The sequence below is a fragment of the Coturnix japonica genome, chromosome 5 (genome assembly GCF_001577835.2).
Source record: "Coturnix japonica isolate 7356 chromosome 5, Coturnix japonica 2.1, whole genome shotgun sequence".
Taxonomy (NCBI): domain Eukaryota; kingdom Metazoa; phylum Chordata; class Aves; order Galliformes; family Phasianidae; genus Coturnix; species Coturnix japonica.
The window spans coordinates 45765944-45830081 of record NC_029520.1 but is presented as its reverse complement, the minus strand read 5'-3'; the positions used below and the strand labels follow the sequence as shown (position 1 = coordinate 45830081).

The window sequence follows — 64138 nt, the reverse complement described above, 5'->3', positions numbered from 1 at the left end:
ATGGGATCCATCCCAAATCGGTCTCTTCTTCTTCAGCACTGATCTCAAAAGAAAAGCTTAACCTGAGAGATGTTCCAGTTCAGGGGAAAGACCACAGCCCACTGCAGTCCCTACAGGAGCTCTTTGCTTAGGAACTTCATTTATAGGACCTTGAGATACTTGACTTTAGTTGGAAAACTTGGAAAACTGAGGGCTTATACTAAAATTTCAGCACCCCAGGGAGACTTCAATGCCATGGCATTCCCCCATACAGGTCACTCCCTGTCCCACTGAGCACATCAGGATATCTCTCAAATACTCCCTCTGAAGGGAAGATCCAGCGCAGGCCAGTCTACTTGATCAAAGTGGCAACAGCTGGTAAGAGTACAACACCAAAGGGATTCCCTTTTGAGCAAATAAGCACCTGTAATTTAAGCAGAAGTTGTTTGTTTTTTTTCCTCAGGAAAACACCGATGAGCTCATTACTACTATACACTGAAGGCAACTGGGTGAGCAAAAAGCAAGGCTTAGCCATGAGGTGGCACTCTGAGCATGCTGTTGGGCTGAAATGTCATTCAGAATATTCCTTTGAGGGAGGAAATTCCTTCAATTCAATGATATGACATAGACGTCACGAGCTGTGATTCATTTCAGGTTAACACCCTTTGTTTCTTTCTGCAAAATTAATTATCCAGCTCTATCTGTTGCATTACTTGAAAACACAGGAGTCCTAGGAACAGGAGCCCTGCAACTCCATGTTTTTGTCACTCGTCATATTCACCACTTGGCTTTATATTTTTCCAAAGAAGACTAATTCCACTCTTTGTTCTCTGTAGCAAACTGGCATATATTGGCACATGTTCTGAATTTGTTTCTGTCTCTGTTTCCATCTCCCACCACCAACCTGATCTCAGAATAAGGAACCTGATTTAATGGTCTCCAAGTTTTTCACATAAACCAGTTCTTAACCTTTTCAGCCATTCAACTGTATTTGCAGTCTCCTCTATTGTTCCACGTGAGGTTTCACTTGGGAAGGATTTCACTTATGACCCTTTTTTGGGGGGGATCATGCTTCCAGACAAAACGTAATGTTTAAAGAACCTTTCCTGTTAGTTCCCTTGATTTATTTTCTTCTTATTATTATTATTTTCTTTTTTTTGCATTATAGTGGCTTCTACTCCAGTAACAACCAACAGTTTATGAGTGCGTTGGCTGCACGTCATTACTTATATAGGAAGAACTGCAGTTAGGGTAACCGAAAGGTGAAATGAAAGGCTTTGTGGTTTAGCACTGCAGAGCAGCACTGCAGACTGTAAAATCGCTGTTCTGCTTTCTGCAGCCAGAATTTCCTTACTGGCGTAACTGAGAGAGAGACCCAGCTTTTCAGTGCATTGGTAAGCACTACTCAACTGCATAAGAGAAGGCAGCTGAAAGGTTTTAGCACAAAAGTTTCCCTTCTCTCCAGCACATTTGTAAACCCTTTTCTTAACCATTTCAACCAACTGACCACTGAAACCAGCCCCAGTGCTCCCAGTCCCAGCTCCCACCCTGCATCCCCTGACCTGACGCTCGGTGTACTCCTGCCATTCACCACTCCTGTCCCTGAAGCCCTTAACAATGCGGCTCTTGTTACCGGGAAAAGCATGAGCTCATCCTTTGTAATCAGCCGACCGCATTCGCTGCCATTTCAAAGGAGGTTTTGTGGCAATTTATGAATGCATTCAGCCAAGCCAGCGCTATATAAACTTTGGTTGAATCTTCAGGGAGTAAAAAGGAGTGGATTAAGTTCTCATGTCTGCTGCAAGAATAGGTTTTGTGAATATGGGGAAGCCCCGGTTCTTCAGATAATACAGTTGTGTTTCTGTCCAAATACAAGATCTCTTGGAGGCTCAGGTTGTAGTGCTCAGGCACCCACACAGCCGAGTAACACAGATAATCCTCTGATCCTCTGACATTCAGGGCTAGAGGGAAACAAAGATGAGAAAATGAGAAATGCAAATGAGTAATTCTGACAGGGTGAAGGAAAGAGTTTGTTGGAGCCTAAGCCTGCCAAAAATAGCTCTGGAACAACTGCATTTGAGACAAGTGAATTCTAATCACATGTAAATTGCATTTTTTAGGTTGGATTCACTGCGGCTTTCAGTTTAGGGACCTGCCTGAGGTCTCTGCGGGTCTATAGTTTCTATGGTTTCTATACTCTCTGCAGTCTTTTCTCCATTTGTGGCAGCAAAGAACAACACCTTGCTAACACGATGGGTGCTTCTTGGCTTCTGAGTCAGGCAGTTGATGCCTTCTGGGTATCAACTATCTCAGAGGGACCAAAAGATAAAGCAATGGTGCTTTGCTGTAGCCAGGTACCACCAGAAGTAGGCAGCCAGGATGAGTTTTTCCACTGCACACAACAAAGCAGCTGTGTCTCTGCTTCTGTCCTTTCTTTCTATTACCTCAAATATTAAAGAACAGTCCGACTTCTGGACTTGGAGCATTGCATAACCTACTTAAGTTATATAATCTGCTCAAGAAAACATTCAGTGTTGGAGTGGAAGGCATCTTCATGGGTTTGCTGTGGGACCTCAGGGGTTTGCTCCACCACACGTCCATTCTTCTCAGCCATTCCAGATGATGGTTTGATGAATTCTTTACAGAGGAGTCACACCACAGTCCACTAATGACATAGGAAGGGCTGCTATAGCTTCTCTGGGGTTTCCTACACTGGTCTTGTCTGCATTAGCTGAGCAAATCAAAAGGCATGCTGGCCATTTTTTCCCACTGGTCTTTGAAACTTCCCTGAGAACAGCCTACAAAAAACGCCATGGATGCAAAGGTCTCCACACTCTTCTAATTTCAGTTTCATAATGAGCCTGGCTTTGAATCTAAAAATTAGTAGCTCATCCTCTCCTCCTAACGCAGTGAGGGCAGCAATCTCTTTACATAACACAAGGAAATGGCAGAACTCTGCCAGACGGCAGGGAGCTCGGTGGGGAGCGAAGCCTTCAGATCCGCATCCATTGTTTCCTATACTGACTCATCTGAAGCCATTTTTGTGTGGTTTCTCATCGTTAGATGTGATGTCATTCTGGTTTTATTTTCTTCTCCCAGCTGCACAGCTGTCTTTTATAATGCGCACAGGTTATATTAAACCAAGCACTAATTATCACCACGCCAAGAGGCAGCAGCGCAAGGACTGCAGATGAAACAGAAAACAGAGCTACAGCAAAAAGTACAGCAGATTAAACCTCGCTCATGACCTTTTAAGTCTTGTGGGTGAGCTCTGAGCTACGCACTGAGATAAAATGGAATTTCCTGGCTTCTGCAGAGAGAAACTCGTCTTTTTGCTCCAAAGCATAAAGCACAACTGCTCAAGAGAAAAAGAATCATCCCTGCCATATGCCAGGCTGTGGGGTGACTTCTGCTTTTCTTGATGATGCTCACAAGCACATATCTGATAGTCAGTCCTTTAAGGTAGATTACATACTCTGTTGCTAACGTGCTCTCAAGATAATCATGATAATTAAATCATGTAGTATCCAAAGAAAGTAAATGAGTCCTTGTAATGTTAGCAGCCCACAGGTGGCACGGAGGAACAGAAGGTTGGGGGATTGATGCGTTTCCAGACATCACAATATGAAGCTCTGCCAGAACTGAGAGGTATCCTCCCTCTGTCTCATGTTTTAACCCCACATCTCTTTTTCTTTCCATTAAGATAAAACATGCTTCCTTCACTCACAACATTGAAGCTGTTTATTTTTCAGGTAAGCCCTAAGTCACCGGTGTTCTCCCGCTTCAGAAAAGCCGAGCACAATCAGCTAACGGCCATGAATATTTCAGCTGATGTCATTATTATTTCACAACGGCAAATGCTGCAGGGAAGAGCTGGGAGATGGCGGCACGTTGCGTTCTGCTGCACTCGGGGGTAGGATGTGCAGAGTCACAGGACTGGGGACAACCTCCCTCTTTCCTAAAGCATCTCCTTGTGTGCAAAGGACATGTTTGTAGGCAGCTCACACCGCACTCTTGTGCAGGGATATGTGTGGCAGGAAGCCCTCCTGGCCCCCTGAGTGTCCCCAGCCACCGCTAGGTGATCTTCCAACCCCTTATTTGCCACCCCATGATTGAAGGGAGGCCTTAACCAGCCCACAGAATGTTCCACAGAGATGCTATTCATGAAAATATTCCGTGCTGCTCTGCAGAGCGCAAGAGCGGCAGTTTTGGGTTTCCTGGGAAGAAAGCCTATTAAGCAGCCTTTCTGGGAGATTGCCATGGCAACCTTCACACAATGCCAGCGGCCCAGATTTGCCTCAGCCCCTTGTTTCTGAGCTGACAGCAGTGATTTTAATGCTCCTTGAACCAAATCTTTGCATGCGGAGAGCGCTTTAGAAAAATGCTTTTAATCAGGGCTGGTTGTTCTCACTCCTTTATTCGGCTGAAGCGAGCGGGGCCGCCTCTCAGCGCCAGGGCCATCTCTTGGGGCTGCAGCTGGGGAAGGGCCACAAAGCAGGCCCGGGTTCTGTGAATTCAGTATCCTTCCATGGTGGAGTCTCCCTGTGAATGATGCTCGGGTCTGTTTGCACAGGGGATGCTTCTCATGGCCTGAAGCCATAAGCAGGGTTGGCTTGTGGCACAGGCTGGTGACATGGGAGATGGGGAGGCAGAGCCAGCAGCTGGGGGCACAGCTCAGAGCTGCTCCCCTGCGTGGGTGAAGCCATTCACCATCTGACCTGGATACGCTGCACTCCAGGCTGCCAGCGAGCCAGCATATGGGCTGGGAGTTGGACAGAGCTCACTGCGGATAGGAAATAAAAACCAATGTGTCTGACAAACATGACCCAACCCCTACAGCAAGGAATCCCCGTCCAGGCAGACCCTGGAGGGACTAGGTCAAATATTTTATTAGTCTGAAGGGCTTGGATTGCAAAGGCTGTGCACTGAGCCTGGGGTGCTGTGTCCATGATAACCAACACGTACACCTCCTGCCAGGGGAAGGAAATCAGAGCTCCACGTGCCATGTGTTCCTGTTGCTTTGTCACGTCTGCTGAGGGCCAGACACCAGCCCCCTCACTTCTGCATGCTGCTCAGTGTACGCACTGGCAGCGCTCCTAGGATGGATGGCTGTGTGCTGTGAGCATCCTGCCTGCAAGCAGACATACCAAGGGGAGCGCTGAGTGCTTCTGTCTTACAGGTCTGTGCAAACACTTGGAACAGAGGGAGCTCCTAAGTCATTGCAGCCAGGCCTGGGCCAGCTCAGGTAAAGCCATGAACTGATCCTCCTCAGGTGGAGCTGCCTGAGGATGCCCAAAACTCTGTGCAGCCACATTCTCATGTGAATCCTACCCTGGCGAGGGTCTGAGAGAAAGGAGCTCCCTCACACAAGGGCTGGTGCAGAGGTAATGCAGCAGATTCCTTTGAGCCGTAAGCGCATTAATGTTCCTATGCCATTTGCCTGTGGCCAGAACCCCTTACTAATGCCCCGGCTGGCAGGAAGCCACTGCTGTGTTTATCTGCACTGCATGCATCTGGTGGCTCCTGACAGGCTGCCTTACTGGAAGGAGTGCTTCCACCCCACAGAATTGGTTGGCACAATGTGGGGCAGGGTAAGCAGGCATTATCTGTGTCTATCAAAGCAAAGAGACAAGCTATAAACTCATAAACTCTAACTTAACTGTTTCTTTCCTGAAATATCCTTTGGGCTTTCTTCAGAACAAACATAGCCATCAGAAACACAGCAGCCTGTACATAATGCCATTTCAGGGACCATCTTACCGCTATGGGTACAGGCTGGTCCCAGCCTGACCACTTTGGTTATCTCTATGCTCACAGTGCTCCAGGCTCTGCAGTGACAGCACAGGAGGGATGCACTGTTGGGATGTGCTGTTGGAGAGACCGTCCCACTTCCTTCCCTCAGCAGTTTGCAAAGACAAAGACTGCACAAATATTTGTGCGTGAGGGAAAATAATAAATACAGGATGATGCATTCTGCCTGAGGACTGGTGGCATTTGTTTCACCATGATCTGCTTGTGAATGTTTGTAAACATGGTGGGAATTTACCATACTACAGCAGCAACTGGGATCCGTTGATTTTTTAACTGCACGAATGAATGGGGAACAGTGTTTTTTCCTTTCCCTTAAAGGACAGCCTCCTCCCTGCTGACTTCTCAGGCACTTTGCAGACCGTTCCTGCTGAGCTGGAGGCAGAGGAATGAGTTGTGCAGCACCCAGTCCAAAACCCTGCTCCAGGCAGAAGCTTCGGATCTGCAGGATGGTCTGCGAGCAGCACAGAGGAAGCTGGGAGAGCCTTCAAACCTGTGCTGGAGCTTTTGTAGCTTCTTGTACTGCAAACCAAAGCCTGCAGCCCCACAGACAGGTGAAGCTTTACAAGTACAAAGTAGGTTAGAAATTCAAGTGGAGAGTGCACACATGGCACCAGCAGGAGGTGGGCAATGAGCCATGGGCTTCCTGCTGCCTTGAGAATAATAATCCAGTCAGCACTTGAAATCTCCATTGCTACAACACTGCCCACCCATGTGCCCCATTACCCTGTGAGCAGCTGTGTTCCTTCCAACCACGTGTGGCTGTGCATGCCCCCAAGGACCACATCTCCTGCCACTTTCTTCAGGAGAGCAGCGGGAAGTCACTCCCTGCTTTCATAAAGATGGACAAAAACACAAGTCCAGCAAGTCTGCTACACAGATATGTGGAAATTGCTCCTGTGGAGGGAATGTGCCTGCTGCAGCACAGCCAAGGCACAAGGAGAACCTTGGCCAGGGACCCACGTAGTAATAAACCTCCTCACGGGCTGAGGCTCAGGTCTGGCAATGCTGAAGGACAGCAGGCTGGAAAAAAGCCAGTGTTCAGGCATTCACAGAATCACAGAATTGTAGGGGTTGGAAGGGACCTCTAGAGAGGTTCCCAGGCTTCCTGCAACTCAAAGTACTTTTATTAGGTTGAAATGTTGATCATCCCCCTTCCTCAGGCCCAGTCATCCCAGCTGAAGAGCTGAGAGCTGGTGCTGAGGTGGGCTGCTGGGTACCCAGGATAACCTGCAGCATGATGTGCCCTCATAAACACTCCTGTAATGGTTACGAGGGCCTTATTGAGGCTCATGTTTCTGTTGTGGAATAAGGTTTAAGATGCTCTGAGCCTGACTCATCTGGGTGTGCAGCATCACTGACAGTTTTTATGTGGCTGAGTCTTCTGGCAAGAAATGGATTTTAACTTCTTGTCTGACCCAACTCATCCATAACTGGGATGGGGGTTGCCAAACAACCCCTGGCACTGTGCTAATCCTCCCTCATAAAGTCTAAGCTTCACGTGCAGCTCCCTGCAGCCTCTGTTCTCCTGGGTTTATGACACATAGAAGATGAGATGATTTATTTTATCTATCTCACTTGTGTACTTAAGAGGTGCCATGCAATCTGATGTTCAGGTGGACCCTGGCTTTACCCATAGATTGGGCTTCAGCCCTCTTGGAGACGTTCTTTGCAGACAACCAAGGTCAGGATGGATGGGGTTCTGGGCACCTGATGGAGCTGTAGATGTCCCTGTTCATTGCAGGAGGGTTCTCTTCAAACTCGATTCTAGGATTACATGAATTAAATATATATATATATTCCTTTGAGACCTGCAGCATTTTGCCTAACTTCTCTAGTGGAGACATCTTCCTCGCACACAGCTCCCACCTCCAGCCTGTACCCAGAACAGTGATCCAAGCATGTGCTGGATCCTGGATTCCTGTCCTGTTGGAGCACGCTTCCAGCAAAAACCCTGCATGAGTAATCTAGTGCCCTCCCAAAGCTCCTGCTGTCTGCCAGGATGCTCAGCTGCATGAGAAGGAGGCAGAAACTGCCCCACGAGAACCCTTTTGATGGTGGAGTCCTATCTGCAACCTCTCCTGTCACAGCCTCTCCGGGCAGCACTCATCAGGCAGCGCCGTCAGATTTGCAAACAGGCTTTGCTTGCCATTGGAGAAGTGTGGTAATGAATTCCCTTTGGGTCAGTGTCATCTGCTGCATCAAACCAGACAGATGGGGCCTGAGGGAAGCATTTCCATAATGAAGCAGAGAGGCAGAGTACCTCCATGGATGGCAGGAGTTCCCCTTTATTAACAACATTCTTAACAAACACTTTTGATAATCCTTTCCCACTAACTGCTCTCCTTAGAAGTCTCTTCATTCAATTTCACTGCTTCTCCTTTTAGAGAGCTCCTTGAACTTTCTTACAGCCCCATTCATGGACTTTTATTGTATTTCAGTCCCTTATGGACTCATTTACTGATCTGCTGCATTTCCAAGTGGGCTATTAGCAGTGCAGTTAGTTATCACATATGTGAAACACCAGTTGGAAATCTTAAATGTAGCCCCCTCCATCAACTCAGGGTGTTCTTTTCCCATCAGAAATGAATGGAAACAAGGTATGTGTGAGGTACAGCAAAGGGAGCCAGAAGAAGGCAAGAGTGGAAGGAACATGCTAGTCTCTCTGGGCAACCTGTGCCAGTGTCTCTACCCTCATTCTGAGAAACCACTTCCTTATATCCAGTCTAAATCTCCCCGCTTTCAGTTGGAAACCATTTCTTCTTGTCCTATCACCACAGATCCTGCTAAAGAGTCTGCCCCCTTCTTTCCTATAGCTCCCTTAAATACTGAAAGGCCACTCTCAGGTCTCCAAAGAGCCTTCATTTCTCCAGAATACCGTCTCAGGAGGCTTCAGGAACTGAGACAGGCAGTAAAACAGCAGGTACTGTGAGTACTGGTAAAACCAAACAAGGCAGCAACACTACATTAAATACGGGTTTGGAATTTAATTTTAAAACTCATCTCATCCCATGTCTGCTGCCTTTAGCTAATTTTCTTCCCAAGATAACTTTGCTGTTGCTAAGCCTTCCAGTACAGAAACTCATGTTCCTAAGAGCCATTACTGTTGACACAGTGGGACTCCAGCTGAAAACTAATGTGATGTGAAAGCTGGGTCCAGAGGACACCCTGGTGCACTTTGCTATGCCCCTAGCAGCTCGGTCAGAGCACATTTGGATGAGCTCAGTGCTGAGAATAAGGGTTGCAATTGTGCTGGTGAGGTGGGTGGTGGGAGACGGGCTGTTCCTACGGCATGGGGGAAGGATGGGGGTGAGGGGGCTGGGGAGGAGGGCTGCCTTCACTTTGCTCCCCAGGCGCCTAATTGCAGCGGCATACATAGTGATAAGCTGCCCAACTGCCTTTCATCAGCCAAGAAACCCAGCATGTGAAAAAATTCGGTATGTCATTGTCTGCCCGCATAGCTTGCTGCCTGACCTGCCGGTGTGCACACAGAACCCAGACATAAAAGCAAATCCACAGCCTGCATGAACACAGTGAGAGCTCACAGCACTGCGCTGAGAGAGGAGCAGGGATCAAGTGATGAAAATCAGTTCCCTTCTGACATGCCGCATGCTTCACTTCTCCCTCCTTTGGGCTGCAGCCCGTGTGACATGGGTGGCTTTACTGTGAGGAGCACGTATATTGGAGCCCATGAGCATCATGCATGTTTTAGTTTCCAGATCCAGCTATTGAACAGAGAGCATTCACAGGAAACCTGTAGTTTGCTTATTTATTTATCCTGAGCTTCCTGTGACTTCCAAGCGACGCTTTGGTTGTCTTTATGCTAATCCGAGCGCTGCTGAATAGAGAGGCCTTTTTACCCCCATTCTGTCCTGTGAGAGGTCATCTTTATTCAAGAGCTATGAATGATGTGTGCGGGGTACTAATGGCACACAAAGAGCCACGTCCGGAGCCAGCCAAGCATACAGCTGTCCCTTTGTTCGCAGGGATGGAGATGGAACCTAAAAAGTGCTCCTGACCCAGGGACAATGGCAGCGGCTTGCAAGATGCATGAGATTTGGCAGGGCCTCTCCTTCCTGGTGCTAAAGGGCCTTTATTAAGCATAAATCACATCAGCTGCCTCCGCAGCCCTTTCTCAGCTTATAAAAGGTTCCCCTTTGCTGCTTAAGTGACATGATGGAAAGGAATCGCTCTGAAATACCCTGAAGAGCAGAGCAAGGGACCAGGCTAGGACAAATGGCACTTCTGGCTGTTTAATAGTAGCACTTTACTGTCACTGTTACAGGAAGGTTTGATACCTGTGAGTTATGAGCACAGAGCCCAACGAGCTCCAGGATAAACATGTTGCCAGTGCTGATATCATTGAAAAACTCTGATGCCTCGGGCACCGAGAAAGTAAATCAGTGTAGAGCATCTCTGCAAAGAGCATCTCTGTTCAGGGAGTAATTATCGGTGTCCCCTGCTCAGTGATGTAAGACCAGACTGCCACGTTTCCCCAGGAAGAAAACATTCTTCTTCCCCTTGGAAATAAAAGGGCAGCCAGAACATAAGGAACAGAATTGCCAATGGAAAATGCTCTGCTTCACATAGTGCTGTTGGCAAATCCTGCCCCTCATTACTCAGCATAAGAGGAGGCCCTGAGATGTGTCAGGGAGCGTGGAACATGGCAGCCACAGCAGCTGTGGGCAGGATGTGGATGTGTCAGCAGGTTAAGGTCCCCCCAGCACATCAAGCTGGCCAGGAATGACTTAAAGGGCCCCCCCAGGCTATAACTCTCTGTGCACATTTTCTGCTTCTCATACAGAAAGGTATCAGCAAAAGCCGTCTCAGATGCCTTGCCCATCCCTCCTCCACCTGCTCGTTAGACTCTATGGATACATCCAATTTTACAGCTGTCAGAAGGACAGTTGTCACAGGGAATGTGGTTCCCTCCCACCAGCATCCCTGCCGGCCAGCTGCTGTCTGTATTCCAGCGCCTCACAGCTCTCCTGGGTTGGGTGCACCGAGGATATGCTGCAATTAGTTCAGTGCATTCGCTTTACCTGCTGGGAAAGGTAATTCATTAGCTGGCATTCATCCCTAAATTCAGCACCTGTGCAACACTCAGTGACACTTCTGCTCATCACCTCACAGACTCTGAAAGCATATTAGTGGCTCACACAGGCAAACCTGTCACTGGGTAACAAACAGAGTAATTTTTCTTACTCCCAACACATCCTGCAGCTTTTGACAAGGATCCCTGCTGCTCTCCCATGGGTTCCTGTGTATCTGAGAGCATGAGATGGTGTCTCACAGCACAGCTCCTGGGTAAAACGAGGCAGCATTGAGACCTCTTCCTGGGCTCTGGTTGTGCCTTCCATACAGGACTCCCCTGTCAGCTCCCAGTGCTGATAGACAGGCAGTCTTTGTCATTAAACTTCAGTTTTCTCCTGAACAATGTACCTCAGAATTGAGATAAATGTCTCGTATCTCAAGGCGTATCTCAAGGTGTATCTCACAGGCAAAGTGTAAAGCTGAAGGAACGTGGTTAGTAGCCATGGTGCTGATGGGCTGATGACTGGACTAGATGACCTTAGCAGCCTTTTCCAGCCTTAATGATTCCATGATTCGATCAAAGCTTGGTGTGTTAATGTTTAAGACAGATGATTGGAATAAAAGGCAGAGAGAAAATGAGGCTTCGATAGCTTTGGTCTTCAGATTTATTATTTTTTTTATTTGCTATAAGCCAGAATAAAACACTGAGTAGGATTTCACTGAAGGTATCATTTAATGAGCTCTCTTTGCACTGAGGAGCTTTAAGCCATTCCAAAATGCTTTTTTGCCCTTTAAAATAGCTTTTCAACTGCTTCAACACGCAGACACAAGTTTCAAATGTATTTTACTCATTAAACAGAAGAAAAAGGACAACAAATGTCAAAGCGAAAATGTGCAGAGGATGGGGAGATGATTCAGCCTTACTAATAGCTATTTACCACGGCATTTGCTTTATAAGTTGCAGATGTAACTTTTAGCAAAGCGGGACTGTTTTGGAGTGTTTCATTTTCTCCTCCCTGCCTTGGTGCCTCCACTGGGGGCAAAGGACTGGGGCCGAATGATCTTGGAAGTCCCTTCCAACCCAAGCCATTCTATGATATGATTCTCTAACTGCCTGTTCCTTGGGGAAGGATGGCCATCAGCTCTTTGCACAGCACTAAAACAGCAGAGCATCAGCATCTCTGAGATGGGCATGCTGCTGCTACCCAGTTATTGATCAACAGAAGCTTAATATTGCACATAGATAATCTCAGATAAATATATACTCTCCTGTTCAGCCTAGCATGTCCCTGCTGCACTGGGGTGTCTGTAGGGTTATGTGACCTCTAATAGAGCCCTGGAGATGTGTAGAGGATTCTATTTCTGAGCAAATACTGCACTGTAGGATGAGGATATGTGACAACTATTCAAAGCCTACATTTTTGTCTTTACTTATGTGGACTTCCTGCACTGTATCCTGCTGTCTCCTGAACAGCAGCTGATAATGGGGTCTGTTTTGCAGCCTTGAATAGCTTTAGCCCCAGGCAAGAGGAGTTCTGGGCCAGATATATTGAAACTTGAATTACCTACAGGGAAAAGTGCTCCCATTGATTTTTTTTCACTGAACTGCTATGAAGCTCTTATAACATCAGCAAACCTCTTCTGAAATCATCATCCCAGTCCATGTAGCACACATGCAATTAACACTTGTTCTGAAACCAAACAGAAAGGAGATAGATGTGAAATCCTTGTTTCTTTGATGGCACCATTCACCATTTGGAGTTGCTGCAGTTTTTAGGCTGCTGTGAGAAACCTGCAGTATCCAGCTCTTGCCATGTGAAGGTCTCAGTGTAAATTCAGACAGTGTTGGGTACATTTCAATCAATTATAGGAACTCAGACTTTCTTTCCAGTTTGCAATGGCTGAAGGTGAAGGAGCCAACTGCAACCAAAGCAGAAGTTTTGCTGTCTTTTCTTGCCTTGCCTCAGCTTTCCCCACTGATACTGCATGTGACGTTGGTTATTTTTATCCTCCATAAAGATGGTATCATCAACTCCCTCTGCTGCAGGAGAAGCTGTGATGGATAATTTAATAGCAAATGTTTAGATGGTTAGTGATGCAGGGAGGCTTTTTTAAAGTCAGAGGGAAGCTGAAGAGGCGAAGGCTGCACTGCACTTATGAAATCTCAAGAAGGAAAATTACAACAAGGAAAACCGATGTAGACAAAACTCTTGCTAAGGTGCAAGATGCTGAAAGAGCCTGGGGACTCATGGGGTACAGAGAGGCTCAGTGCCAGGACACGGGCAGTGATGGTCACAGCCCCATGGACACAAAGTTGGTAAGGAGCAATCTCCTGTGTGGTTCAGAGGAAGAGGGCTGTTCATCCTTTATACCCCCACCTGACAGCACCCAGAAAAACAGGCCAGCTGCTGATGCCGTCCTTTGATTCCCTTTGAGAGGGCACAGATGTGTTGTTATAAACATGTCTGTACTGGGATAGCTATTCCTGAGCAGAAATGGAATCACTCTTCCAGTCTAAAACATACATGCCAATTATACCAGTACAATCTATGCAGTAGGAGAGGTAGTAAAGTAACTTCATAAAGCAGTCAAGGAGAAATTTACCAGCTACTGTGTTGAATATTTATTGGTGAAGAAATAAGCTCAGGTCTGCTGTTAAATCTCTCCTATGTAGCAGGCACAGTAGGACCCATATGGATAGCAGTACCAAGTGTCCTGTAACAGTGTGACTCCTGGAAATGTCAATAAAATCCATGACTTTCTCTCTTTCTTTGTTGCATCCTGTCAGCTGTCTTCTCACTTCTGACTTTTGGACCTGGTTTTGTTCCCGGGCAGGAATATTTGTGCAGGGCATCACTGAGCTTTGCTTGAGTAACAAGCTAAGTAATTTTTCAATGACATAATATCAGCCCATTTTAATCCCTGCAAAACTCTCCTATAACCTGGATACATTTAATTTATTGGCAGCATCAACAAATAAGTGGAAGAAGAGGTTAAAAGAATTCTCATGTCCTTTCTGCTTTCTTAGGAAGAGCATCTTTGGACAGTGGGCAGAGGATGCACAGATGTGCTTTGCTCTGCATCTCCTTGGTGACTTTTCCAAGCTAGCAGAGATGTTCCTCAGTACTTGTTATTTCTGTTCCTAGCTGAGCTACAGACACCACTATAAAGAGAACTATGACACCGTTTTCTGAGAGCTGCTGACGAGGCGAAGAAGAAGCCGGGATGTGCAATCAAGCTTTATGTTTCCTAAGCCAACAGGGAATGCTATGATGACTCCAGCGGCCTTGGCAGTTCAACAACACCAAGTTTTTTTCCCAGGATGAATGTCAACCAAACCAGCATTCTTTCTGGCTAAACACATCCCTCTGAGAGCCATCTCAGTCTCTGCTTCTCCAGGGTGTCAATCACAGCTGTGTGAGAAACTCTCCCTTTGCTTCTAGCCACTTCTTGGCGGTGTGGGTGGAATTGCTGTCTTGTAGGTAAGGGTGCCCCAAGGCTCCATTTTGTGAATCACGCTGTAACAGCCACCTCTTATCTGCCAATCAAGGAATTATCTGACGAGTCACTTTACAACCTCCCATCTTGTACTTTACGATCTACTGTAGGGGAGACTTTTTTGCCAAGATAGTTCGTGGTTTATTCAGAATAAATACAGGCTAATCTCATTTAATCTAGGATCTATGCAGTTCCCCAAACTTCCTGTCCTCTCCCTATGCTCTGTTTACAAAAACTGCAGCTCTTCCTCCTGCTGCTGGGATGCCGACAGGGCTCTGGTATGTTCTGTGTGCATTTGTTGCATTCTTCTATCTTTTCTTTTCCCTCTTTAACTGAAAGTCAATACCGGCTTCTCCTTAAGACAAGGGCAATGCTGCGATGGATTGCAGCAGGTGGAAGGCTGGGCCTTTAGCTACTACGGCTGCCATAGCAAAGAAGCTGTGGGTGGCCCTGGCTGGAGCCAGGAGATGGAGTCAGTGATCCAACAGGGGATATTCTGTGATTCCATCATTCTCCACAGTGCCTCTCCTACTGCCATGCAGGACCATTGCTCCCCAGCACCGTGGTTGAGGATTCAACCCAGTACACCTCACTTAGAGACCCATAGTTCCTCCATCACCGAGTGAAATCACCCACTTCACTTGGGTTTGTCCATTAGCATCGGCAGCTGTGCCCCACTACTCCCCACCTGCTGCATTGCTGGGTAAACCCCACTGTCAAAGGCTGGGCTGCAGCTGCTGCTGCTCAGATGCCCCCAGGTCTCAGGTATCACCCAGGGATTTCCGTTAGGCAAAGAGATACGCTGAGCAAATTCCTTGTCCCTCCTTTATCCCTTTTGTTCCGTTGTCATCCCTTCTTCCTGACATTCTGAGGAAGGTTCTGTGTTGTGGGAGACCACAATCAAGCAGACAAACACAAAGTGAGCAACCCAGAATCTCATGAAATCATTGTTATTTGGCAGATAATACTGACCAGGATGGACTGTGAAGGAAACGTGTGGGGATCGTGAAGTCACAGCAGGGGGCAGTGCTATATGGTAAATCCATGTATAGGCTGTCAGACATTTTGAGCATGGGAATCCTGAAATTACAGAGCCACAGGCAGCAACCTGGAGTTTGTTTAATATCCTTCTTGTTCCCTGGCCAAGAAGCAGCACTTGAACTATGAGGACTGGTACACAACTGATGCTGCAAAGCTTTCCAACTGACATGTGTGCTTGAGGTTGAAGAAGATTATCAGATGTGTTAGGATTTGAGTCCATGCATATCTTTTCCCAGATGTATTTGTGGCCTCCTTTAGCTTGAAATATATTTGACTCTATAGTTTGGAGACTCAAACTACCACAGCACTGTGCAGAGGGAGCCCTCAGAGCCTTCCTCAGCCATCATGTAGAGGACTCCATGTGGGGCTGCTTCAGTTAAAACTTGAAACAACTGCCAGCCCTCTAACTGAAAATACGCTTTTCCTGTGTTTACTACAGACCACATCCTGCCCCAACTCCATCCAAACGGGGCAGCACCATGTAAATAAGCAGAGGGCTGTGCGGCCTGAGCTGTCAGCTCTTGCTGTCTGTAGGCTTCAACCCTGTCCCAAGGTGCTGCAGGGGGCCTCTGTATGCAAACTGAAGGCTGCTGATGGTTAAGGTAGAAAGTACCTGCTTCACCTGTAGTAGTTTTGGTTGCCTTTATGCCAAGAAGGTGAGCAGGAGGCAGCAAAGAACTTTCCATCTCCCTGGCCAAGAGCTCATTCTCCTCTTGCCAGCCCACAGCATGCAAAGATCTCAAAAGCACCCTTCCAGAGTCTCCTCTAAGAGTCAGGATAGTGATAAGGTTTTCATAGCTAATCTGACATTTATTTTCTCATGCTTGTAATATATTCCAGAGGGAGATTTCTCCCACAGTTCTGTCCCTGGATGGACTCCAGGACCATTGCCCTCCCATCCCGGATACCCCTGTGGAGACCACAGCAGTGGCATACAGGGTACAGTTGGGTTTGTAAAGTATTTCACATTCAGGTGAAGACTTCTGCACCACAGGTTCTGTCATGCAGATCCCCAGAAGCTCTGTAGGTGCCTGAAGCTGCCACGAGAGGCACGGTGGAGCTGTGCAGCCCTGGGGACCTTTGTCCTTCAAGGGACACCAGCCTGGCACTGGACTGGGCTTTCTGTTTTTGCCTGCTCTGATCTCTTATCCTCTCACCCGTTTCTCCACCCCACATGACGTGCTTCTCTAGCTTTCCCAAGCATGATGCCAAGTTACTAATGACTTTTCTCAAATTCCTGCATTTCCAGTAATGGTTGAGGACTTGGATCCATTTCTGTTTTCTGCTCCTGGTATACCTGTCTGCAGCCCAGGAGCCATTCCTGCCTTGGAGAAGAAGCCAGTGCTGAAGGCATAACATAGGATGAGCCAGGGCTGCTGGAAGGCTCCTAAATCCCAGCTCCCAGGATGAGCCTTCCCTTCACAGCACTCAGCTCTCCCAGCATGGCCCCAGCCCAACAGCTGCCTTTTGGGGTGGCCTCACAGCCAGAGAAAGGGATGAAGCAGAAGTCCTAGGGCTGAAGGTGATACAGGTGATGGGGCAGTGCCAGAATGAGACCCAGGGAAGCATGACTTAAAGAAAGACCCAAACTGTGCTACTGAAATGTGGCTTGGCTCAATTCCCTTGCTCTAAGCTGCTTTCATAAGCCTGCACAGTGTCCTTCACAGTACAAAGGACTACAAAGTCACCCCAAAAGTGAGTCCAGAGCTGCAAGGAGGCCGGCTGAGAGTCATCATGAGGCTGGCTCTGCACTCACCAAACACGTATTTAGAGGGTGGAACACACTGCCCCAAGGTTATGCAGATTCAAGGAGCAATTAGACAGTCTCACTCAAGGAAGGTACTCCTCGGGCTATTAAACACAGATGTCACCCCAGTCCCTGAGCTGTGGGTCAGTGGAAGCTTTGTGAGCATGCTGTGTGTGCTTCTAGAATATCAGAGTATCACTGAGTTGCTTGGGTTGGAAAGGCACTTCTGGGACACTGTGATGGTGGGCTGGAAGCTATGCAGGTCTGGATGGGAATCTCCTGCAGGCAAGCTCCATCCTCACCTTTACCAACCTCTTGCTGCTTACCCAAAGAGGTTCTGCTGCTATTGCCCACCTTCCCTGAACACAGCCTTTCCTGCCCCCATACTCATGCTGGCTCTCTCCTTTGGCTGTCACACCTTGCCTTGGGGTTCCTGTGTCTCTCCCTGACTGTGCACCCTCAGAGGAGTGGATCTGGATCCCAGTTCATGTCTCTGTAAAGGGGAAGGGTCAGCCCTGGGAACCCCCTCACTGCATCACACCAAGACAAGCTGCACCAGGTAGCTTTAAAGCAGCCATCACCAAATGCTTGTGCAGCATTGCTCGGAGGAAAGGCTTGGGAAGCTCTTGTGCAAAGATGACCTAATTTACAGCTCTTGGTGCTATTCTAGTAGGGTTTTGTGTGTGTGTGTGTGTGTGTGTGTGTGGAGCAAAAAGGAACCTGGCATCTATCCTCATTTAATACTGCTCTCAGCCTGACTTTGCAATGTCCTACTGAAAGTACAGCCAAGAGAAACTATTTTTTTTTTTCCTTTTAAACAGACAAGCGGAGCAAAAAGCAAGGAAGATTAAGGGAGAAAGTAGCAGACAAATAGCAACCAAGGATTTGGGCACTGCAGCCCCAAACAGCTTCATGAATAACATTACCCACGGCAAATCAAGCTGCTGGAATGGCTGCCCTGACCCAATATGCAAATCCACTAAGAGCTGGGGCAGCCAGGAGTGTTGGTAGTCAGGGCAGCTCCCCACACCCAGCCCAGACTGCACTTTAGCTGACATGGCTCTATGTACAGCCATTCGTGAAGAATGATCCGCTCTTGATGTGGTACTCGGGGAGGCAATGGGGCCAGGGCTGCCTTTTACCAGCTCAGGGCGTTTTCATATGTACTAGATTTCCAAGGCATAGAGGCCCAATACTAAGAACAGCTTAAGAACAGCACTGGCACCAGGCAGTGCTGCACACAGACCAGCCTTCTGGCCTGGCACAGCAGGGACAAACCTTGACAGACATGTCTGGGCATCCTGGTACAAAATGAGCATTGCTCTGTGTCCCACACACCTGCTGTCACGTTGCAGTCGATTTGATGTTGCTGTGCCACTTTGGCTCCCCTGCAGGGATCAGTCCCCTCTTCATGGCTCTTCTCACACTGAAGGCTTGCCTTCATTTCCTGCAGGAACACTCCTCTCTTCTTCATATGGCTCTAGTTTGACAACCTCCCCTTTGCCGTCCTTGGAAAACCTTGCTGTGTTATTTTATATGGTGTTAATGCCTCACTTTACGGCTCATCCCTCAGGGAACACTGCAGATGAGTCCTTTTGTTCTCAGGTGACACGCCAGTACATATTCTGCACTTTTCATTATTAATTTTAGGGCTACACCCATGTGTGTAACAGAGCCGTGGGTCCTCTATGCTGCTCCTGGTGCAAACAGCACAGAGTAACCTCCTCAGCAGCGACAGCCCTGTAAAATATTTGGCAGCTGAGTGTAACTAAGATAACTCCCTGAGCTGCGATGCATCTTGTCAGTCTCACATGAGATGTCAGGACACTGAACTTGAGCACAAGGTGCCAGCACTTGAATCAAAACTAATTGCTGTAGGACATCAGCGTCTGGAATGAAACCAATAAAGCTGAAGCCAGCAGAGGACAAAATCAGATTGGCAATTTGCTTGGGGGCAGCTCACTGACCTCCCTGCAAACAGAGAGGCAGGTTGGTTGGTCCTTCCTCAGCATGAGGAGCGATGCAAAACTTTTAAGGGCTGAAAACTGACTGCTGTACATCACTCTGTAACATGCTCATGACATTGCACAGATTTTAAAGGGCTTTAAGAAAACAGATGAGGAGTTTTAGAGCATGTGCTCTGTGACAGGAATCTTCTTCACCTGCTGTAGGGAAGAGAATACTTCAGCAGCTGTGTGTATAATTAGTGCTTATCAGGCAGCGGGAAGGAAACAAGGGTATGTTGAAGAAGAAAAGTCCAGGTGAACATTTTTGTAAAGGTCACATAAATCAGCTCCTGGGCAGCTGGGGAGGGAGGGAGGCACCTGGCAGCACAGCACAGCACAGCACAGCACAGCACAGCATGGCACAGCACAGCATGGCACAGACCAGCCAGCTCTAAGCAGGCCTATGAAGTGGAGGTCATGTAGGAGCGGGGGCTGGAAACTTGTGCACATGTGGGACTTAGAAGTGAAGGAAGATGACAATGAGTTAATAACTAAGCTGGAGTTTCTCTGATACAGGAACAAGAGTCTGATCCTCTTTTAGATAAAGGCTATGGTGACATTGCCATTTCTTTCACAAAGTGCCCAAAGCACATAAGCCTGAAAGAAAGTCACTGTGAGCCGGCAGAGTGCAGTGAGACCAGCGAGACCTGGGCTTTGTGCTCTGCATAAGCCCCATGCTCAGCCAGTAGTTTGGCTGGCTTCAGCTGGACTGCACTCACCTCAGTCCCACCTCATCTACCAGCTCCGCTCCTATTGAGAAAGGGGCCAGGAAATGTTTTTCTAGGGGAAAAAAAGCCTGAAACGTGGACATATGAAGCTCTCACTAAAGCGATGTGTGGCTCTGTTGGCCGTATGCAGGTGTACATTAAGCTTGCACGTTGCTCAGGTAAGTGGCGTGCATTGCATGAATTGCCAGCAAGGTCACCCAAGGTATCTGGATGTGCCCAGACGTGTTGTAAGTATTACAAAGCCGTGCTGCTGCTCTGCAGTCCATGCAGCCCGCAGTTAGAGATTTCTGTGTTAATGGTTTTGTGCAGTGCACTCGCTTCTCCTGGGTGAGGAAATTGGTAATAGGGCTGCATAGATCACTTATCTGTTAGTATAACTCTCCTGATGGAAACTGGGAGGGTGAAGCAATTGCTGATCACATGAGAGTGAGTGAGCAAATGTAAACATCTCAGCCTGCATCGCTATCTAGGGGGAAAAAAAATGTAATATCCAGGGCTGACACAGAGGCAGATTGTTGGTCATTGAGCTCTGTCCTGATTTGACTAAAGCAATTTACTTCCAGCTTCCTTGGTTCTGGTGACAGGGAAGGACAAATTGCAGCTGTATGTAAATAGATAAATAAATGGATAAATTACTTAACTGTGGTGCAGCTTGCTTTGTGTTAACTGTTTGGATGCTGGTGCTCCATCCTAAGGGCTATGCTGACCCTGAGATCCCACAATAGAAGGGACAGCACTGTCAGTCTGGAAAGCATACAGTAATCCATGCTGTCTCCCTGCAGACATCCCTGGCTGTTTTGGGTGCCCATAGAGCAGGGATTGTACTTCATTGCGTACAGCAGGCGCTTTGTTCACACTGGGGCAGCAGCAGCCACACCGCAGCCCTCAGCCCTGGGGCGTGCCCAGCTTGTTGTGTGGAAAATGCCAGAGAGCTCAGGGTTAAGATAAGCAGTGGTGGCTTTTTTAGCAAGGCAAACAAGTGCAGTGCCTGGGACAAGCTCTGCCTCTTTCCATGATGGGCAGTGCTCAGGCGTGCCAGGCATTTTTTCCCTTTCTGAAACAGAACCTCCTCTCCAGAGGCAAAATTAGGGAAGAAGAAGGAAAGTGAACATTCTGTGACTTCAAATTCCACCCTAGAAGTGTTCTCCATCTCTCACTGTGTCTCAGGGTCTGCCATGAACATCAGAATCTGGGCTCTCTGCAGTGTGAAGCCTCGAGCTGGGGAGCTGAGCCCCTCACAAGACCTGTGGTTGCTGCCAGCCCTGTGTATCAGTCTGGTCCTGTGGTCCCAAATCAGCCACCAAAGTTCACAGTCCCTTCCAGTTCTCATTCTCCAGCATCCTTTGACTGCTCTTCTCACTGTTCATCAATGGATGACAGTGAAGACTTCTGGAGCTTCCAGCCCCCCACGCTGAATTTGTGGGTCTGTTAAACACCCGCTGGCACTGTACAGCCTGCATCAGCAGTTTGCATCCTGTGGTCCACCTTCATCTCCATTTTAAACACAAAGGCAAAAAATATACCAAGGGGAGTGAGAAACATGGAGGAAACCAGACGGGGCTTCACCAAGGTGTTCGCTTCTAATATAGTGTGAAATTAGTGGGTCCCCTTTCCAGTGGCACTGTGAAGGACTGCAGTTTTGCCTGGCTCTGCCAACCTGCCACCTCATCTTCATACATCCGAGTGAGGTGAATGAATGAAGTCCAGACTGATCCCTGTTGGAAGGAACACACAGTCTGCTTCTAAGAAGGATTAAGAGTTCAAGAGCCACTGTCAGGTCCTGTAAGTGTAAAGCTCATTGGCTTCTTCAGAGCAGGACACAAAGGGCATCAATCCAGCGACATCTGCTGTGGCACCATGTCATGAGGGGTTGTGGCAACAGGTAGACCCACACAGGTAGATTAGCATCTATTCGCCCAGCAAGCAACTTCAGCCTGAAGATCTCTGAACATAGAGCTCCTCTGCATTGATCTGGTCCAAAGTGCAGCTCAGAAGGGCCTGTGGAGAGCACCTAGGCAGCAGATCTATGGGACAGCATATGCTAGGAGTCCCAAGTCAGCCTGCTCTGAATTCAGATGTCTGAATCACAGCCCCACTTCCCCACTGGGCCAGGAGAACTGGAATCAGATCACAGCAGAATGAATCAGGACTGGAACAAGCTCTTCTCCAGACCATCAGGAGACTCTGAATCAGGTTGTGAAACAGCCCTTCCATCTCTGGCATGGAGGGCCTGAGTCAGGGTTGAGCTGACACTTCTGCTCCTGAGCAGAGAGCATGAATACAGCATGAGAATGAATGTCCCTGGCTGGCAGGATGAGAGAGGAGAGACCCTCATTGTGTGGCTTGATTACAACTGCATGGGCACTTCAGTTCTCAGCCAGAACTTTTCCTGTAATGAATTGGAGATAAGAAAAAGGAAAATAAAGAGGAGTATTCTTGAAAAGTACTGATGGCTGTTTTGAAGGGGGACATTAAAGACATACTCTTGATCTTCCCTTGGTGATGCCCTGGTCCTAAATAGTACCTCTAGTAGTCTCATCATTGCCTCTACACTTAATTCTGGGCTATTCAGCAGCTAAGCAGGAAAAGAAGGCCCCATCCCTGCTTTGCAGAAGGGAGATCATCCAAAGTCACCCAAGGGCAAAGCATGGGCATCTCAGATTCAGGCTCAGTTGCTTTTACTGTAATTCATGGTTTGTTGTGCCAGTATGGGCTTCCTCCCTATCAATCATGGAAGAAGGTCTGCCTTCCTCAGCTTTGTCCTTGTTTTTGTCCATTCACATCATGCTTCACTTCACTGGTTTCATAGCAATGGGAGCAATTAGTATGGACTGCATGTGCTCTTCTACACTCCTTGTCTTTATTATTGTCTATGACAGTGGTCTCTGTCTCGGATCCCAGTGTCACACTTACTCTCACCTCAGATGTATTTCCTTCCATCCAGGGCCATGGCAGCATCTCTCAAACTTCAGCTGGATCTAGGAGCTCCATGATGGAGGTTTACTGCAAGAGGTGGAGGCAGACAGAAAAATTGATGAAAAATGCATGCTGTCTCCACCTGTGCACCCTATTTTGGGTGTGCATGGGGCAGAACAACACAGCCAGCCAGCATTTCACTACTGATGGCTGTGAGATTTCTGTAGATTAGCCACAATTGCCCAAAGATTTTCTCTCCACCTTATCTGTGAGTGTGGCAGCCCAAGTCCTGCTCCCAACCTTTGGTGTCACAGCGATGCATATTGGATTGCAGTGGGAAAAGGAGGCCAGAGAGCAGCGCTACTGTGGGAGAGGATGTGTTATGGTTGGAGATGAGGCTGACTGATATCTGGTAGGAATGAGAGGATATTTGGAGCAATCTGTGTAACCTTCTGTTTCCTTTACTTTTTTCCTCTTTTCTCCTTCCATTACTTGCAGCTGTTTTATCACGTCTGCTTGGGATCTGCTTTGGCGCCCCTGAGAATCTCTCTGCTGCCTTGGAGAGCTTTGGAAGGGGCTTCTACATAACTAACCCTGCAGCCTGTAGGAGAGTGGCTCATGGTAGGTTTGGGCCAGCAGCAGTGATCAGAGCACAAGTAGTGAATTCAAGGTAAAATAACAACTAAGTGGCAGCTGCACTCCAGAGTTCAACACAAAACAGAGTCCTAAAACAAGGAAAACCCATCAGGCCACTTCAGGTTATTGCAATGAAATACAATCATGACCTGGAGTGAAAATGAGCTGTATTTTCCAGATCCCAGATTCTGGAACCCTTTCAGCTCCCATCTTGAAGCACCTGGCACACCCACAGGGAAGCACCCTGCTTGTTTAATGATAGCTGACTTCTAATTTGAATCATTTCTAGAAGGTGTGGCCATAAGCAAAGCCTCATTCTACAATCTTATTTTTCCATATAGGTCAAGTCAGGATCTAAGTTTTGAACTTATAGATAGGCTCAAACTAAAAACCACCCTTCCTACAGAATGGCATTATATCTAATAGCTAATATATCTAATATAATTATATCTAATAGCTATTATATCTAATATCTAGCAGCAAGGAAGTGTCATGGTAAGGAGTGCAAATGGAAACACTCATGGACATAAACAGCATCTCAGACAGAATCCATAGAAAAGAAAAACTCCTCTTATGGCCTGGAATGCTCAAGAAGAATTAAAAGGCATGTGCATAAGATATTGTTTTCAGTTTTACTGGGCTAAAATATAGAAGCTGGGATGAAGTTAATGTAGTGATTATTGAGATGCCCTTGGGGTAGTGCAGATGTCACACAACCCCATTCCACACGGCTGATGCCTTTTAATTGTGAGACATCGGTACAAAGCTCTTGGAGCTGCCTAAATACAGGGCTCAAGCCTAGAAGCACTTGCATCAGCACACATGTGCCATCAGCAGTGCTGCGGGAAGGAAACAAGGGTTTATCTTCCCCTTGTTGTTTAAGAAAACACTTCTGCTTGCAGCCTGAACTCCAGTTCACAACATGTATTGATTGCTCCTCTGGTTTACTACTTGCTGCCCGGGGAGCAAATAACACCCTTTGAAATTAGCAGCCTGAAATATGGCAAGGCAGGACTTGGCAGGTAGTGATTAAGCAGCTCCCTGAGCGGGAGGAGGGCAGGAAACAAATGGCAATATACATGAGTGACGACAAGTACAGCAGGGGAGAAAATTAACTCATTGCAAGAAGGGATCTTTCAGCTCCTCCTGCTCCTGTCTATACTCACGTTATACTGCCCATCTCAAGTACCTGAGGTAGTATTAAAGCCACATTTCCCCCATCCTCATCCTGACCTGGTGCTGGAGGGTCTGCTCAGAGATGCTCTGTGCAGCAGTGAGCTCAATGGGTCATTTTTTGCTCAGCAGGTCATTCCTTGTACTTAGTACAAATAACTTTCAGACAGGAGTCCACCTGCTGTACTGCATGGTACCATGTGCTGCCACTGTGTCACCTCAAGCCCAGGCACCGTAATCGCATACGCCTGGTGGTGCAGGTGGATTTATCTGCTGATAGGAAGTATTTGCATAAGGCAGAGAGATTTTCTATATACATCCTGATATATGAGGAAATTGGTTCCTGAAATATTGGCAGAGAACTGGAGAGATAGCACGGTTCCTATGTCATCCCACACTGACCTTTAGACTCTCTGTCAATGGTACTGCCACTGCTGGAAGGGCTGCAAGGCATTTCAGAGAGCTTGGGAGAGGGAACAAGCAGAGCTGAAGGTTATGAGCTGGCAATGGCAGGTCTAGCAAACACTGCATGTCAGGTGCTCACTTTGCAATTTCTTTGCTGCACGTGAATTCAAAAGCCTTTGAAGGTCAAAGATTACCAGAGTTTTCTGGTAGGCCAAAGGGGAAGGACTGTCTGCAGATAAAGTTTTCATCAAATGCAATGCTACTATAATATCAAAGTCCTCAAGGACAACGGGCGTATAAAGATCTTATCACTGTTAACGATACTACTGCTGCTCTTCAAAAGCACTGAGCGGGGTGCCCAAGAACACAAGAGTGACATTAGAACCTACAAAGAATATTACAGTTCTTGCTTGGAAAAAAAATGTACTGAGAAAGCCAATTCTCCAACTTTTTGCAGGCAGCGGGCTGTCATGCAGGCACGGCGAGTTGTCTGCGTTACATGATGATGGACTGAACCTTAAAAGCAGAAGCTGAAAGCCCAGCAATGGCTTAGTGTAAAGCTGAGTCCCCTCGGGTATGATTTCCAGGGCTCCCAAATGGTTTCCATTGCTAGTGCAAGCTGGCTTTCACCTGCTTCTGTGTGCCCTTCCCCTGCTTCTGTGTGGGTACTTCCTCATAGCTGCTGTTTGGTTGCTTGTTGGACTTGCCTTGGGGTGGGGTAGGTGAAAGGCTGTATCCCTGTGCTCCAGGGAGGGAGGGAGGTGGAAAGAAAGGAAGCTGCAGCTCTGAAGAGTGCAAAAAACATGTTCAAAACTGTTACTTAAAGATGAAGTGCCAAGCTTTTAAAAACAAAGCATTGCTATGAATAAGAGAAGCTCATTAAGGTTTTTTTAACAGTACTAGCTCTAAGGAAAGGACATTTTCAATCATCCCCATGTGCTGCAAAGCAAAGTGTCTGAGGTTCTTGACACGTAGATTGAGAACAGGCTGTGTCTTAGGAGGATCTCGAGAAAAATGACCCAACACATTTTTACATGGAAGCATCAGACATTGAGACACCTGGATGGATGGGCCAACTGTGTGACCACGTGTGGGCAGCGGAGATACCAGGTGGATGTGCCCATCACACAACCAACAGTACCACAATCTGGGGCTTTAAGCTCTTTATCTGCCCTGATGCAGTGGATGGGGCTTGCCACTCAGTGCATTACAGCTGAGTTTTGGTGCTGCAGCTCTGCTTCAGAGACCTCCAAGTGCTTTGCTTTCATGTTGCTAAGACAACAAAGAGTACGGAGAGCATATTTTGCATGGAGATAGGGTTAAATTACAGTGGATCATTCCCTGGCTTTCTAAAAGTTTGAACATAAATCATAGACCTGAAAGAAGTAATGTATGGCAGATCCTTGTTTCAATGTACAGAGGCATTCTGAAAGACATTAATTTACTGAATAAAGCACTGAAAGGCTCATTTCACAAACTACCTTTCTCTATGCCTTATGTATGTTATCTATCATCAGATCCATAAGGCCTCTGCAGAGCAGAAAGCAGTATTATAAAACATCATGTTAGAAGGCTTACCGTGAACAACAGTGGTGAGCACAAGGCTATACTCAGAGCGGAACATGTTTATTTTGTGCAAACCTCTGGCTGCTTTGTTTTCCCCAAATAAAGCCTTCACTGCAAAAGCCACCCTGAAATCATGTCTGAAGTGGCAGCATGTGACATAGGAAGGGCTGGGGAGGTGATGAAGGAGATAAAATAGAGGCTGCTGACTGCATTGCCCTCATATTGCCAATGTGCTTCTTGGGGCACAAACTGACCTGCCCTGTGCTTTGAGGACATGCAAAGACATGAAGTCATTGGGAAATTTGTCCCTGAGTTACCACGGCCACAAAAGCCCCACGTGCCTTCCTGTTCCAAATAACGTGAGCGTGGGTATAGAGCTCTTTGCCATATTGCTAAGTGGCTCTTTGGGTACATGGAGATGAATTCTGGAGGAGGTTTAAGTTGAAAGACCAGGAGCTGGAATCTCTGCTCAGCCCGTGGACATGCAGCCGTGCTGCCTGGTTTTGCTTCAGGTCCCAGAGAGGTGAAGGAGGGATGTGTTCTTCTGCCAGAGCTCTGGCCAACACGATGGCTCATGCTCTCACCTCCTGGCAAGCTCTGAGGCTCCTAGAGAGGATGGTAAGAGCAAGGAGCAGCCAGGCTCAGTGCCAGCCCAAGCTGGAGGTTCCACATAAACCCAGTGCCAGTGGGAGTTGGTGGGCAACCTGCCTATGTTGGCTGGCACCAAATGGCTGCAATCCCACTGAGATTCAGCAAACAACGTCACACTGTGCATGATGGATGTGACTCTGGAGAGAAATTCCTACGGACACTCACACTACTCCTTCAAGCAAAGGGATGGGAGCAGCATCCCCCAGGACCGGCGCTGAACCACAGCATTTGTTGGCACTTGGCTTTCACTGGTAGCTGTAGGATGAGGCTTAAGTGATGGGGTCACACGAGTTTACTCCCTGCCCTGATGCAGTCAAGAGGCTGAGTTTACTTCTCCGAAACTCGGTGAATTTTGGACTTGGTTCAAGACTGAGCGAATCAAATGGGGACTTTCCATTGTTTGCAATGGTCTTCGGAGCAGCTGTTATTGTTCTTCATCATCTCCTGGAACATTTGGTGTAGAGTTATTGTGGTCTCCTGAGGAAACTCTGAGAAAACTTTCAGAACGAAGAAGCCTTCATGTATTGGCAAAGCAATTGTTGGGTTTGTTCCCAGTGCAATAGTCACAGCCTTTCCTTTTTGCTGCCGTCACAGCTTTCAGATGCATTTGGATTGGTCGTGGCTGAACTCAAGATTCATCTCCACAGCTTCTATATTTTCCTTCTTACCCCGTGATGGTTTATATCCACTGGTCCTTAGAGAGTCACGTTGAGTTTCCACAGAAGAGTGTATTAAAATCACAAAAACAAAGGTCTTAATTCTCAAAACATGTCAGGAAAACACAGAAATGAATCACTGCTGTTCAGCATCTCTACTTGTTGTTGCTGTTTTATGTTTTTCTTTTGCAAAGACTTTTCCCACTTAGCTCCATCTGTAGCCATTAAGAGTGTCTGGGCTTTATCTCCCTCTCCATGCGGGAATGCTGGTGGCCATTGATGGCTTTCTCCAAAGCTGTGGTCTTAAGGGATCCAGAAATCTACCAATTAGTTCATGTTTAATCTGCATGATCTGCAGAGCACTTCTGGAATCTTGTAGATTAGTTCCAGTACAAACAAATTATGCTGATTAGATTGGTAAAAAGCCAAAAAAAAAAGCATAAATAGCAATTATTTTAAATAAATCCCAAGCACATAAAGACTGATTTTAGCCTTGGCTGTGGAGGAAAAAGATTCATGCAAATTGTAGTGTGTGTTTATTGCATATTTTTATGTCCTTCCAAAGTAAGTGTAAGAGCTGGACTTTGGGCTGCTCCAGCTGCTTGGCGGAGGAATGGGGCTGCAGACACCTGCTCACAGCTGAGCCCCATGCTGATAAATGGGCCAAGAGCCACAGGCACGTGGCAACCGCATTTATCCCAGCTCTGCATCGTCAGCTGAACTCTGCCAGGAATAGGCTCTTTTTGGGGTGAAGAAAGGAGTTTTAACACAGAACTTACGAGCCTGGCCCTTTGGTTCATCACAAATTCAGGAGTGGGGGCCAAGAGGTTTGATCCCACGCTGTAGGGAGGAGGCTGCTCCCATCGCTGCGTTGGCTAAACAGCAACAAGCAAACTAGGAGGGTAAACACGGGTGAAGAAAACAAATCAGGAGTAATTTGAATGTTTACGGACACAGCTGAGCAAGCCCTTTGCTTTTCAAAGGCTTTCCCATGTTTAGGAAACAAAGTCATAACAAACACCTCCCCTCTCACAAGCGGGCAAAATGGTGTTTTGCAATATGAATCTAATCACCGAGGTCAAAAACACAACTGGAATTGAATCAGACATACACTCAGCAGCCTTCCCTGGCTGAGCAGGAGGTTCAGAGCAGCTCCACAAGGAGGAAGGGGCTCACCCTGTCCTAGACTATAGTGCTGCTGAGTCCTCATCTTCATCCTCCCCATACAGTGCTGGCACCAACCTTTGTATTGCTAGATAGAGGTACTGCCCTCAACTAAGCAGTGCTTTCTATTTACCCCTAGTGAATTTCACCTGTGCTTCCCTGCCCACTCAGTGGTAACAAGGCATTACCTGTAAGGCCTTTCTATAGTTCCTTACAACCTATCCTACCCCAAATAGCTCTGTGCCACCACCAGACTTCCTCGGCCAGCTGCTCCCTCCTATCTCTGTATCATTTACTTTGAGCTGCACCAGGATGGATGTGGCGATGCCTGATGCAACTTCTGCTCCCCCTCAGCACTTCTGCTCTCATCCCCCAGGGCATCATTCAGCCTTACTCATCTCCCACCTAATGGCTCCAAAAAGCACCTTAATTCCATTAGATCCCCTCATTTATGAGGGGCTGGCTCTACAGATTTGCTAATATTATTTTGGGGTTTATAATTCAATCCAGTGCTGGTATGTGCTCTGTAACAAAGCGGGGCATGGAAGGAGGAAACCATGTCTGGAGTAATCAGTAGTCTATGCACTATTTCTGCTTTGTTAATTTTCACTTGAGGAAATGGAGTGCTGCCTGTTGTATGGAAGTATAACAAAATGTGGCTGCCTGCTGCTGGCAGCACAGCACTGGGCACAGGTCACCAGAAAGCTGTGCCACTTGGTCTGGCTGGGGAATAACACAGGACCTACCCAGGCACTGATTCCCCTTAATGCACAGGGGACTTAGAGGTGTTTTCTGTTCAGCTCTGATGAAAACAATGCAGCACATAAGCCTCTCTGAGTCATCCCCTGCTATAAGATCAGCCATAAACAGCTGATTTCTGCGAGGCAGACGTATTTATAGGCTTGGGACAGAATATAGATTTTAAAATGCCACTTTCCTGCTTCAAAGTGACTGACTTGAATTTCTAATCCATATAAATTTAATTCAGCTAGTAAATGAGAATGGCTACACAGTAAAAAGAATTAAAGTTTCAGAACATCGTTAAGATTGAAGTGGCTGCATGATCTGATTCGGCAGTGGGTTGTGACCTGGTGAACGCTGTTATCTAACTGTTCTTGCATCCAGGTGCTGTGAGGACTTGTGGGCCGTGACGTGTTCCCAGGAACAGCTTTGCTTCAGACGAGCTTCTTGCTGAGCATTAGCAGAGCAGTGCTATTTAGGTAGGAGCCACAGTTAGTGTAGCAGTGGGGAGGACATGGAGCTTCAGGGCTTCACTTTCCATCTTGCCTCTGACTTTCTCCTGCATCAGCCACTGAGGGTTCATAGTATGATGACTGCGGGTCTGTGTGATTCCCAAAGGCTGAAGTGAATAAGGCCAATTGGTGCTGGGGCACAAAATGCCACTGCCTTCTCCCTGCTGTGGATGCAATGAGAACAGCTCAGCAGGGGTACAGTCCCATTTACAGTCTCCAAGAAAGAAACCTTACAGAGCTCGCTGTTGCTATCCCTGCTCTGACGTGCCTGCAGGCTGATCATCAGCTGCAACCACGTGCATCTCTGGTCTCCCACTGAAAAAGGGAACTTTTTAAAGTGCCGCTAAGACCACTGAGAAAATGTTATAAATGAATGACCCTCCTGTGAGCATTGGCCATTAAAAACCTGAAGTCCATGTCCCAAGAGGCTCAGTGTGCTTCTGGGTATACACTGTACTCCAGTTTTGCTGACTTTCTTAAATGCTTCCACAGAGGACACAAAACCACAGAGAACATGCAGAGATCAGAACTGGTTTCTAAATCCGATTTCTCAACCCAAGTAATCAAATCTCTTGTGCCACGCACTTGCCCAGTTGTATTCTGGCAACACAAGCTTCCATCCCACGTGCCCAGTGAGCTGCTAGCCTGAATGCACACACCTGCATTAGAGGTAGTGACTGCTGAGCTTCTTTTGACTCAAGGATTGAGAGGTTCTCAGTTCCCAAAGACACCAAAGAGAGGCATTTCCTTGCAGACATCTCTGTCCTACACAAAGGGAGGCTGCTCATACAGCAGTTTCTCCTGGCTGAACAAGACTAGTCACATTTTATGCTGAAACAGTGTCAGTGCTAGCTAGACAAAGATGCAAAAAGCTCTTTCTCTGCTTGGGTAGCTGTGTCTGCTCAGCCAGCATCTCTGCAAGCCCTTGGTGCTGGGCTCTGACAACTCCTGCAGCTATCTGAATCCCCTGAGAGTCATTCACAGCTTCAGTGGAACCATTCACGCAAATCCCCCTCTCAAGAACAATAAAGGAATACAAAACAGCATCAACCTACTCAGCCCCATCTGAAATAACTTCAGGCTGAGGTCCTCCCTTTACGGCAGGTGCAGATGTATGTAACCTGCCCTTGGGACCAGGTGAGAAGCTGTAGGTACGGTGATCACTCCCACAGGCCCGTGCTCCCAGCTGCCTTCTGCAGTCATTTCTATCAGCACGGCAGCCAGCTAACATAGGAGTCGAAGGCTGTTGCCCTCCCTCAAAGAAAAACAGCGTGTCCTGAGTAGTCAACAAAAGGACAGGGAGCTCATGGGAGAGATATGCAGGTAAAAGAGAGGACAATTATTTTTATTTGATCATTTGATTCAAGGTCTGTTTGTTCTCTGCGCTGATACCGCTGCAGATTCATTCCAGTTCAGACTCTGTCACGTAGGGAAAAAGGAAATAACACAGTCTGGCTCCATTCTTTTGGCATCCTAACAACGGTTTCTCAGGAGCACTCAGGAGGCCAGCAGCGTGTAAATGCTTTCCCTTATGGTGACGCAGACAGAACTTTCTGGCAGTAAAGTAACCCCCCTCAGCTACTCACAGCTGCATGTACCTTTGATGCAACACAATCATTATGCAACACTGGCTCTCCCACTTTTCTCTCTTTGTGCCTCTCATACTTGGGCAAGCAGAAGCTGAGATGGAGACCTGCAAATGGTCTCCAAGAGCCCCAGCCCTCCTTTCCTGAGACTGCCCTGCTCCCAGCTGCATCAGGGGCGAGTTTGAGGCACTGGCTACCACTGACCTGCAGCCCAGGAGGGCACAGTTGTCCGCAGTCTGTTCATAAGGAACCTGTATTGCACAAGCATGTGCTCCCAGTGTACTTGCAGGTGGCTGGGATGTGTACTAGTATTTACAAGCAGGTCTAGACTTGCTGCATCTCTGAGCCCCCCGCCTTTCTGGGTCACCACGACTTCCTCAATCATCCCTCTCTTCAGGACTAATGCAGCACAGATGTACTCTCGAGGGAGTGTGTGAACCAGAACCCTCATCTCTGGAACACTTCCAAGCAAGAGCCATCTCCTCACCATCACGTAGCCCAAAGTACCTAAGGAGAACAGAGCAGGAAATTAGGCAAAAGAGGAAGGTCGTACCGCTTTTGCTACATGATCCCTTTCAGTTTCTCAAGCACGATTTATATTCCCATCTTCAGAGGAAAAGTTTTGTGCTAACAAGCAAGCAGGAAACAACCACAATGAGATATAGATCTGTGATGCTTTAATTAAAGCACAGTGAACAACAGCAGGCCTCTTGAGTGTTTCACAAGCCTCACCTGAGTCATTGCTGTTTGCCTTGTAGGTTGCAAGGTGCCATCGACTGCTGGCTTGGAGGGCATGGAGCACAGGGGATGAGCTGAACCAGCTGTGGTGCTGGCCATGGCCAGGACTGGCAACGAAGACACAGAGGCCTTTTTAATATTGCAAAGACAGAAATTAAATCCTTCTCCTGTTATGCAATGCTTGCCCTTCCTCAGCAGGGATCAAATCAATATGGGCAATGCAAAGTCAATGGTTTATTTCAAGGGGTTTTGAATTGGGCTTTGTAGGAAAAGAAGCATCAGCCTTGTTTCGAACTGCATGAAGACACATCGGTATTTCCATTCCATGTCTATTTGTAGGACAGAAATGTGATTTTGTTCCTCTTTAATCCTGTTTGAACGTCAGAAAAGGAAAAGAATCCAAGTCTAAGGCTGGAGTTATCCCTGGTGAAGGCTGAGGATCCCACTGGTCAGAAAGTGAGAATCACCTCCAGGTAAGGAGTCTTGTAGCATTAACTCTGTATTTCCTCATGCCGCCTCCTGGTTCATGTGAGCCTCTCAGCATCACTTCCATGGTGGCAATTCAAGCACACACAAACAAGTGCATACACACTTCTATGCATGCACATCATTCCAATACAGCCACCAAACCATATCATCATTGCTAGCAGTTTAGCACAAACCTGTCTGGAGGAAGTTAGCAGCAGCAGAAACAGAACTTTCACATCATTTGTGGAGAATGGTAGGCCTGCTTACGTAACTGATTTAGTGCTACAGAATTGCTTTCTGCCTTTAATCTGCTCAACAGTTTATCTCTGCTGTCGTGATCGGTTGAGCTTTCTTTAAACCATTATGGATTAGCATTCTGCCATAACACGTTAAAAGCTTAGCTTTGTTTATTTCTGTCAAGATTGGGGGAGGGATATCAGGTTCAATTGCTCAGGCAGCAGGTTATGGCTGGCTGTTTTTAGTACAATCAACATATAAGGTGCCAAATGCAAGGCACAGCTAAACATCCCCAGGCATTACTAGTGGCTGGAATAACTGTGAAACTGGGACCAAAAAACCGACATAAAATAAAAAGAGAAACTTCAACATTTTTTTTCTTAATTATTTTACTCTTTAAATAATAAAACACAATCCAGCATTCAAAAAGTTCATCCCACCCACCAGCTTTTATGGAGTACTGAAGAGTAAATGGTCTAAAAACTTTATTAATGAGGCTGATTCAGTGCATTTTGATAACACTGATAGCAGATGACCTATTAGAAGATCATAGTACAAACCCACGCCTGATTTTCTACTATCAACCTATTGCAATATCATATTAGACCAAATCCAACAATCAGCACGTTTATTCGACCTCTGTGTAATCCAAGTGATTTGCAGATGCCAGAATGGAATACGAGGCTGTGTTCCTGAGTGCTGCCAACAACCCTCTGTGCAGCTCAACACTATTCCAAGGAAGTTCTAATACTGTGACCCTCCATGCAGGCAACCATATGGCTCTGCAACTTCCATATCCAAAGGGAAGCAAGGAAGCCCTTCCACATTCCTAAAAGCAACACACAGACACCAGAGAAGTTTAACAAGAGAAGCTCCTCACGGTGCTGTGATAAAAGCATAAAGCTGGGAAGTCATTCAGAAAAGAGGAGGAAAAAAGTCCATCTTGTTTGTGATCAGTGTGCTGTTCTACTTTCTTATCAGGAGGAATCTCTATCCCGCACATTCCAGTGAATGGCCACTTGCTATTACTTTGTCTCTTTGACGGCAAGCGGAGCACTGCTCCAGAGTTCCAACATTCCCTTGATGCTGCTCTGGTTAATGCTTGCGTGCTATTTAAACAAAGCATATTCCAACTAAATCTGACTATATATGGAATTCCCTGACAAGGAAAAATTTGGATGCCCTACAAAAAGGAACCATGAAAACGGCGAAGGCACAGAAACACACAAAGCACTCCGAACTTCCCCAGGTTGAAGTGTACTACAAGAGGCTCTTAGTGGCAAAGGTCAGGTACCCAGTGTGACCCACCATCTCCCTCAGCGGCACGCCGCTTTTGAACTGCACTGTTCCTTGCTGCAGATTAGTGCCTGGGCTACCTTGGGTTGATGGGTTGCTGCTGTCAAAGCCAGGGCTAGAATTATCCTCAGCTGCTTTTCCAAGGTCGGGGATTTGCAAGCTAATTGTCCTTACATTGTACACTCGGAGCAGAATTTCCAAGGTGTTAATCTCTGTAAAACCGTTCTCTTCCATTGCTAGGCAGGTCCTCTGGACTTGTTCGATGCAGGGGGAGAAAGAGCAGATGCGGCCACCTGCAGAAGAAGACAGGTAGTAGATAAGAGGGCAAAACCACAAACGAAGCACTTCTTCTCTTCTTTCAGATTTTCCTAGCTGCATGTAGAATTGCAATCAGGAGCTGGACTCGCTGATTCTTATGGGTCACTTCCAACTTGGGATGTTCTAAGATTCTACGCATTATACAAAAGTAAAAACATTCTGAAAGAAAATCTTCATCGGGCAACTCTGTGGGATCAAAGTGTCAGCATCAAGCAGGGATGACTTCACAAGACGCATCAGACTCTTTAAAAGCTGCAGTGGTAACCTCACTCATCTTCCAAACCCAGCTTTGCCCACTACACTTGCTCATGATAAAGCTCTTAAAAGTCAATCCCCTCAGAACAGTGCCTCTTTTGGAGTCACTATCCATTGCTCTGGGCCGAGGCACAGCTCTGAAGCTGGCACCTACACAAAGCCAGAAGTCATTCTCCACACACTGTACAGAGCTGCCTTCATTAGAATCTAGTGTGCGTGCACACACGCTCTGACAAAAGCGGCTGTGTTTATTTGGGAACGATGGTATGCGTGTACAGAATAAAGTAATCTCTCCAGGCCATAGATGGAGTGCTGTTAAGACTTTACCCTTTTAGTCAAGCTGAGTAGCATGTCCCTTGAGCATTACAACTTACTGAACACATCGGGCAGCTTTACAGCAAATGCCCCAAACCCCTTGGACAGGGCTATTAGTGACAAACTAACACACACCTCCTCCTCTGCACATGGCTCAGTTTTGATTCCACTTTCAGAGCACTAATAGGCTCCCTACAACATTCTGCTGGCTACAATGTCACCTTAACAGCTGAGAATAGAATGATTCAGATTTACTCTGAAAAGCCACAGCCAAATCAGATCAAAGAATTAGAAGGACGCTGTCTGCCATAAAGCCAGGGCATGTGCTTTCACCCGGGACACACTGTCCCACGAGGGACGCTGCCCTTCCTGAAAAGCTTTTGTGCTGGGGGAAGGAGCTGGACAATGCAGCTTCAGCCACTGTTTCACTTCTTATAATTAGATGAAAATGTGTGCTGACCTAATTTGCATTCCTTCCCAGCCCTCTCCCAGGCTCATCCCGTTGAGCCTCCCAAGCCCTGTTGTCTAAGCAGTTAAAAAACCCGTGCAGCTGAGAGCAAAGCATCCTGCTAAAAATAGAGGCCATGCTGGGACTACACGAGGCCTGCTTTATCTCAAACTCGCTCTTTAGTTATTTATTTTTTCCCCCCTTTCTCATTTCTAAAGTCACAACTCTAAAAAAAGCAAACATCAGGTCTGAAAGTGTCACTGCAGCACTCCAGTTACTGCACAGCAATGATGTGCCAGGCACTGATTGAGGAAGAACACTTTCCATGACCATTAATCCACCATACGCTGAGCAGGATTTAATTTTAGTCCTGGGATAAAGTCTCCGCAGCCGGCAGTTCTTATCGTGCATCTTCAGAACAAAGTACCCCAGACAAGTAATTCCCTGGAGTGACAATTAAAGAACAAATCTAATAACCACCTGCAAAATTAATGCTGGTATGTGTCACTGTTAACCAACTCTGGGGATGCCAATTTAATTGTGCACCCGGTCCGTTAGTTCCCATGAAATTAGATTTATATGTTTATCAGCGTGGCCAGCACTACCAGAACTGCATCCGACAGCTCATCCCTTCTGGCCAGAGCAGTACACGTTGCTGCCATGGTTGTAGATAGAAAAGACAAAAGCTCGAGAAGAAATTTATGTTACGTAACTGGAAAGTTACTATAATGAACATATGTTATAGAGAACGATGCCATATTCTCATTGTGTAGGGAACTGAACAAACGTCGAACTTATCTAAATGCCAGCTCACAGTAACTCTTTGTCTGCAAAGAAAGAATTTGCACTGAGATCGGAGACTTACTACGATTTCATTCAGGCTTTTCATTTTTTGCATTCATGGCGAAACAAAAGATGGCAACATATTTACATTTACAGCAAACCTGTTCTCCTTATTTACCCCGACTGCAGGGATTTCAAGACATCTTTAGGCACAAGATGGGGATTTACAGAGGAAAAGTAAGAAGCCTGCACACAACTGTGGCAACATAAGCTGCCAGCCCGCCTACGGCTCTTGTCAAGCCTCCAATTAAAGCCAGAGCAACCTTCATTTTGCCTCAGAATGGTCAGCTGAGCACAGCATGGCAGCACCAAACTTGGTGTTGATTTATTAGGCTGCTTCCTTGTAAGCAGGCTGCTTGGGAAAGCAGGGCTGCAGAAAATGGGCTTTTGAGCCACTGGGTAGAGAAGAAGGCTCTTGTGATAGCTGACGTCCAGACGGCATCTGTCTAACAGGCAACGGGGTCTTCTCTGCTGTCTCCTCTCCACAGCACCCTGCAGGCTGGGTTGGATTCACGGGCTGAACTCGTTTCATTAAACAGGTGTTAAGAAAAGGTTGGAAGGCTGCAATTAGCAGAAGGCTTGAAGGTAGAAATGAAATTGCAGCTCCAGACTTACAGAGACTGCCTAAAATAGATTTGAGATGCTTCATTTGCCACGGTGTTTTTAGCTGCAAAAAAAAACCAGTGGACTCTGGGCAAAAGAAAAGCAGCATTGAGAAGGATGTGCTCTTCTGCTGAAGGAGCAGGACTTGTAGGTGTAAGGCACGTTTGTGTTCTCTCAGAGCTCTCCTCTTAGGAAAGCTACCGTTCCTAAATTTGTTTAATGAGACCTGTGTGTCATCATAAATGGATACAGCAATTATCTGAGATTAATCCTGTTCACATCGGGAAGCTGTGTGAGCTTTTTGATCTGAAGAGCTGTCTAAAAATGTGTTTATTCATGTATAATGTATCTGACAAGTGCTAAAGTTGAGAAGAAAATAATGAGTCTGTATTAAAGACTTAAATTTCTTTTTCCACCTTCAATTTTACAGAGAGTGAGTTTGTTTGAAACATTTAATGGAGAGGTTAAATCTGAATCTGTAGGCTGGAAGGTGCCCACACAGACCTGGCAGCCGTTATAACCAGCAGTGGGGTCAAGAGCCTATGAAAATTAAAGTACAATTGGAACAATTAGAAGAGAGAGCTTAGGGGAAGAGGAAGAAATAAAAGAGAGGATTTGCATCTACAAAGCACTGTACATTCTTTTAAGCATAGTATTGAAAGTATCTAATTAATAATCAAAAGACACGCCTTGTTATCTTTACTAGAGATCAGTGCCTTGGATATTGCTCCTCCTTCCAACACAGTTCTTGGTTTGCTTCTGTGCAGCTCCACCAAGCAACTGGTTTGTCTGAGCAGAGAGTAACACCTCTACCAGTTCTACTTACCTAAACCTGCTTTAGGTATCCAGCATGGAAAATCTGGCAGTGCTACCCAATTGACACAAACTCAATGCATCCTCCTGATATGAAAACAACATGTGTCCAAGTTATGTCCCCTCTCTTTTGCAGGTTGCTGTATGCGTCACAAATGCTCCGCTAAGTTTGTTCATCATCACAGCATTACTCAGAGGATGTGAAAAGAACACATGTAGTGCAGCACTGCTGAGTTCCTGAGAAAAGGGCCCATAATTTTGGAAATGGTTCTGTGACGCAGCAAATGCAGCACAGCATTTTTATTTCTGGTAAAAGAACACAGCTCTGGCTTTGGGGATTTCAGTGCATTGTGATAATTGGAAGATTATGTTACAAAGATCCCATGGCACAATCATTATGTAGAGGCAGGAAAGTCACCGAGCAGCATCACTATGGCATTTACTCTGTGCTAGTAGGACACTAAAAATATTGCCTCTGCAAAAGGGGACAAAATGTCCTTTAAATGAGTGTGTGCTCGTGGGCGATTTGATGCAGCTTCCCTGACAAGTGAAATTAGAGGATCTGGCTGTTGGAAGAAATTAAAGGATGTTTCTTGATTCAGAAAAGAAAAATTTTTCCAAATCAATTGCCAGCCCATTAATGGGAACTCGATGCCATTTTCTGCACATGTGACCTTAACCTCTACGTTTGCAGGTGCATCCTTCTAAAGCAATTCATTCCTACTGACTGCCATGGGGATGGCAAAAGCATGTATCAAAAATGAGGAAAAAAAGAATAAAGTTGGCACCAGGCTTGTGAAGAAAATCTAACAACTTCCTTTAAGATTCCCTTCATCCTCAGCTACTTTCTACAGGCTATGCAAAGTCCAGCAATGTTGGCCAGCATTCCACAGCATGGATTACAGTGCAGGAATCCCGCGTAGCTCATGACAGGTGAATCACTTCTGCTTAGGTGGCTGGGCCAGACCCACTGTGTGCACCTGAGCTGAAAATCCCCACAGCCTCAGCTTGCTTAATGTCCTCCAGCAAGACACACCAGCCGTGCTTAGCTCAGCAAGCAGTGCTTGGGAACCAGGTGGAATCTGAGTTAGCACCTGCTTCTGATCCTAGTGGGGCAGCTCTGCACTAGACCAGATGGTTCCTCAGCACTGGGAGATTATGTTTCAAACTATCATAGAATCACAGAATTGTTTGAGGTGGAGGAGAACTTTAAAGGTCATCTAACCCAACTCCCCTGCAACGAACAGGGATGCTCACAGTTAGATCACAGCCCTGTCTAGCCTGACCTTGATTATCTTTAACTTCACCTTGAGCAAATTCTCCTTTGAATCTAAGCAGGTGGCACACTAATAAAGCCTGGTGATGGTGATTTACACTTATGGCCTCATTCATTTATTCCGAAACAAACTCCTATGGACATGAGAAGCATTGATACCATCTTGAGCACCACCTGCACGGGTGGAGGAAGAAAGTCTAGACAGCACACTAGACTAGCAGGCTCCACTTTCTGCCCTAACACATTCCCTGTGTGTTCCTGAGGCAGCTTGGGCACAACCAGCAGCAGCCTCACATCGCTGCCCTCTTGGTGTGTTTCAGCCTGGGGGGCTCCCAACCCAGCTGCCATGGAGGTGAGACTTGTGGCTGAAGATTTCATCTGCTCCTCAAAGTCATACCTGTGTGGTTTGAAAATGGGACCATGAATAACCTCTAAGGCTCAGGAGAAATAGCCAGTGAGAATTTCTGCGTAACTGGTATTCCCTGAAAGCAGCAGGGAGGAGAGAAGCAAACCTAAATGAAAATTGAAAGTAGCAAAGCCAGGCCGTGCCTTACTTACACCACAGGCTGCTGGGAGGCTGAGGTGTTATTTGTTTGCTTATACAACAACCATAAGAATCAGACCTGACAGGTTAGGACAACAATCAATGGCAATGCTAGAGGAAAAAATGCAAGCAATACTTGTTTTAAGTCCACCGTGAACTAGCAAAACAAACAAAAGAGTCTGGAAATGAAAAGCAACTACCTCTAAGAACAGAGTATTCCTAAAGGGTTTCTGCAATGGCAGAAATAGAGGCCCATATAGGGAGGTGTTTGGAAGGAACTTCCGCTGCAGGGCTTTTTGGAAAGACCTGACAGGACCATATCACTTGATTCAGGTGAGATCACACAGATCACTATTTGATAAACACATTATTTAGGGGCTTTATGGAGAGAGGAGATGTAGATTGAACGTAAGAAAGAAGCTTTTTTGCAGTAAGGGCAGTGAGGCACTGGCACAGGTTGCCCAGAGAGGTGGTGGATGCCCCATCCCTAGGTCAGGCTGGACGGGGCTCTGAGCACCTGATGGAGCTGTGGGTGTCCCTGCTCAGTGCAGGGAAGTTGGACTGGATGACCTTTAAAGGTTCCTTCCAACTCTAACAATTATATGCATATATGTATGAAATAGGCCTTACTTAGAGAGCAGAGTAGGTGGGTACAGAATTATAATCAAAGCACTACAGTATTCAGCTGGGAGACGACTGAGTCAAAAGTTTCAGGGTATTTAAGTACTGTAGGATGTGGAGGATATTTCTGTTACCTCTCATATCTTTCATTCTGTTAAATGTTATTATTTTTTAATCTAACCTGAAGGGGTTAACAGCAACACTGCAAAAAAACCACCAAGGTCAAATACTCCTATGACTACGGAAAAGCATTCATCAGCAGATGCTGCAAAAGGAAAACAGTGCAGGTCTGGAAATGAAAGCAAGTTCTGCAGTGCAGCAGTGCCTGAGAGATATTACAAGCAGCATTTCTGCTTGAAAGCATGACTGGTGAAATGAGAACAGAAGGATACAGCAGAGATGCAAGTCTGAGCATCAGCAGAGCATGTCACCAGAGAACAAGAACCTTTGAGTCAAAAACTCTCTGTGCATTTTTATCCTTTTAGCTCTTCACAAGTTGGCAGTGCATTAAATGGGAGGCCAAGCTATCGTAAGCAGCATATTTACAGCCTACTGTTAGGCATAACGTGAGTGATAAATGTACTCTGTGAAGAGGATCGTTAACACTCAGCCTACTAGGAGCTGCAAGACTCAGGATCTTGAGCATAAGTAGGAGAGAAAATACTGATTTGATAAGCATTTGTTGAGGTCAAGAACTCTCTTACACGCCTTCTCAGCTGAAAACTCTACAAGAAATATTGTGGTTCTAAACAGGAGGTTAACTGATGCTACATATTGAATTCATTTAGCCTGGACTTAGATTGAAGTCTAGATTGAAGTACCTTTCGACCTCAGCAAATGAATGACCGCTACCTGGCAGCACAGACGCAGTGCTTACATTGCACATCGCAATGGAACCTGCCACATGATCCTGTCCAGATGCATGCGACAGGGAATGGAGGGGAAAGAGTACAAGGGCTCACTCTCTCCAGTGATGCCTTATCACTAAAATGGAGGTGAGTGGCAGCAGTACGTGCACAACCTGTTCTTACTGCAGAAGAGCTTTAACTATTTGAAAACAGCAGTAAGTTTCACCCTTGTGATGGGTAAAAAGCATGTGATGTCACTTTACAGACACAAAAAAATGCAGGGTTTTAATTATTTTTCATATTGGCTTAGCAGGTGTAACCTTGAAGCACAGAAAAGTGTAGCCAACGAGTATGGTCAGTTTGGTACTATAGTACCTTTTATCTGTCTTTCAAATGCTGGAGTGAGGCAGGGATTCAAACCTCGGAGCTGCTCAAGCAGCCCTGCTCAGTATTCTAAACATGCAGCACTTCAATAATTCAAATTGGGCTGCGCAATGCAGCGCCTTCTAAGCTGGGAAGTCAGCTGAGTGTTCTGCTCACTAGATTAGATAATTTGTGCATGGGAAGGGCATTGTACAGTGCAGTGAAAGTTGTTTTGGCTTTTTTTTTTTTTTCCCAGGACACACTGGAAAGCAGCTACAAATTCAGCTCTTACCCTTGCAGGTACAGAGTGCTAATTAGTCTCTTTTTGTTTATTTACTTTGAAAAGAATGTGTTGTATTGGAAAGCTACCTTGAAAATTTTCCATTCTAGTGGAGGGAGCCTATTGCCTGGGCTGGTCCTGACTCAAGCACATTCAGTGACCTTTAAGAACAAGCTTAAATCCTGTGATTTAGACCAAGCAATTTACCTAAAGTCAGTACCCTGCTGAAGTCGTGTCCCAGCATGGGCACTGTTCTGCACTCCATACTCTCTTGATTAGAAAAGTCACTTCATAGCCTGGCAGAAGTTAGCTGAGATTCACACTAATGCAGTTACATTGGTAGAATAGTAATCAGGGGAAAACTCATTTCAGGACAGGAGGATGGTATACTCCCTATTTTTCAGTAGGGAAAAGATATAAACAGACAAAACCCATCCAGTCCCCAATAGCAGTCCCCACTTGCTGTCACCATCCAGGAGCAGCAGGTGCAAGCAGGTTCAACCTTTAGGTTCAATTCCTACTGCAGCCAATGTCATACTTCTCATTAGCTCTGACAGCAGAGATTTAAGGCAGAAATCAGCATGCATATTTAAATATAACCACATTTTCTTTAACATTATTGATGTGGAGCATTGTTAAACCGGTCCAATCTGCAATGATTGATGTAAAGTGATTCTGAACACCTTTTATACAAACTCCTTTCCACTGAAGTGCCAAAGAAATTTGCTTTCAGCATTTATTGTTGCTGCTGCCTCCCACACACCCTCAGATCTACAAAATGCACTAGACAAAGGTTCAAACGTTATTTTCTTTTATAAACTGCCCATTAATTGTAGCAGCTAGCACAGACCTGTAGGAAAAAAAAGTTGTTCTACTCCTTTTAAATCTTTCATAGCAAATTGAAGACCTCTTTTTCATCCTTTGAAATGCTTAGAGACTTTGACATTTGAGAACAGCGATCACATAATGGAAAGGAACAGATCTAGCATATAGCTGAGAGGCAGACAGCACTTCCTAAGCTAGAGAGCTAAGCACAGTTACCTTCAGCTTTTAACGCTGACTTTGCATGTCCAATGGCTTCCCATGGAGATGGAATATCCAGGAACACAGCGTCTGCAATGTCTGAGACACCAAACCCATTCTTGCAGACATCCTGGTTGGTCACCGTGACCAGATGCTCTACTCCATGCTCCCGAAATTCCTCCTTGGCCTTCTCAGCCCTCTGTTGGTGGAACTCCACTGTGTACAGGTGCCCTGTGGGAGCCACTGTCCTGATGAGAGCATGGGACAGGGATCCGCTGCCTGTACCTAGAAAAGAAAAGCAGCTTGTGAAATGCTTTTTGATAATGCACTTCGTTAGAACAAGAAAGAGATGTTGGCAAGAGCCTATGTTTGAAAACCTGGTGTCTATGCAGACAGCCAACCTTCATGACATGGAACCTGTTTTGCTCAGGTCCCTTGTCACACACCGGCCATCCTCAGTGCACCCTGAATTACCCAGAATGGAGGCCCCTGGGCTCCCTGCAGTCATGCCAACCAAGTGACCTCACTGCACAGATGACTTACCTGTACAAGTCTACACTGTCTCAGTGAAGTCTAATGAGATCCACCACATACCCTAAATTGCACATAAGGACGATTACCATGTACAGTCACAGACTAACCATTAAGATACAGACTTTTTCTTGTTTGAGCTTGGCAATTTGGGAAACTTATTTTTAATGATCCATTGGCACGTTAAATACATAATGACTAATAACCAGCGTTTTCACTGAAGAAAACACCCATATACCGACTCGTATAGCAGATTACTCACTGAAGTGGCATTTAGCAGAATAACCCACCAAACTCAAAGCCCCACGGCAACCCCAAATTATCTGTGTTTATTGATTTATAATTCTGTACTTGGAACACACTTTTCCTGTAGAAAGAAGATCTATTTCTAGCTAACTCCAGTGGCTGTTCAGGCTAAATTTCAGCCTGAAGCAAGTTCTTTTAACTACTGCAGATCTTAAACCTATTGCTAAAAGACACAATCTGAAGAACAGCAGCGGTGAAGAAAGCTCAGAAACCAGCAGAGAGGAAATTAATTAGGGGATTCAGAGGTTGCTGTGCTGCCTAATTGGAGCAATACTTTCCTGACTCGGACAGGAAGTCAGAGTTTAGTGACAGATCCAAGGCCCTTGCCCTCTATTCACATAAGGGGAGAAATATTGCTAAGGCACTGGATTTGAGCTGACAGCTCTGAGAAGGGACCCATTCACACCATGAAGAGCTTAGGGCCCATCTTTGACATGAGACCAACCGAATGCTGTGCAGAATGGGCACCACTTCCTTGCTTCCCTCTGGGAGGGCCCTGATCCTGGCAGGCACAGCAGCACCTCCCCCAGCTTTAATGGGATGGAGGACCTCAGATTTTAGCGCTGGCCCCAAAAAGGTCCAAGAAGAGAGTGAAACTGGAACATAAACATTTACTTAATGCGAAAATTCATGCACCCACACCAGCATTACAATAAAGCAAGCAGAAGACAGAGGGCAGTTTACCTGTGCACATGTGACAGATCACCCACTTGCGGTATCAGTTGGCTCTAAATATTGACATCAACTTTTCACTGGTCAAAACAATTAATGATAGCACGGGAGCCACGTGGCTGCCAAAACTCAATAATGAAAGAAACAGCATTTCACTGGTTTTTGTAATGACAAAAGCAGGGATGCCCATAGGACAATAAAATGACTGGAATCTGGCATTATATTTCACACCAAAAAGCAGGACTGCATGACTGAGAACGTCTGCAATGCTACAGAATGCAATTATTTTACCTTCCTAAAGGGCAGCACTTCTGACTTTTGGCATTGTTCTCAGCTCATCTATAAGAGTGAACGGGAGGTCTGCCAGCACAGCTGGGATGGACGCAGAAGAGAGGCAGCTTCTGCATGTATCCAGTTTCCTTGTTCATATCCTTTTACATTTTTAATCACTTTCCTTATAAATCTGCTTTTCAAAACACCAGAGCAGACAACAGTTTGTCTCCTTCCTATTAAATCCCATTACATTATTTTGGTTTATTTTCCGCTACTTTTTTTTATTCACAAACACTCCAAAGCCAAACCCAGCACCAAAAACAGGATGCTGGAAGTCATCGTTTGCAGGCGTGCATTACAGACTGAGTTTTGTCAAACAAGGTTGCCAGGAATTATTTACTGTTGACTGGCTGCTGCAAACATGAGAATAATACACACGCATCCCATTTTACTCTATCAAATTCTCTCACGCTGACATCACTAATGAGAGTATTTCTGAAGATGCTGCCTGCCTCCTCCATGACAACACTCTCAAAACTGCAGGAAACAAAGAACAAGGTGGCTATGAATCATCCACCATTGCAAAATTTCTTCTTTTCTTGAAGAGATCACGGATTCTGAACCCAATCCTGTGAGATGATGATGAGCCTCAGCTCTCATATTCCTGACAGTTAACACACTCCTTGTGGTTGATCAGGAATATCTTCATTGGGGTTGGGCAGTTGATCACAGTTCTGTACTCAAGCACAACTCCTAATGCTGTCTACTGAAAACAGGTTTAAACCTTTATTTCTCTTATGTTATAGAAGGGGAAATTAATGCTTATTTTCTCCTCCTCCCCTGCGAATCTGCAATATTCAACATCTGAGCTTTCTCACCCCTTCTCAACCCCTTTTCCATTTATCTCCATCCATCTTTGACAACTCTAAGCTCAGAGGAGAGCTTCTACCCTCTCCCAAGTCAACAAAACCAGTGCGGATTTAGAAGGATTTATATCCTAACAAGTGGAGACCCAGATGAAACATTCAGGCTCAGTACCTATTGATACCTGCCTCTGATTTACAGACAGCAAAGTACTGATCACATGAACAACCTGACAATTCCCCTGACCTCAGAAAGATTTGTTCTTCTCACCTTCTGCTGATTCAAGTGACGTGTTTGCCACAGAGAAGCCTCGGCACACCTCAGCATCATGAGGCAGCATCCACACTAAGATCATTCCTCATTTCAAAGCTGCAGCAGACAAGGTCTGACCCCTTCAGAAATAACACCTGCTACTTCAACAGTGTGTAGATACATCAGGAGAGCAGCTGAAATGCAAGCATTCCAACAGCATCAAATATAGCACTTGACAGAGAGAACACACTTGCAGTGTTTTCAGTTTAGCCTGGTTTTCTAGTTTGCTTATCCTCCTAGAATCCCACCTGTGCTGTTAACCCAAGAGACCTGATTTTGTGTTCCACTATGCTTTCTCTATGCTTGCCTGCCCCCAACATTTCCATTTAATGGGCTTTCTCTTTTTAAGAAAGGAAGTAAAACTGTGATATTGAACCCATAGATGTTTACAGCTGTGCTTATGCAAAATATTTGCCAGGTTTTATAGGGCAGGTTTGTAATCCAAACTAAAGCTGGGGAAGCTCTTAAGTGCATACATTGGTTTATATAACACCAAAACAGGAAAAGTGATGTTATTAATTTCTGGATCGATGCAGTATCTAGTAACATTTTAACGGAATTGAAGTGTCTGCTGCAATATTTGGCTACACGAGATATTCTAAATGGGCAAGTATGAGAAAACAATCAGTGTTGCTGTATTAGTCTCCTAGCTACCACACTTAAACCTAGCAAATAATAAGACGGGTCATGAGTCAGCCATGAGAACGGATGGAGCCTCAAAAGCAAAGGAGAATTAATCTTTAGGCACAGCTAAAATCTCCACAGCCAGTATCTGACAAGAAACACAGTGCAGAGGAGCACTGCTCACTGTACATGTCAAGTTTATGTAACGGGAGAAACGTTAATCATTTTTAGTGAATATATGATGAGATCTTACGCATCTGGTAGTTCTAGCTCAAAAGCCATTCTGTGAGGGCAGCTGGGCACAAATCATGGTGGAAGAGGTGAGAAACTGCAAGATCAGAAACATAGAGGGGAGGAGGAGAGGGAGGAGAGCGTTTCAAGGAAATGGCCTGGATACTGCAGGAGGAGATGGTGCATCACGAAGTTCCCCTTACAGATGAGCTCCTTCTCTTGCCTTTCTGCTGTGGACACGCTGCCCAAATGGGCATGTTAGGAGGCAGGCTAGAGGCTGAAGGCCACTGTTCACTGGATTCAGGAGCTGGGGAAGGATGGCATGGAAGTTTCCAAGGCTGGCACTGCCTACAAAAGGAATGGGAATGTGAAGACTGAAAAGAATTTGCTCTTAAGAGATTCAAGAGGCAGAGGTCATTAGGGAGGGATCTTCTGCAAAATGGAGGTGATATTGTGAAGTTCAGAGCTGCATGAGAAATACACTTTGTGGTCAAACGCAGTAAGATGAAAGGAAGCCCTCAAAGTCTGGAAACAAGCACTTCAGGGTACCAACGGCATTCCTCAGCCACAAAGCTGCACCCATGGCAGCGATGCCTCATGTGGCCACAGTTCTGCTTCAGTTCTTTGGTATGTCAAGAGAATATGTGTTCTCTGATGTTGGTACAGATGAGGCTTTTCTTCTACTTCAGAAGGTGTTGTAAAGAATCACATATTTGAGTTCTTCTCTCTCTTATCCACTGAAAGGCAGATATGGGAGGCATTATAAAATTTAATTAATATGAATACATCCCAAAATCAAATTAATAGTTACAAAGCTTTGGTGTGTACACAAAAGATTCAGCTGCAGAGTTTACATACACTTATGCCAAAGAGATGATGCAGACATGAGCAGTCAGAAGAGTCATAGCACTACAGCTGACTTGCTGGGATTCCACAATAATCTATTAATCATTTATTAAGTATCCATTAATCATTAAGTCCTCCTTAATTTTTTATGAGTGTACTCCTAACAAAATCTACACTCAGACCATGAGTTTGAAAGTTTCATAACTGTTTTGGAGGAGCTGCAGTGTAAGGCAGGCTGGCCACGGGCTCTTGTTCCCCCTCCACAGAGAAGCCACGAGAACCCAGAGGACTGTTCTCAGTCTTCACAAATCCCATCTGTGGCTTTGGAACCCCACCGCTGTGTGGCAATGAACAGGGTTTAGCAACTTTTAATTTGGGACTTAGCTGAAGGGAAACAAAAATCCAATTAACATTTTTGCTCATGTGAGTCTGATTTTGTCGAGGGCTGAAGGATCAGTGGGATACTGGTCAGAATACTTTTGACTAAATTACATTTTGTCTAAATACAATGCTCTGTTGAAACCAAAATATTTCTTAGATTTATCAGATTAAACGAGGTTTCACAGTGCTGCACTGCATTCCCTGAGCAGTTCTGAGGGTAAGGACGGACACTTGTTTAGGTCTTAGCAGGGAGGAAGCACAGTAAAAAAGCTTAGATAAGTGGGTACTGGAGTAGAAAAAAAGAGGTCTTTACTTATGTTTAGCAGCAATATTAGATTCATATTTACTCCAATGTTGTATAAAAATAAATTTTACAACAAAAAAAAAATTAGCTGTCAAATGGAGTTGTTATCCTACAGGCAGCTGCAATCACTGGACTGAAGATAGCCTTGGCTTGGAACTTGGTATCAAGTTAGTTTTGGAGCTTTGGAGAGTGGTGAAACAAAAAAGACTGAATGTATTTCTTTACTTAAACGGTGACTGAACGTGCAATGAGCACAAGTGAGATCAGAGTTACCTGATGAGAATCAAAGTTTCACACTACCCACCTCAGGTACTGCAGCAGCTACCTCAGGTACCCTTTACTTCTGGAAAGATCGGGCTGCCAAAAACTCTTTTCAAACTGGTGAATTCCTCCAGTCAGGGACCAATACTTTGAGGAGATCTCAGCTCCACCAGCAGTTCTTGAACCTCAATGCACTTTCATAAATTAGAAATTAGCAGGAGACAGAAAAAGTATCATATTCCTATGCCTCCATCGTGAAACATCAGGCAGATGCTGAGTCTCCTTACAGCCTCAATACAGTACGCTGGGATGACTTGAATTATGCATGTGCTGCTGACCAGCTTGCTCTTTATGTATTTATTAGAAATGGTTAAAAATGGTAAAACCTGTATTAATACGCTTGTATTGGTTATGACAGGCCATTATGCATCAATTTAAGCGGAATGACTCAAGCATTTCATCTTACTTTACCCATCCTTTCTATGTACACCTGTGCACATTGCTCCCCAGTTGTGCTCGCTTACCCCAGCTAGGTGCAGGACACCTGCCACAGCCAAGCAGCAGGGAAAGGGGAAGAGAGACTGACCTGTTTACTGTGCCTGTTTTGTCCCTCCAACCCCACAGCAACTATGTGTATCAGTTCATGTTCAGATAATACAGACTTCCATGCTAATTAATGCTCGAGACACATCTAAAGACAGCACTAACAGGAAGCAGACTCAAATGCCATTACTAGGCCAGATTTCCTGCCTTGTTTCTGTTACCACCATTGGCTGGCTCCTCCTAAGCCACACAAGGTTAAACAAGCACTGATGATTTTCGATTGCTGAATGTGGCCTAATTTTGGATGGCCCCAAAGTAGGTTACATCATCACAATGGAGGCTCCAGTTGTCAATACATGCAACACGTTTTAATTCAAATCACCACTTCTGGTCACTCGTAAGCAAACCTGCAGTAAGATCTCTCGCTTCAAGATTAACTCTTGCTTAATACCTGCTTAATATTCCCTCTTTGTGTGTGAACAGTGAATCTTTCAAGCAATACAAGCACAATGTGAGTAGTAGAACTGTTTGCTTTCCCTAGAAAGCTGAAGTTAAAACACTAATTAGGACAGCACAGACATTAAAACAAACCTGGGAACAGTTTTCCATTAACAGAAAGGATTGTTTTGTAGCTATGACTTTTGACCCACAGCATTTGTGGGACTGCAGATCCATTAGCTCATCAAGCATTTCCATTTCTTAGCTATTCAGACAAATGAGCTTTCAAAGATTCTCACCTTTCATCATTACCAACAACAGTAATGTTGCAGCTCTGTCCATTAACAGGCACCTATACCAAGAGAAGGGGCCAGGAGCTTTTCTACATGGCCTTGCCTGTTTCCAGCACGCCCATTTATTACTGGGTGTAAATGGATGCAGATAAGCAGCACTTCAGTTGTGTTGAAAAGCAGCCACAATACCCCCAAAGCTGCCCACCATCATGCTTGGGTAGGAGCAGGAAACGTTAAATGCAAGTTAATGCAGCGCAGTACAACCTTGTCACACTGGTCCTTTGCCATATCTACACTTCAGAAGGAAGCATATAAAACTGCTTCCTAAAAAGACTCAGACAGACAGAAAAAATGAGGGCAAACTATCTACAGTTCACATTTTTGCAAGCTAGAGAGATCAAATGAAATGAAGCAAGACTCATATTGCCGGCAGCAAGAAAAGCATGGAAGTGTTATTATAAACTGGATCTATCCATGAAAATATCTATCTACATGAAACGTAACTCCTCCATACTTAAAAATTATGTCAAATTATGGAAGTGGTAATAAATTAAACCAAGTTTAGAAACAATGCACAGCACTGTGATGAATGCATCATCTGTTCTACTGTGCCACTACAGTGAGCTCTGCGTGAAGCTGAAGTGCTACAAGAGGATCACAGTAGGGAAGAGAACAACAAAATACATGTAACTTTGAGGTGTCACATGATAGAAATACTGACATTTGATTTCCCATATTATTAGGTCCAGCCCCTAATTCACTTCAATGACATTCTCGCAGAGTGCTAATGCAATGTCTGAATTTTGATTCAAATCGTGCTTCTTAAAAACACGTCTTAAGAACTTAGCAGTTTTAGATAAGGGAAGGAAGATTGCTCATATATTTAAGATGAATTAATCATGTACTCAAAGGCATGTGTGCATAAGGCTGCCATACTGAAGCAGCAATGTTTGTTGGAGAGGCAGTAGCTGACAGCATGTGCAAATGAAAGAGAATTACTCCATGTGTGGGCTGAGAAAACTGTATCACAATGGAAACAAAAAAATAAGAGATATTTTGCAAAATGTAAAGCTAAGCGTGTTTTCCATGGAAAGTGATGGTGTTAGTTCATAATAAAAAGATCTCAAAGTATTATTACCTGATTCACATACTATGGAGCCTGGCTTCAGTTCTAACATCATGGTGATTACAGAGATGTCAGTGGAATACAGGATCTGTGTCCTGTGTGGAAGATTCACTGTCCACAGTTCTGGAGTTGGATGAAGAATAAAAACCCATCCTCCCTTACTGCAGGTCACTTTGGAGCCGTACTTCTTGCCTATGAGATCCGTGGAATGTCGGATGACCCCGTATTTAGTCTGAGTTACGCCGCCGTGCTGGACCTTCACAGGAAACATGGATTCGTGGCCCAAGAACACAATAGCTGTGTCACCATCCTTGATCGTATCGCCATATTCCACAAAACTCATTGCAACGGTCTTGTGGTTGGCTGGTTATCGTCACCTAAAAGGGGACAAATGCCAACACAGTTGGATCTCAATAAAGCTATAAGAACAGGCAAGTTATTTTATTTCTCCAATATTTAAAAAGGAAGACATAGTGTGCAAGTAAGATGTTAGCAAGAGACCCATGAAGCTCAGGGACCTCCCCTCAATGCACTCCTGACCCAATTAATATGAATGGAAAGATCTCACTACTTGAATATAACCACTACTTGTATCGTTGTACGGTACATTTACAAACAAAAATTAGCAAATCTGTTACCATTTGCTCAGCCTGCTCCCTAACCCTACTGGGAAACTTTCAAGGCAGTATCCATTACAGCAATCTGCTCAGTTCCAGTTCACAAGCTCTCAGAATACGTTGTTAAGCAATGACTTTTATTTTCTTCTGCTGGCTTATCCCTTGGTGATTTACAGCATATGACAACTGCGACTTGCCTAAGTCTCAATCACCAATTATTAGGACCACTAGCAAAGGTTTACTTGAAAGTTTTCCAAGTGAAGCTTTAGAAATAAGATAAAAGTAGTACCCACATTAATTTAGGCATAAATTCGACTAAGAAAAAATATTGCGGCCTTTAATTTGCCATTGGGGGTGTAAAGTGATTGTCTGGGAAGCGATCCATGCTCCAGCTGAACATAAACAACCACTTGCCAGCCAGTGCAAACACACGGTATTGTTTTAGCCCCATGTTCTGAGAGCAACAAACTTCAATGTTGTTGTCTTGGAGAAGAAAACCTCAAAATGAGAAGGCAGCTTACAGTTAAAGCTGGCACTGCTTTTCAGATAAGGCAGCTAACAGCCTAAGCTGCAGGCTGATCTATTCATGGAAGTAATTGTGTAATGAGGTGATCCCGAAGTTAGAGATTAAAGTCTTCGACAGAAGGCTCTGGGAGTCTGATTCCTGAGAGCTGGGCGAGAAAATTAAAAGCAGCATTACTTTTCATAGAAAAATAGAATCATAGAATCTTCTGAGTTGGAAGAGACCCTTAAAGGCCATTCAGTCCAACTCCCTTGCAATGCACAGGGACACCCACAGCTGCACCAGGAGCTCAGAGCCCCATCCAGCCTGACCTTGGCTGTCTCTAAGGACGGAGCATCCACCACCTCTCTGGGCAACTGGATTCGACTGCAGTGCTTTCATAGTGAATTACTGTGTAAAAGTTTTGTCCTATGTTGCCGTGTCCAGTGAGAATGAGAAGGAGACATGCTGCTAGGCCATGACTGCAAAGTGTATGGCATGAGGTGTAGGCACTCATACAGCAAAGCAGGCCAGGCGTGACTGGACACATGGCGAATCAACAGGGCATCCCATCAGCTCAGAAATGTACACACACACTGGGCACTGTGAGATCGTAGTGATGCCTAATGGGGTTTTATAGCTTGCACCATCGGATTATATCAATGTTCTCAACTCTACTGCAACAGACACTATTTGTGAGTCGTTGTTTTCAGCTTGTATTCAGAACAGTATCATTTGGAAGCGGCTCTGATTCCATCTCACGCGTTCCTTTGATCCCCGCACTCACAGTCCCCACTCACAGCTCTGTGCCGAGGCCGATGTCCCCCCCTTTCCTACGGGGTCCCCATCCAAACTCCTGAATGCCGAGGGGGAACAAAGCACAACAGATATGGAGGCGGCTCGGCCCGCAGCAGCGCTGCCCCCGCCGCGCTCGGCTCTACGCAGCGCCGCCTCCCCGCAGGCCTCACCCCGTGCGGGGGGCTCGCTGCCCCCCAGCAGCGCCGGTTCCCCGTCCCCACAGCCGTTACCTCCCGCGGTTGAATACCGCCAGCAGGCCCGGCCCGGCCCGGCTCTCCTCACACGCGGTGCCGGCCCCGCGCCTCCCCGAGCCGGTCGCAGGATGCTGACGCTCCGCCGCCTCCGCCCCCGCCAGCGCTGCCTGTAGCGGCCGCTCACCGCCACCCGCTCCCGGTTGGGGCTGCTCCGCTCCCGGCACCGGTCGCCCCCTCAGCGGGGCCGGGCACAGCGAGCCCCGAGCCGGTCCCTGCCTACGGTGAAACGAGAGGTCCCCTATGGGTGGTGGGTGGCTGGACAGCCCTGCCCGGCTTCTTCCCTCCGAGCACCTCCACGGGCGCAGTTAGCTATGAACCTCATGTTAAAGTGTGGGCAATTGGTGGCTGCATCCCACAGTGGAAGCCCCTTCCCCAAGGAAAGGCTTTGCCTTTGCCACCCGAGCCTCCATGCAGGCGGCTTCCAGAACTTTCCAGCTATTCCCCCTGCTCACCCCGAGGCCAACCGAGCTCCTCGTGCTGGTTTCTGGAGGCTGCAGGAGAAACCCACAGCGGAGTGTGGGCTCAGAAGGAGCGGAATGATTATCGAAACCCCAAATAGCACGGCTCTAACTCCTACTTGTGTCTCATGGTTAGGATTGCAGTGATGTGGAGAGCCGGAGGTGCCCGGGTGGCGCGGGGATGGAGTCGGGAGATGCCCAGGAGGAGGATATCGCCTCATCTGCTGCTCCCAACAAGCCCAGGCTACATGGCATGGCAGGGCGCGGGCACAGCAGCATGTGAGTCACCTCGGACATGCAGGGAACGTTCTGTCTAAATCAGATAACTCTGCTGTGTTCACCAGTGCCTTGTGATGCACAGGAGTGGAGAAGAAGTCATTCAAGAACGCCATCAACGTACACTCAGCTGAGAGCTGTGTGGATGACCATCTGTGAGCTTTCTTTTGTTTTAATCAATGTGATTTCATCAACTGCCAGGGAAAATTTGCTCATTATCTTCAGTGGGAACATTTCTATGTTATGCTATTGACCCGCCCGTATCATAATTGCAGAAGTCTTTGTTATTTAGTTGTGAAACTCTCCTCCATCTCATCTACACGTAATGTATGCAGCTTCAGAGGCTTCTCAAACTGCAGACTCCTACTCAGCTGTGTTTCTGACTGGCAATCACAGCTCTGTTCTGCCTTTACATCTGCACCTACCTTCTATTTTTGTGTGTCATTTTTCATGTCATTTGCCGTAGTTTATGTTCTCGTGTCCTTTTTTTCCCTTCAAAAACTGCTGTTCACATCACTGTGAGTCTGACTGTACACAAGACAGAGCAGCTCTTAGTCTTCAACTAGGAGTTGAAGTAATTTTCAACAGGACACTGAACCAATGTGAAGATAATAGGGATAATAGCAAGGCAGATATACATAGAATCATAGAATTACCCAGGTTGGAAAAGACCTTGAAGATCATCAAGTCCAGCCGCAGCCTAACCATAGTACCATAGTACCCTAACTCTAACTACCCTCTGCTAAATCATATCCCTGAGCACCACATCCAAACAGCTCTTAAGTGAAAAGAAAACATTAGTTTGGGAAGTTAAGCAGATACAGCTACATCCAGTTCCTTTCATCTGTCCATGCACGAGTGCTACGTTTCATTTCAAGTGCTGTTTAGTCAGTGAGGCATTGGCACCAATGGAGTTACGTGTAATAAACCATTTTCTTTTGCTACTTCTTGATTTGGAAACAGGTTTTCAGGATGTTTCCCCCCAGTTCTCAAGGTTCATCTTGCTATCACGTGAGTAATTTCAGAAGGCACATTCACTAGCCAACACTCATCTCCTTGCAGTTGTACACTGCACAACATTTATAATTAAGCCTCTTAGGAAGTGTTCATTGCACGGCCCATGATTAACTTCCCTTCATTCTTCATTGTTGAAGCTGAGCACGGAGATCTCTGGAGTAATCACCCCACCTTTCCAGCCTGACATGCCAAACTGCATCATAGTTTACAAGTCAGTGTGAGCTACAACATCATCCCAGCATGGAAAGGACACGTTGATGCCTTTATCACAGTCTAACAGGCAATACAGGCTGGTCCAAGGAAAGTGTTCTCTCAGCAGATGAGCCAGATAAAGCAGTTGATAGAGGCTGCTGACACACAGCGCTGCATCTCTAATGAAGCCACTGGGGAAGCAGGGATGGGACACGGTAACAAAGGGAGGATCCAGTTGGCACACAGCTTCCATTAGATCCCACAGTGCGAGCTGAGAGCCACTTCTGACTGAGTGTGTGCTAGAAATACGTCAAACAACGGGGAGAAAATGGGTGTAGAGGGTTCAGTGTTCATTAAACACATTGGCTAGGTGTATTTCAATGGTGTTCCCATTACAGCTCTGCTCTCTGTGTCTTCTTTCAGACCAAAGTAGCATGGAGAGGTGGCTGTGTTGGAAGTGTGATAATGAATGGCACAATGAGAACACAACATGAGTGGCACATTGAGAACACTACATAAGGACTATAGGACTGCTGTTCCCTGTATGCAGGATGGGGAGCGTCACCAGTGCATAGAAACGAGTTCTAGAGGTAACCTTGACTCCATATATCTATAAAATGAGTAAATAACAGTCGCTTCTTGTGTGTATGGCAATAGATGATGGAACATAGGAGAGCTTTACGTGTAGCTGTATGAAGAGAATGAGCACTGTGTGGAACTAGTGAGGCACTGTGTGGAACTAGTGAGATATAGGGGAGGGATTAGTGAGGTTAAAAAGGCAGAGGGGACTTGGGCTGCATTAAAGCCTTGGGAAGAGCCGTACACATCAACAGTAAGTGCAGGTCTGTGGCCGGGAGGTCGCAACGCCCACCGGGCCGGTACCGAGTCGGGCCGGTAACGACCCGACCCCAACCCGACACCCAACGGCCGCCCAAAATGGCGGCCCGCCTTCACCGGGCAGGAGGAGCCGTTGGCCCCGCCCACTCACGGCTCTACCAATGGAATGAATGGGTTATAAATAGCGGCCAATGGGGTGGCGGGTCGCGCTCTATATAAAAGGGGCGCGGCGGCTGAATCGGGGCTCCACTCCGGCTCGGGCAGTGGGTGGGTGCGGAGCGGGCGCTGAGGTCCTTACACCGGCTGCGGAGCCCTCGGTAAGTCCCGGGGCAGCCGAGCCGCCTGCAGCTTAAAGAAAAAAAGCGAATGAAGCGATTTAACTTTTATAAGCAAATTGTATTTTTAACGGTGTGGGTTGGAGCCGGTCCGGGCGGGGGAAGGCGGGATGGGGCGGCGCGGGGCAGGTGCGAACCGGGTGTGGGCGCAGCTGTAGCCGTATCCGTAGCCCCGCATTGCCGGCAGCTCAGCCCGTATTTAGCAGGGTAGTTACATACGGTCACCCCGAATAACAGCCCCCTGGAGCCGCACGTTGTGTAACGGCGCTCCCAACGGCCGCCCCGCCGGGGGTTGCCCGGCTCGCGATGCTGCGGTTTGGGGCGAGGCTGGCCGAGATGGGAGCAGGGCTTTTATGGGGGTTGCTTTGGCCCTTTCCTCCTCGCTTGGCTTCGAGGAAGGTGTTGTGGCAAGCAAGGTGCGGCTGGAAGCGAAGCCAAGGTGACCTTGCTCGGTGGCCGGCAGCCTCCCCCGGGCCGTCGGTGATAGGCTTCCATCTGTTCCCCCCAGTGACTGCGCTAGGGACGGCCATGCCCTTCTCTAACAGCCACAACGCCCTGAAGATGAAATACTCCGCCGACGATGAGTTCCCCGACCTGAGCAAGCACAACAATCACATGGCCAAGGTGCTGACCGCCGACCTGTACAAGAAGTTGAGGGACAAGCAGACTCCCAGTGGATTTACTCTGGATGATGTCATTCAGACCGGGGTTGACAACCCAGGTAAAGGCTGCGCCCTTAGGACTGCAGGGCTGGCTGCTCTCCCTCCTTCCTGGAAGTGCTCCTTGACAGCAAACCCCGCACACACACACACCGAGGGCCGGCTGTGCTGAGGAGGCCGTGATTTGTTTGAGCTCCTGGCTGCAATCTGACACAGCAATTCCCAGGCGTTCCCATTATGTAACTGCTCTGCTAAATACTTCAAATCTGAACCCAAAAAAAAAAAAAGCAAATCTCGAATGTGTTCTAATTTTTATGCAACTGGGGGAAAAAAAAGAGTATTCTCTGAGCTGTGTGGGCTTACCCGGCTGTTCTAGCTCGTCCTATTCCTAAGTGGTTATGTGATGTTCTGTAGCACTTCTATGAATACAAGGGGGAGCAGATGCACGTTATGTGTTAACATTACAGTATTTATTTTTACTCTAGCGATATCAAAATGGCCCAACTAAATAATCAGAGGCTGCCTCCCGATGAGGAGTACCCGGACCTGAGCACCCACAACAACCACATGGCCAAAGTGCTAACCCTGGATTTATACAAGAAACTGAGAGACAGAGTCACGCCCAGTGGCTTCACCCTGGATGATGTCATTCAGACCGGGGTTGATAATCCCGGTAAAATGCTCTGAGATATTTATTCTGTGGGAGCCAGCTGAAGTAACCGGTGCTTTTCAGTGTTGTGACTTAAGCTCAGCTCATGGAGGTGGTATTTATCAGCACTGCTGTCTGTAGCAAAGAGCGAGCGAAGCGATGCGTGCTTGCTCATAGCAAAGCATGGTTATTTTAAGTGTAGTTCTGTCTACGGGTTTGCATTAGCTAGTAAAATTAGATGTGCAAAATTGCCCTAAACCAAAGCTTGACAAGAATGTGGCTTAATGGCAACTGCTCTGGTTTCCCATAGCACTGCATTTGACTAACTGGATGAAATGTAAAATGTAGGGACTCCCAGCAGCTCTTAAGCGAGTGCATTTCTAAGTGACTAGATCTGATGTGAAGAAACTTGCCTGGTTAGTGCTGGAGTATGGCCGAGCATCACCCAACTTAGCTCTTCTTCCTTTGTTACCACTCCAGGCCACCCCTTCATAATGACAGTAGGATGCGTAGCCGGTGATGAAGAATCCTACGAAGTGTTTAAGGAACTCTTTGATCCAGTTATTGAGGACAGGCACGGTGGCTACAAACCCACTGATCAGCACAAGACCGACCTGAATGCCAATAACCTGCAGGTATAAATCTTTGGTCAGTTACTGACACCCACTGATCTGAGGCCTGGGGAAAGCTGTTAGCGGCTGCCTAAATGGATTGCTCAGGCTCTGTCCTCTCCCTTTTATCACACACAAGCTGACAGGCACTGTGCCCACTGTAGTCTTACTTAAGAGCCTGCTGCAGTAGGTTGTCAGTAACTGGGTAGAACCAGGCAGCTGACAAGCAGGACTTGCTTCATGTGGTGCTGCAATGTAAGTCATGCCAAACACGTTGAGCATGTATTTCTCTGGGCTGTGCTAGTTGTGTGAAACAACCCAGTCCCGGGGCTGTTAGAAACTTTAACTCTTCCTACTGTATGATGCTGTATGCTAAAAATCAGCCAGTGGTCTAATGTTATAGAAGAGCCATCGTTATGGCTGGAAGTAGAGGCTTCTACCTGACAGATGTCAAATGTTATTGCAGTCTCTTCCAACTGCTATCTTGGTTGGTTACCCATAGGACATCTCAAAAACTAAAATGCTTTGACAGTAATGAATAATTCTCATTTGCAAGAGTAAACACCCACCTAATCAAGGATTTGTCTCATGTTCATACCTTGAGATTGCACAGTAAAAGGAGTAACAGAAGCCAAGATCTGGGTGTAAAACTGATGGTATCCTTATCTTCTAGCACATACTTAATAGCCCTCAGCCTCAAAACAAGAAGCTTGTTACTCTCATACTTGTTAGAAAGCTGGAAAAGATGGTTCTGAAGTGCATCGTATTACAGGACAACGGATCAGTCTCAAATACAAGTGCACTGTGTGTATTTAGGGTAAGCATCTTAGCAACAAGGCAGTGCTGACTAATTTTCTCATCTCGTAGGGTGGTGACGACTTGGATCCTAATTACGTGCTGAGCTCTCGCGTGAGAACTGGCAGGAGCATCCGTGGATTCTGCCTTCCCCCTCATTGCAGCAGGGGAGAGAGACGGGCTATTGAAAAGCTCTCAGTTGAAGGTAAGAGTTGAATCGGGCAATGAGGGGAAACTGCTGATCTTGTCTAGGCAAGGAGGTGCTCTGTACAGCTGGAGAATGGAGGCAGTTGGCAGAAGCTGCCTTCCTCAAGGCTTAACTTGAACGTGGAACCTTCCCTGAAAAAGGCAGCTTGGATTCTGGTTGCATCAGCATTGCAGTTTGTAGCTCAGAGCAGGAGCACATGTCAGGGAAGTTGGACTGTATTAAGTTGACCTTTTCTGATCTTGAAAGCTCCTTTCTGTGTGTGGGATAAGAGGCTGGTTCATCACGGCTCAAACGGGAGATGTAATAGGTATGGAGCAACCCTGGGGCTTGAGTCACTGGTGCAGTATTTTGTGGCTTCTTTTAATTGACTTTCATTAACATTCAGCTTGCTTAGAGGTGTAGTCCAGCTCTGGGTGAGCTCTGGTTCTCGGTAGAACTCCTCAGCTGCAGCTTTCTGTTGCCTCCTACCTACTTCAAGTGAGAGGACAGGGTATTTTCTCAAGGTGCTATTCTGTCACTGTTCCAAACCTTCTCAAGGGCAGGGTAACAGTCCTTGACAAGAATCCTGCTTTGCTGCTTGTTGTGTTTGTGGCCTTGATTCTCCTTGGGAGAAGGCACTTCATTTCTACAGTTAAGCAGCAGTAACGATCCCATGCTTTATGGGAACAAGGACTGCTTGTTTCTGCCTGGAAGGTGCATACAAATCATCTGATACAGCCCTAAGTTTTGTAATGCCATGCAAAGTCATTGCCATTACGGATGAAAGCAGGGGAGGAACCAACAAAAGCAAATAGTTTAAATGCAATCTCTAAAGTTCTGGGAATGTTTATAGTATCTACTCCCATCCTAAAAGTGCCTCTCTTTCTTTCAGCTCTGGGCAGTCTGAGCGGTGATCTCAAGGGGAAGTACTATGCCCTGAGGAACATGACTGATGCAGAGCAGCAGCAGCTGATTGATGATCACTTCTTGTTTGACAAACCCGTTTCTCCTCTTCTGTTGGCATCTGGGATGGCACGAGACTGGCCTGACGCCAGGGGTATCTGGTGAGTAAATGCTCAGAAAGGAAAGTTGTGTGAAACCCCTGCAACAAAAAAACCTGCTGCTGCTGAATCTAATGAGGAACTTCTGTGTGGTATCCCCTGGGGAAGCGATATCTGAAAGCAGAACTTGCCCCAAGTGTTACTGTGCACTGCATTGGGCTGGTAGGAACAAGCCAGCTTGGCAGGCCTGTTGCCAGAGCCTGTCCATCCAGCACAGGTTTGCAAAGCACCAAGCAATAACTCGAGCAACTTAGGAAAGTAAATCACTTCTAAAAGAGTTAACGTTCAGCTACATTCAGCTCTCCTACCGTGAGTTTAGAGTAACTAAGGTAACAAACCATGGCATGAACTTAACAAAGTCTTAATACCAGGCACATAGTTGCTCCTTTGTAATCTCATTGCTTTTGTGTGCAGAAAACTCACCAATGCCAGACCTAATAAGGTGGCACCATATTGTGGTATTTTCCCCCCCCACATCAGTTGACTGATGCAGGGGTACGGAGTAGAAGGATTCTGCTTGTCACATGTAGGTCACCTACATAAAACTGCATCTCAGGAGCTTCTGCAGCAAAATTAATTTGCTCCCCTATAAGCCAAGGTTTGTTCTTAGCTGGAATGCTTCAAGCTTTCTATTGTAGCTGCTTCAATAAATGCAGAGGAAACATGCTTTGTTTCTGTAGGTCACCTTTAAGATTGCATCATCTACCTGCAGATTGCCAGTGTTAGATAGTGCTGCCATCTGAGCGTGGCTAATGTACAGGTTTGAAATGTAAAGCCTCAGTCTGTGTAAATAGCTTTCATCAGATACTAGTTAATTCTTACTGTAATCAAGCTGAGAAATCATCAGCGTGATATATGTTGACCAGCTGCAAGCTAGTACAGAGGGGCCTTTGGTATTCAGAGGTTTTTATTGTATCTCTGAAGAGCCCCAGATCTAAATGCATAGTGGAAACTCACCTTAGCTCTCTTACAAGGTACAAAGGGCAGCCTAACAATGTGATCAAGCTCATCAAGTTCTGGTTATTCACTGTCAGCATGGTATCTATGTGAACATCTGTCTATGGGTCTGCTTCAATGCCTGTATTAAATGCCCCTCTGCAAACTCTGAACAGATTAAATCTCCTGGATTTGTGAACATAAATGAGATGAGAAATGACTGAACCCTTAAGTTTTGATGCTCTCCACTGGTTAATGTCACACTATTACTTTCTGGCATGTATAGATACAGGATACAGGTCACTTCCAAATAACTCTTAAAATGAGTAGGGTAAAATACAAGCTTAATTTAGTTAGTGCTTGAATGGGGAACAGGCAGATGAATTTCTTTGAAGGAGCAATTAGATGAACCTCTTGGAAGCTACAGCAGTGAGTAACTTGGTGCTACTAATTCCCTCTTGAAAATGTCAGGTGAGACAACGAGTTTGTCTTGTCTCCTAGGCACAATGACAACAAGACCTTCCTTGTTTGGATCAATGAGGAGGATCACCTCAGGGTTATTTCCATGCAGAAAGGTGGCAACATGAAGGAAGTGTTTACCCGCTTCTGTACAGGACTAACAAAGGTAAATCAAATATGCTTGAACTCTGGGTCTAAATATTAATGTGGTTAGAGCTGACCATACAGGCTCTTCCAGGCTGGGAGCATGTTCACAGGAGGTGAGATCCTTTGTTCTGCAGGGTGCTTCTTCATAGTGTGGGTCTCTGGGAACATCTTGATGAGCTCCTCTGCTGTGAGGGCTCTGAAATGCCTGTACTGGCAAAGCTTTATGGCTATGAAATCTGGAATAAATCCTCTAATGTGACAGCTTTATCAGGCTGTGCTTAAAGGATCTCTACGTGGTTCTATAAATCACAGCATTTAGAGACCCTGGGTGGGAGGGAAAATTGTTTTAAATGTGGATGGGATGACATTGGACAGAAGTTTCTAGGCTGGATGCTTTTCTCGGCTTCTGGTCTTGATATCAGCTTGTGCTTTACCAGCCCCTTCCCTAATCCGAACAGATACACCAGTCTGATGTTTACTAAATCAAGCAACTTCAGGCTTTGTAGTGTAGCATGAACTAAGACTGTCTCGCTGCTGGGAGCAAGATTAAGGCCTTAAAAAGCCCCTCACTGGTGACCCTCTTCTACAAATGGAGGGGGCCTATGTAACTGACTTAAATAGCTGCTTGAACTGTTGTGGCTGTTGCTATGCGACTGAAGCTGCAAATGAACACTTAATGGATGACCTACATCGTTCAGGCAGAGAACGATCTCTAAACATCCATTCTCTCTATTTATAGATAGAAAATCTCTTCAAGTCCAAAAACTATGAGTTCATGTGGAACCCACACTTGGGCTACATCCTGACCTGCCCATCCAACCTCGGAACCGGGCTCCGTGCTGGTGTGCACATCAAGCTACCAAACCTTGGGAAGCATGAGAAGTTTGGAGAAGTCCTCAAGAGGCTTCGGCTTCAGAAACGAGGCACAGGTGAGAGGTGGTGATGCAGTGATGCCCTAAGCAGGTGCCTCTGACCAGACAGCAATGAGAGCCTGGCTACAGCTGAATCTTGGTTCATGCTGACAGTGTCTGACAGACTATCCAGAAGGACCCCTCTAAAGCATGTGGGGACAACCAAGCATTACAAGTGTAGCTTGGAGGAGGTAGAGATGCTGGTGCTTTGCCTAAGCCTTATTATATCCAGCTTCTGAGCACTCTTGGGCAATTCTTTCCATATGGTGTTGTAAGCACCAGGTAAATTGAACCTAGTGGGCCTGTTGTCATCAGGGATGGGACTTGTGATTTTTAATTTCTGGCTAGAATATAGATAGCTACAGCAAGGACTTCTGAGTGCAGGTTAGATTACTCATGGGTTAAAAGAATTAGAAAGTGGTTCATATTTCATCACATTCAGCTTTATCTCCCTGAAGGGAAGAGGAGCTGGTGGTAACTTGTGGAAGATTGTCTTTCCTGTGCTCCTGCCTTTTTCTGGTGAGGGCAGAAAGGCTGATTGACTGGCTCAGGCAGTGGTCAGTGTATTAATTAAATCTCTTGCTCCAGGTGGTGTGGACACAGCTGCAGTCGGAGGGGTGTTTGATGTCTCCAATGCTGATCGTCTTGGCTTCTCTGAGGTAGAGCTGGTGCAGATGGTGGTAGATGGTGTGAAGCTGCTCATTGAAATGGAAAAACGCCTTGAAAAAGGCCAGTCCATTGACGACCTCATGCCAGCCCAGAAATAAAGCACTTTATTCTCATGCTTCCTAACTTATTGGATGAATAACGTCACTCCAATTTCAAACCCCTTGGGTCAGAGCCCACTTAGTTACACTGTAGAGAAGTCTTCCATCCATCTGTGTTAGAGTTTATTTTTTGACGGCTGAAATGTTGTTGAAAATGAAATAAACTGATGTTTTGGCCTGACCTGTCTTAGATGTGTTAACTGAGTGTCTTTGGGGTTTAAGTGACTTGCTGTTCCTGCTTAGCTGAACTGCTTGGTTTTATGTGCCAGCACATCATCCTGGCTGTGCTGGTGTCTGTTTGTTGGAGTTAGAAATGTGCTTATAGCAGTGTCAGAAGCAAATCTTTAATGTGATTGCAGCTGCTGTAAACCTGAGAACTGGTGCTAAACATGAGTCACTTTAAACCTGCCCTACCTTGAAGGCTTCAGCTTATGCATCTGCTCACGATGAGTGTAAGCTGTCATTATCCTGAGTAGGGCAAGCCAGACTGACTCCTGCATGGGAGGGGATCTGGCTACAAAGGGCTGCT

The 64138-nt window shown here is 46.2% G+C and overlaps 2 protein-coding genes across 5 annotated transcripts; one reads left to right on the top strand and one right to left on the bottom strand.

The window, feature by feature from the left end:
- Positions 1-33437: 33437 nt before the first annotated feature.
- Positions 33438-54119, bottom strand: TRMT61A (tRNA methyltransferase 61A). 3 transcript variants are annotated; one of them, XM_015865491.2, is made up of 4 exons: positions 53765-54119; positions 51154-51518; positions 43155-43421; positions 33438-34879 (listed from the first exon to the last, which is right to left on the bottom strand). In XM_015865491.2, the coding sequence occupies exons 2-4, from the start codon at positions 51482-51484 to the stop codon at positions 34551-34553; spliced, it is 927 nt and encodes a 308-aa protein (XP_015720977.1). In that variant the 5' UTR covers positions 51485-51518; positions 53765-54119; the 3' UTR covers positions 33438-34550. The 3 variants fall into 3 exon arrangements, with proteins under 3 accessions (XP_015720977.1, XP_015720976.1, XP_015720978.1); XM_015865490.2 differs by lacking the exon at positions 53765-54119 and adding an exon at positions 53289-53501; XM_015865492.2 differs by lacking the exon at positions 53765-54119 and adding an exon at positions 53061-53132.
- Positions 54120-56290: 2171 nt separating this feature from the next.
- CKB (creatine kinase B) lies at positions 56291-63796 on the top strand. 2 transcript variants are annotated; one of them, XM_015865489.2, is made up of 8 exons: positions 56291-56409; positions 57572-57759; positions 58216-58370; positions 59214-59346; positions 60221-60392; positions 61827-61950; positions 62671-62860; positions 63431-63796. In XM_015865489.2, exons 2-8 carry the CDS (start codon positions 57582-57584, stop codon positions 63607-63609), a joined length of 1131 nt encoding a protein of 376 aa, XP_015720975.1. In that variant the 5' UTR covers positions 56291-56409; positions 57572-57581; the 3' UTR covers positions 63610-63796. The 2 variants fall into 2 exon arrangements, with proteins under 2 accessions (XP_015720975.1, XP_015720974.1); XM_015865488.2 differs by lacking the exon at positions 57572-57759 and adding an exon at positions 56936-57148 and having other exon boundaries at positions 56302-56409.
- Positions 63797-64138: the final 342 nt, after the last annotated feature.

What these genes read in the sequence shown, in the direction of transcription:
- TRMT61A (XM_015865491.2), bottom strand. Translation starts at nt 51,484, where the DNA reads ATGAGTTTTGTGGAATATGGCGATACGATCAAGGATGGTGACACAGCT. An exon ending in CTCCATAGTATGTGAATCAG is followed by an intron (nt 43,422 to 51,153) that starts GTAATAATACTT and finishes TTTCTTTTCTAG; the next exon opens with GTACAGGCAGCGGATCCCTG. An exon ending in GTCAGCGTTAAAAGCTGAAG is followed by an intron (nt 34,880 to 43,154) that starts GTAACTGTGCTT and finishes CTTCTTCTGCAG; the next exon opens with GTGGCCGCATCTGCTCTTTC.
- CKB (XM_015865488.2), top strand. Translation starts at nt 56,956, where the DNA reads ATGCCCTTCTCTAACAGCCACAACGCCCTGAAGATGAAATACTCCGCC. An exon ending in CCTGACGCCAGGGGTATCTG is followed by an intron (nt 60,393 to 61,826) that starts GTGAGTAAATGC and finishes CTTGTCTCCTAG; the next exon opens with GCACAATGACAACAAGACCT. An exon ending in GCTTCAGAAACGAGGCACAG is followed by an intron (nt 62,861 to 63,430) that starts GTGAGAGGTGGT and finishes CTCTTGCTCCAG; the next exon opens with GTGGTGTGGACACAGCTGCA.